This window comes from Durio zibethinus, chromosome 9 (genome assembly GCF_047325235.1).
Source record: "Durio zibethinus cultivar Kanyao isolate XHJ-2024 chromosome 9, ASM4732523v1, whole genome shotgun sequence".
NCBI classification, from domain to species: domain Eukaryota; kingdom Viridiplantae; phylum Streptophyta; class Magnoliopsida; order Malvales; family Malvaceae; genus Durio; species Durio zibethinus.
Genome location: NC_143170.1, coordinates 11,388,124 through 11,460,212, shown reverse-complemented (window position 1 = coordinate 11,460,212; position 72,089 = coordinate 11,388,124). Strand labels below are relative to the sequence as shown.

Sequence of the window (72,089 nt, the reverse complement as noted above, 5' to 3'; positions counted from 1 at the left end):
ATTCATTCGTTTACTTGTTTTTCTCTTTTGATTGCATTTAATTTCATGATTTTACTTGTTGTGTGGATGAATTTCTCTAAAACTACTCAGTTTTTCCAAATTTATATGCAGTTTGCGTTTATAGTTCAATGAGCAAGAAATCTTAGTGTTTGATGCATTTTCTTTGCTGAATCATGTAGCAAACTTGTTGATTTAGCTTGCTTTAGCTTAGTTCTAGTTCGTTCTTCCTAGAAAAATTCTAGATCTAAGTTTTCTTCCATTAATTTGATAGTTTCGATTATAAACTCAATTTCAGTTTTCAATTTCTTGGTCAAATCTTGTAATTTTTGTTCAGTTTTTGTTCTTTAGTTTGTGTTCTCTTGTAGTTCTCTTGATGTTCTTTTAATTTTTAGTTATGTTCAGTTGATTTTTTGAATTTAAATCCAAATTTCTATCTTAAAGTCTTGATTTCCAGATTTAGTTTTATTTTCAATTTTTGAATTTTTAGCTTAATTCCTGCAATTTTCTTCATTTAATTGTACTACAAAGTTGTTCCTAGTTTAGTTCACTTACTGTTTTCACACTTTACAATTCAGTTTCATATAATGTGCAGCACTTTAGATATAGAAATTCTTGTTAAGTTGTTTTCCAACATTGTATCTTTTTTTTGGTTTAGCATGGCCATTTGTATTTTATAGTTTTGTTCTTAAATTTTCATTTTGATTCTGTTTGTAACTTAGTAAAGCTACTATTTTGTCAATTTACAACTTGGTCAATTCATTTTTTGAGATGTTTTTAGTAGCTTTTTGACTTGTTAGTTAAAGTTAGTTAGGAATTAGTTAAATTTAGTTAAAGTTAGTTAAAATTGTTTACAATACTTAACCATTGTTTTACTTGCCTCTTGTAATTGTTAATTTTAATTCTTAGATTAGAATTACATTTTAATTCATGTTTAGCTCATTTCATTCTATTTTAGCTACTATTTTTGCATAATTTTTTACTTTAGTTAGTTTACATAGTGCAAGCTTACATTTTACTACATTCTTGTTTGATGTTTTGTTTGATTTGATTTGATTTTAGTTAGTTTAATGTCATGTTTTCTTTTGTTTGATTAACCCAGCCTTAGATAGATTTTGATGATAATAGGTATTTAGGCTAAGAGTCTCTTTAATTGATCATCGTGGGATCAATATCTAGACTTTTTAGCCTTTATTATTACTGTACAATCGATGCGCTTACAGAATATTTGAATAAATAACACATAATTAATTGATATCATTTTTTAATAGGCATTGTGGGGGTGTCAATCTTTTCTCACGCATAATCATATTTTCGAACCTAGCCCTGTTTTCAAAAACCAAAATATCTTTTTGATAAACCTCAAATCTAATTTTTCTTGATTTTTTAATTAATAAGATAAACTTTTTTAGATGACTAATCACACTAACAAAATAGATTGGTGGCGACTCCATGTTTTCTTAGATTTCTTAAATTTTACATCTTGCAGTCAAGTTCACGGAGCATATGTCATCACAGTGATGAATTTTCTAAGTGATGCATAACATTTTGTCACGCAAAAGCATGTCAAACATGACGAATACTACAATTCATTACATTTTTCTATTGTTTTAATATTTTATTTAATGGTATATAAAATCATTACATAATAATGTCAATAAAAATTTGGTGCCCAAGTTTACCACCAAATAGGAATGGTAGGAAATTTTTTTGTTACATTTTAGATTTTAGGTGACAGTTGTGTTTTTGTCATAAATTAAATAATTTATTTGTAACAAATTGCATAATGTCTTATTTTGTAAAAAAAAATTAATATGATTTCACTATTATGAATATGCATTATCAGTGATAATTATACTTTGTTATTGTTCTCAAGCAAATAGGGTAACACACACATGTGTCACAAAAAGATAATTATTAATGGCAATATAGTTTCATCATATAAATGTATAGTGTTATATGACAATATGAGTAATGTCATAACCTTTTAACTAAATTGATGATGTTATTTATCCATCACTAATAAAATTAAATAGGTGTATAATTTATAAGTGACGATAATTTATTTGTCATTTATATATAAAATATTTTAAATTTTAATTATTTTTTAAAATAGAATAGGTGTTAGTGACAAAAAAGGTGATAGATTGTTGCATCATTAATTTATAACAAAATAGCTGTGATGAAATTTTCATCACTAATGGGTTTAATGAAACCCTAAAACTTTTTTTCCCTTTCATCCTTATTAATTATATTTAAAATTATTCACATTTTTTTGAAATTATGATAAAGTATCTATATTTGGTTTAGCAAAAAATCTTTACTTGAGCCAAATTCCTATGAAATATTAATTAATTTAACATTTTATCAAAAATTACTTTTAATTTATTGTGTAATGAATGACCTTTTCAATTGGTTTAATTATTAAAAAATTAATAACAATACAAATGCAAAAAAGAAAAACTATTACTAAATTTCAAACACAAAATCATGAATTAATAAATAATACAGTCAATGCATAATCATTTAATTTTAATTATTTTTCATCTAAATTATACAAAAAAATTTACCAAAATTTTCATTTAAAATCTCTTTATTATGCCATAATAATTTTTTTTAATTTTAATATTCTTTCAAACCTTCTTGTAATTTTCCCTTTAATAAATTTTTTTAAATTTCTCTTATAATAAAATTAAACCCTAAATTTTTTTTAAAGAAATTGATTAACATGAACCAGATCGACTCTAACACCATAAGCCACAAGGTTAAAGGCTTGGTGTAGTAAATAGCCACACACCTTTCCACGCTTCTCATTTTTCTCCTTTGTGAACTTATCTTTGCAGTCCACTTTTTACTTATTCAATCTTTCGCTTTTTTAGTCTCACTTTTGCTTCTCTCGGATTCTCACTTTTTAATTCTTTGTTCATAACTATCACTCAACTTTCAAACCAATCTCCCATAATATAATTTTCCAAAAACTCAAATATAAACTAACCCTAAATTCCTTAGTTGACCCAAGCCCTTCTACCTTCCGCACTGATTTTTGCTTTCAAGGTTTCAACCTACCCGCTAATTTTTACTTTCAAGGCTTCAATCTCCCCACATATTCCTTCATTCAACCTTCCCATAACTTCCCTCAATCCTCACCATTTGTGCCTTGCCTTAAACCACCCATGACCCACGTCTCTATTTTTTCTCTATCTTGATTCCATGCCAAGAAAACCCAAGCAAAAATTTTTCAATCCTAATTCCAAGCTAAGACTCAACTTTCAACTCTTAACAGTCAACAATCAACATGACAGATTCAAAGAATGGTTTTTTCCTAGTTTTATTAAACATAAATTTTCAGCTTTTCAACAAAAAAAGGTAATTTTAACTTGCTTTTACCTTTAAACTATTAGTTCTTAGAATATTGATCTTGATTAAGTTTGATTAAGGTTAAATTTGGGTGAATTGATGTTTAAGATCTAGGGTTATCGATTTGATTTGATTTTGTTTTTGTTTTTCAAGTTATACTTACTCAGTGGAATGATGTTTTGGATTTAGGAGTGATGTTTTCAAGGATATACTTATTCAATGGAACAATCAGGTTATAAGTTAAAGTCCACCTTTCTATTTATACTTTTAGATATTAGTTTATACATTAACAATATTGATGGTACAATGCTACAATGTCTTTGAAGTTTAGAATTTATTATTGAATGCACTTGATTTTAACATGATTCAAAGCACTTAACAGATCATGAGTTTGCTCTTATGATGTTCTTGGCATAACTTTCATATATCATGACTGGAGAAAAACTCTTTTTAACATAATATGCCAATTTCTTGGAGCCCATCTTTTTCTAATATGAGCTTCTAAATTTGATGATTAATGTGCTTGTTTGATAATTGCAAGAGTTACCTCCCCTACTTGTTTAGTTCAGTTATTTCTTATAGCTCTTCCTTTTTTTATATAAGCTTTTAGATTTGATGATTAATGTACTTATTTAGTAACTTTTAAAATTGCTTCACCTGCTTGTTTAATACTAACTTTCTTGCAACCCTTTTTTTTATATGAATTTCTTATTGTTAATCTCAATTTACTATTTAGCTATTATATTTGGGGTTGTCACTATCTCTTACTTGTATTGTGTTTTTTCTAGCTATTTTACTTGGGGTTATCATTATTTGTTAGTAGTCAGTATTTTTTATTAACATGCTCATAATTGAAAATTAAAAGCCTTGATTGCGACTGTTTATTTTGTAATTTGCTAGTAATTTTAGGTTTTCCTTTTTTTTTTTTGCAATTTATACAACAATTATTATTAGTTTTGTGATGTACAAAAAAAAGTTGAAAATTGAATTATGTGTATGCTTAATATCAGAATATTGGAACCTAAATCCCTATTATTTTTTGAAATATATATATTTGAACCTGTTTAGTTATTTAACTTTAGTGACTTTAATTAGATGTAAGGAATTCATTGGAGTCACTACTGACTATGTGCAAATAACTAAAGAAAGATGGAAGCATTAAGGATGAAGCTATCGCATTAGACTTGTTTATAATTGGTATTTGATAACTTTTTTGTTTGTTTCGTAATTAGATTAATTCTTTAAGGTTGTTTTCTTACAAAAATTAAGATGTTCATTGTTATTACTTTAAAATTAGGTTCCAATGATATGTTCATTTCTTATCATGTTACTTTTATAGCAATTGAAAAGTTAAAGCATACTGGATTATTTTACTATATCTCGATATGAGTTGTCCAAATTAAGCTATAAGATTGTGTAGAGAGCTTTTTAAACTTGAGCTACATATTATATTAGTTATCAAAACTAATATTATATATATATCTATTCAAGATGGATAAAATGACCAACCAATTTACAGACATAAAAAATGAGTTCATCACATGAATTTGTTGATATAGATGTATGTTTATGTATGGTTGTCCTCTTCATTACAAACCTTGTCAATGTTTGTTATGTAGGCCAATGTCATTTTCCTTATTCTAGCAGTAATGAACTTATTTTCATACCATGTGATTAGATTTTATTCCTTTAAAATAGAAAGCACACATGTTGGCTCAACAAATTTTAATTTACTCAGTAGTAGAAGCTTACAATTTACACTAGTATACTCTACTATACTCTTAATCTATTAAAAGTTCCTCTTTCTTTTTTATAGTTTTACCATTTAAGTAAATAGAGATATTTACTTATACTATTTTAAATTGTATTAGTTGCAATTTGTTTAATTAAGAATTTTAGAGAAATAATATTGATTCCATGCTTTGAAATATGGATTTGCTGTTACACATCAAATATGTTAATCATGTTTGCTATAGTTCTTATTTCAGATGGTGTATTTGATTAATTGATGGATATTTACATGTTTAAATATTCATTGCAACAATTGATTATTTCTTGTGACCATCTTATTTATAAACAATAAATAACAGCTGGTGTGATGAAAAGAGTGAAAGTAAAGTAATAAATATATCACAGTTGGTAAATTCTATAGCCTTTATCTTGGGATAAATATCTATTACTTTTTGGTTACTTCTTTATGTTTTCAACTTTGTCTTATTTTTATTTATTGTTTTATTTATATACATTTATACTCTTTTCTTTTTTGAAAGGAGCTAATGATTATAGTGTCTATTTATTTCACTTTTGGTGAAAATGTTTTAACTTTTTCATGTTTTACTTAAACATGCAGAATCTCATCGATCTCATTTGTTTTGAGAGTTTGAAAGTTGAAACAATTATTGTTAGCTAAAAAGAAAGATCTTATACCTACAAAAGCTTATTAACTCTAGGAATTGTAAGCTTAAATTTACTGTTTTTATTCAAGTCATGATAAACATTAAACTATTTTTGGTTTACCTTATGTTCCATATTATTTTTCCTTTAAAAAATAACAATTTTACATTTTAGTTATTATATAATTTGCTGGATTATCATTTATTAATGCAAATGTTTAAATAATTGCCGTAAAATTCATAATATTTCACAATTTTGTGGTATTCAAGATTTCATCACCATTTTAAAAGAAAAATTTTTTTGTGACATTAAAATGGTTAATTTATGATGCAATTATAAGATTTTTTAAATATATATACATCTCTCAAAATTTTTTTCATGATGATTATAGTTTTGTTATATGTAATTAAAGATATTTATCATAGTAATGAAAATAAGATTATATTTGGTGATGAAATAAATTAATATTATTTAAACATTTCGTCACATAAAATTATGTTTTTTTACGTATTTTTATTGATATAAGAGAATTTTTTATGATATTATTTTGTTGTCATATGTGGATAATTATGTCACTTATAGAGTGACAATTTAGCTTTTGTTACTAATGAATGAAATTTTATCATATATTTTGTGATGATTATAGTATTTAGTGATGATTTTTCTATTTATGATAAAACCTATTGTCACAAAAGATAAAAAAATAGGGTAATGCTTTATGTTATTGTCACTCTATATTCATAAATAGGTAATAATGTTTTAGTATCGTTATATTTGACTTTTAGCGATGGTGCAAAGGTGACCACTGTTAGATATGTGCTACATTTAGATATATGTTCATTAATTGAAATCATTGAGACACCATTTACCAAATTATGCCTAAGTGTGTATCTTTTTTAGTATATTGCTTATGTGATTTGAAATGTATTTGCATATATTTGTATAATTGATATATATATTTGAAATGTGTTTAAATATTTACATATGTTTGAATTGAGTACATTGCTATTCATTGAATTGACTTAAAATCTATTTAAATGTGTGTCCATCATGTTTTTATAATTTCTTTGATATAGCATATACGTTCATTATGTTTGAAAAATCATGCTTATATAATCTTTGTTATAACATGATGAAGGAACTTATTGCTTATTAATACTTATGCTTTATTAAATATATATATATATATGAGCTATGGTTCTTGTTGAATATGTATTTGGATATGATATGCTTATGAAGGATTGTTGTAATCATTTTACATTTATTGATTGAATTTGTCATTTGCTTGAAATATGTTTACTCTTTGAAAATTACTGAAAAAATTGATAATAAATTTTTGAACTTTCATTAATGCTTATGCTTGTCATGTTTATACTTTATATAAAAGATACCTATCCTTGATATAGCTTATACATGTCATGCAAAAATTGTGTGCTTTAAATTAATCACTTTTTTTGTTCAAAGGAAAAAATATCATAGCATACAACTTGAAATAAAATGGTTATTTATGTGATAAACATTTCTTTAGTATTTGGTATTAGCTTCAACATATATTTAAATGATATTGATAATTTAAATTCGAAACACATTTTATGAAAACATAATGTATTAGTAGTATGCATAATATTATTCTATCTCTTTAATCATAACAATCATGTTATTATATTATGACTAGTGTGCTAAAATAATAAAATTGAATACATTGAAATATTTATGTTTTTATGCTTGAATATATATATTTGATCTTCATTATGCTTAAATACATGAATTTAATATGCTCTTGATTGGAAATATTGCTTGGAGTTATTTGCTCTTAAAAATTATCTTATGCCTTGAATTATTTTTTTTTTTTGCTATGAGAAAAAAAAAGAAAAATATTTTATGGACAAATTACTTGATATATATATACACACACACACACACATGTGTGTCTTGAATAGATATATATATATGTTTTAACATATATGTATGTTGAATCATGAGTGTTAAATGATATAGATTATAAGTGTTGGATTAGGATGAATAATGCATTAGTTAATGGAGAGTTTTGTTAGGAAATATGCATTGTTTAAGGGAGTTTTTTAAAATAGTTTTCAAAAATCTTAAATATTTTAAAGAAAGTTTTTCATTATGCAAATTTATCCTTAAATTTTATCATATCAAATGGAAAAGATTGTTAGCCTTAAATTAATCTTTATTTTGAAATGACAAAATATTAAGTTAAATAAGGTTGATTAAGATTTTGAAAAAAAAAATATTTAGTACATATTCTTAAATTTTATAATTTATAGTACTAGATAAATACTAATGATATTTGAAATGAAAAATATTTATGAAAAAAGATTTTGGATTTTGAAAAGATTTATTTTGTACATGATTCTCATGATATATTACTAAATAAATGTTATGTCTTTAAAAATATTATTTGATTTGGAAAATATTTTTATAAAGTTTAACCTTTTTGTTTATCCATTTTTAATTTTTCAAACCAAAATTGTCTTTAAAAATTATTTATTTAAGCTTAAAATAAAGTCCAATTATTATTTTTTAAAATGAACTTATTCATCTTGAACTCAATACAATTTTGATAATATTGGTTTTGAAAAATGGATTAACTAAGAAAATTGTTTTATAATAACAAGGTTTTTTAACATTGAATTTATTTTATTTTTTTGTATTAATTTACCAAGTTTTAATATTTGTATTTAATATGAATAGAAAACTTTTTGAGTCTACTTTCTAATGGTTCAAACAAAATCAAAATTTAAATTTTCTAAGAAAAAATTTGAATTTTTACTATATACTATGCAAATTGTTTAACAACTACACAAAGGGTAGATTTAGAAATTCACTATAATTTATATACATTGAATTATATATTGAATTTTATATGGATAGAAAATCTCTTATGTCTAATTTCTAAATATTCAAACGAATCTCAATTTGAAGTTGTATAACTCAAGATATTATTAAATTAGTGAGTAGAGTAAAAAATAGGATTTAATCTAAGGTAGTCGATTACATTGTTCATCCAAAATCATCACCCTGAAAGCAAAATCAGGTTGACCTGATTGATCACCTATCAAAATTGATCATTTCATTCTCTTGCAACAATCAAAATTTGAAAGAGATTCAAGAGCCAATTGATCCCCTAATGATTCTGATCAATCCCTTACTCTTGATAAACTCAAATGGCTAGTTTTTTAAGAGAACAAACGAATATTTCTTCAATAAATCAATTCCCAACAGCTACAAACATTTTTTATTTATAAAAAGAACTTTTTCAACACCATTGAAGGTAAAAGAAAACACTAAAAGATCATTCCATCAAAATCCTTCAAAAATCCAAAAGTTTTTTAAAGCTTTAATTTTATATCTTTTGTATTTATTATATCTGATAATTCTACAACATAAAGTTATTTTCAGTACTTAATTGTATGAATTTTCTTCAATTTTTAACAAAATTATTTAATTTTCACCCATAGTCTGCTATATTTGATAATGTGTAAGAATAGTTCAATGATAGATGCAATTTGATTAATTTTGGTGATTTGGATTAAATTTGGAGTGAATATAAAAATTTGTGCAAAATGCTTGTTTCCGCACCTAATGGTCGAAGAAAATAAGGAGTCTTAAAGTTAAATTCATAAAACCTAGTATAAGTCCATGAAATTCTTTTGTGGGTATGCATGCATGAAATTATTAGGGATAACATGGCATAAATATTAATCTCATTGACTAAGGAGATACAAATGGGTGTCTGATGTGGCATAATGATATTTTTAGAACTCTTCAAATTAAATCAAAGATAAAATGGTTGAAAATTCAAATTGAGGTGTCACTTGATCTATTTATCGCTTGAAATTCAAAATCACTTCAAAGAAAAAGTCAAAAGAACATTATGCTCTTTTGATATTTTCAAAACTCTCCAACTTAAATAAAAAATAAAATGGTTGAAAATTCAAATTAAGGTGCCACTTGATCTATCCATTGCTTGAAATTTAAAATCACTTCAAAGAAAAAGTTAAAAGAGCATTATGCTGATGAATATAGATAGGATTTAGTCCAGATATATTTTTCTACATAAGTTTCACTCCAAATACAACAAGTAAAATTCAAGATAAAAAGATTTCAAAGCTGTCGAATTAGATTAGGACTATTTGTAACTTTTTTCTGTAAATATCTAGCTTTAGGTTTGAAAAAAAGCACCGTTGTTGTGACAAATCAACCTTTAATTTAGTTACTTTTTTTATGTTTTCATGTTCTATTTTTAAACCATCTTTAAGGTTATGCAAATTTTAATTTCAATGTTCTTTTAAAGTTCAAGTTCTGATTCTTTTGTTTTTCAAAATTCTATTATTTTAAATTTAACTTTAAAGCTTTATTAAGTTCTATTTTTGTTCAACGCTTATTTTTAATTCATTATTCTACCTTAAAGTTCATATTGTTTTCATGCAATCTAAAATTTTTATATTCTTATTTACTTTAAGATTTTATGTAACCTAAGTATTGGGGCTATTAATGGTTTACTTTCCTAAAGTTAATTCAATCAATTGAGTTAAATGTTTTTAGGCTTAGTTAATTACATTTACACTTTGTTTTCTACAAGTTTATTTAAAATTTATTACATGTTGAGTTTACGTTTAATTACATGTCATTAAAGTTAACAAGTCCACTTACATGCTATTTTGGAGTTAATGAAGTTGGTTTTCAATTAAAAGTCTAGTTTTACATTAGTAATTAGGTTATGTTTAAATTAAGTTAAATGAGATAATTAAATTAGTTATTTTAGTTTACTCTATTCTCAATTTTAGATTTCTAGATATAACTAAGCAAGTACGATTTCAATAATCATATTTTTCATATATCTCAATCTTCATGATAACGATCTCTATTTACCTCTTTATCACTTGATTATGTTTTTGCACACTTGCAGATTTAAACTCATCAAGTTTTTTGTGCTATTACCAAAGATTGAAGAAGAAGAGCTGATATTAATACCGAAACACTTTTCTTACAATTTAAAATTTATTTTTCTTGTTTTAATTTATTTTTATTTTTTGTTAATGCATGCATAGATCTGAGAATTTTGATTTATTGTCTTTAGATAAATAGATTAAGAAAACCTTAAAAAAATAAAAAAGGCTAAGAAACAAGGAATTTCACTCTAATTTATGGCTAACCAAGAATATGAAAAAACTTTCAAAGACTATGCTATCCTGCAAGTAAACGGTTTCCAACCTACTTTTAGAAAGCCTATTATTTAGGCTAATAACTTTGAAATCAAACTATCTATCATTCAAATGGTCTAAACTTCTGCTTAGTTTAGAGGGTTACCTAATGATGACCGAAACATGAATCTATCTAATTTCATTGAAATATGTGATACATTTAGGCATAATGGTGCTTTTAAAGATGAAATTAGATTAAGACTTTCCATTTTCTCTTAGAGGTAAAGCAAAGAATTGGCTAACTTTTTTATTACTAGGATCCATTACCACTTAGGACAATCTTGTGCAAAAGTTCTTGGCTAAATTTTTTTTTAGTTAAAACTGCTAAGATGAGGAACGATATAACAATATTCCAGTAGTTTGATGTTTAGTCCTTCTATAATACTTGAGAAAAATACAAAGAGATTTTGAGAAAAACCAATATCAATGCTATCACTAGAGGAGCTTTGATGAGCAAATGAATTGAAGATACCTATGACCTCATCGAAGAGATGGTAACCTTCAACTATATGTAGTCTTTTGAAAGCAGGGTGCCAAAAATGGCTATAGGAGTATATAAGCTTGATTCTTTAACCACCATAACTTCTTAAATAGTAGCTTTAGCTAAAACGATAGATGTCGTAGGTGCCAATTTCACACTTTCTTCAAAGTTTAGTCAAAGCTATCCAAAGTCCTTTTATGAGTTATGATAATTGTGAAAGATTATTTTTTAGATATGTGTCCTATTAGAGTAAAATCTGTCCAATATATTGCTCAACCCAAGCTACCATTTAATCCCTATTCTAATACATATAACCTAGGCTGGAAGCACCATCTTAACCTTTTTTAGGGTAATGACCAGAACCATTTCTTATTCTCTAGAGCTACACACCCGTTAGGTTTTCATTAACTAATTTCGCTATCTCAAGAAAAAAAACCCATATTAAAGGAAATGTTCACTCAAGTAATCAAACCCATAGTGCTGCCATAAAAAAATCTTGAAGTATAATTCAATTAGATCGTAAATGCCCTTAATAATTACCTGTTAGAAACTTTACCAGTAACATAGAACCTAATCTTAAAAAGAGAAAAAATATTGTAAATCAATAACCCTTAAGAATAGGAAAACCTTAATAGAAGAACCTATTAAATCCATCTCTAAATTGCTTTTTAAAGAACCTTTGGTGGAGGTTTTGAATGAAAAAAGGCTAAGGGACTTGAGAAATTGAAACAAAAAGAGATACATGTTGAAAATATTTTTAAATTGAAACCTGATGTATTTTATCCACTTATTCCATTCCTAGAAAGGTTCTAACAGTATATGGATGACAAACAGTTTGCAAAGTTTGTGAAAGTATTAAAAAGCCTTCAAATCTTAATTTTTTTCTTGGATGCTATTGAGCAAATGGTGGCTTATGCCAAAATTTTGAAAGATATCTTTTCGAAGAAAAAAAGGTTAAAGGATTTTGCTACTATAGTACACATTGAAGAGTGTAAAGCCTTTCCCCAAAGAAGCCTACCACTTAAGTTAAAAACCCAAGGAGTTTTACTATCCCTTGTAACATTAGTAACTTGTTCTTTAATAAGACTTTATGTGACCTTGATGCTTGCATTAACTTAATGGCATTATTTATTTGCAGGAAACTTGATTTTAAAGAAGTAAAGCCTATATCAATGACTATTCAACTTGTAATTAAGTCACTCAAACATTCTAAAGGTGTTGTTAAAGATATGTTAGTAAAAGTGGATAGATTTATCTTTTTAGCAAATTTTATGATATTAGACATGATGAAAGATATTGACATCTTAATCTTATTAGAGAGATCAGTTTTAGCTATTGATAAAACATTAATTGATGTCCAAATGAGAAAATTACCATGAGGGTTAAAGATCAAAAGGTAACTTTAATATGTTTAAATCATTGAAATATTCTATTGATGCTGATGATTGTTTGAAAATTGACCAAGTAAATGTAGTGAAAGAAAAGTTTGAAGAAGAAAATTCACTTTGTCTAGAGGAATTAAGAATGGTAGAGTTATATTTTTTATTTAAAAAAAAGAAATGAAAAGAATATCCAAAAAGAAATAAATCAAATTAAGGTATCAAAGGCCTTAAAATCATCTCCAAGTAGCTTAAAACCATCTATTGAAATGCCACCAATCCTAAAGCTCAACCATTATCATCTCATCTAAAGTATACGTATTTTGATGAGTTATATACCTTATTATCATTTCAGTTGCCCTAAATAATGAGTAAGATGATAGATTATTGGATATGCTAAAAAAGCACAAAAAGATAATAAGGTGTTTTATAGTTGATATTAAGGGAATAAGTTGTTTCATATACATGCATAAAATTCACTTGAGGAAAATCAGAGGCAGCTATTGAACATCAAAGGTACTTTAATCCTACCATGAAAAAAATAATAAAAAAAGGTCATAAAATGGTTAGATATGGGTATAATCTATCCAATCTTTAATAGTTCTTAGGCGAGTCCCATCCAATGTGTACCAAAAAAAGATGGGATGACAGTGGTAACCAATGAAAATAATGAGATCATTCCAACAAGAGTAGTCACTATGTAAAAAGTTTGTATGAATTATAAAAAGCTCAACAAAGCCACTAGAAAAGGTTTTGTGGATCAAATGCTAAATTGAATGGCTAGTCATGAATATTATTATTTGCTAGATGGTTATTCAGGCTATAATCAAATAGCCGTAACCCTCAAGATCAAGAGAAGACTACTTTCACATGCCTTTATAAAATTTTCACATTTAGAAGAATGCCTTTTGAGTTATGTAATACCTTTGCTACATTCTAGAGATGCATGACAACAATATTTTTAGACATGATTAAAAACTTCTTACAAGTATTTATGGATGATTTTTTTATTTTTGGTGATAATTTTTATTTATGTTTGGCTAGCCTATCTAAGGTACTAAGAAAATGTGAAGAAACTAATTAGATGCTTAACTAAGAAAAGTGCCACTTTATGATCCAAAAAAGGATACACTTAGCCATAAGGTCTCTAAAAGAGGCATTGACATTGATAGAACTAAGACCAAGTTGATTGAAAAGCTACCACATCCTATTTTAGTGAGGGAGTTAGAAGCTTTTTGGGACATGTTGGTTTCTATAGATGGTTTATCAAGGATTTGTCCAAAATTTTCAAACCATTATCTAAGTTGTTGGGAAAAGATGTTAAATTTCAGTTTGATGATGCTTATAAGTATGCCTTTTGAACTTAAAAAAAAAATGGTAATTATGCCATTCATTGTATGTCCAAATTGAAACTTGCCTTTTAAACTAATGTGTGATGCAAGTGATTTTAAAGTAAAAGCTGTTTTAAGGTAAAAAAATGATAGAATTTTTCATCTTATCTATTTCACAAGTAATACCCTAAATGAAGCCCAATTGAATTATGCCACCATTAAAAGAAAAACTCCTAGCAAAAGTTTTTGCTTTGAAAAGTTTATAGATATTTAATTGGCACAAAAGAAATTATATATTCTAACCATGAAGCTATCAATATTTAGTAGCTAACAAAGATGCAAAGCCAAGACTAATTGGATGGATACTACTTCTTTAAGAGTTTGATTTAGAGATTAAGGATAAAAAAAGTGGAGTGAGAACCTAGTGACTAACCATTTCTCAAAGTTGGAGAAAGAAACATTGAAAAGAGAGTTAATCCATGAGTCCTTCCCTGATGAACAATTTTTCTCTCACAAAACACTAGCATGATATGCTAATTTTATCAATTACATGATTTGTAATGTTTTTCCTATTAATTTTACATTTTAGCAATGAAAGAAATTTCTTATTAATGTTAAATATTATATATGAGATGACCCTTTTCTATTTAAGCAATGTAAAAATTATGTTGAAAAAGTGCATTCCTTTAGAGGAAGCCCAATCCATTCTCCAACAATGGCATGCTGTAAAATATGGTGATCATTATGGAGGTAAAATGACAATTGATAAAATACTTCAATATGGTTTATATTGGCTTAAGATTTTTAATGATGCATATCATTTTGTTGCTAAGTGTGATAGGTGTCAAAAGACCTGTAATTTATCAAAGAGACATGAGATGCCCTTAAATAATATCCTTGAAGTTGAAATCTTTGATTTTTGGTGGATAAATTTTACAAGTCCTTTCATTTTTTTATATGACAATCTCTATATTTTCTTGGTAGTAGATTATGTGATAGAGTGGTTGGAGGTAACGGCTTTTTCATCTTATGATATTAAGGTGTTGTTGAGGTTCATAAAAAATATATATATTCACAATATTCGTTACACTTAGAGTAATAATTAGTGATGAAGGAACCCATTTTCATAATAAGGTGTTTAAAGTTCTACTAGCAAATATGGAGTTAAGCACAGAATTGTCACAGCTTATCACCTTCAAATAGACGACTAAGCTGAGTTATCAAATAATGAAATTAAAAAAATTCTTGAAAAAATTATGAATTCTTTTAAGAAGGATTGGACCATACGATTAGATGACTCCTTATAGGCTTATAGGATTGCTTACAAGACACCTTTAGATAAGCCTCCACATCAACTTGTTTATTGGAAGATATGTCACTTTTTTGTTGAGTTGGAACATAAAGCTTATTAAGCACTAAAAAATCTGAATTTTGATTTGAAAACTATTGAGAAAAAAAGGCTATTCCAATTAAGTGCAATGGATGAATTCAGATTTTAAGCATATAAAAAAGCCAAGTTGTATAAAGAAAAAATCAAAAGAAGGTATGGTAAGAAGATTTTGGGGAAACACTTTAAGCTTCAGCAACAAGTGTTGCTTTTTAATTCTAGGCTAATGTTGTTCCCTAATAAAGTTAAGTCTAGATGGAGTGGCTCGTACATAGTGACACAAGTTTTTCTTCAGCTGTTGGAATCATGGATGAGAAGGTTTAACAACCTTTTAAAGTAAATAGGCAAAGATTAAAGGTTTATTATAAAGGGCATGTAAATTAGCTAGAGAAAGTAATGTCCTTAGTCAAACTTGTTTATGAATGAAGTTTATGGAAGTTAGTCAAACTTGACTTTAACTAGCGTTACTTAGGAGACAACCCAAGTTCTAGTTTTAAGTTTATGGTATGTGTTAATTTTAGTTTTGTCCTAAATAATGCATGATTAGGGTTTTGAGCCTAAATTCCTTTATCATGCATCAACCTTAAACCTTACATTACAAGCTCTAAAAGGCCTATTGATTTTTGATTAAGTGTGCATAACTATATTAGTAGAGAGAGTATAAGAAAAGTAAATTTATGAAATATGATTATGTCTTAAGATGTTATGTGATGGTATGTTTGTATACTCTTAACAATATTTCATGTATTGATTTGAAGTTGCCTATCACACACATACGAAAATTACAATAAGAAAAAAGTTTATTCTAGAATGAATTTTACGTTTAATCTATGATTGTAATTTTTCTTAATTTCTTTAATTATGTAATTTTTTAAGAATAAATACGAATCTAATTGAGGAAAGTCTATATTTTGACTTCTAATATCTCTTATCTTGTTTAGTAAAGTTTTATTTTATTTGAGGATAAGCAAAAATTCAAATTTAGGGATTCAATAATCTTATAAAATAAAGTTATTTTCAATACTTAATTGTATGAATTTTGCTTAATTCTCAGTAAAATTATTTAATTTTCACCCGTAATATGTTGAATTTGATAATGTGTAGGAAAAGTCAAGAAAAGATGCAATTTGATGAATTATTAGTGATTCAGATGAAATTTAAGATGAAAAAGAAAAATTTTGTGCAACATGCTTGCTTTCACACCTAATGATTAAAAAAAGTGGAGAGACTTAAAGTTAAATTGATGAAACATATTGTAAGTCCATGGATTTCATTTATAGGCGTACATGCATGGAACTATTGGGGATTACATGGCAAAAAGATTAATCTCATTAGCTAAGGAGATATGAGTAGGAGATATGAGTAGGAGTTTGATGTAGCATTATGATATTTTCAGAACTCTCCAAGTTAAATTAAAGATAAAAAGGTTGAAATTTTAAATTAACATGCCACTTAATCTCGCTTGCTTGAAATTCACAATCACTTTAAAAAAAAAAGTCAAAAAAGTATTCTACTGATGAATATAGATAAGATTCAATCCAGATATATTTTTCTATAGAAGTTTCACTTGAATAAAACTAGTAAACTTCAAGTTCAGAAGATTTCAATCTAGCTTTAAGCTTGAAGAAATGCATGATTGGTGTGACAGACTAGCTTTTAGTTTAGTTACCTTTTTTATGTTTTCATGTTATGTTTTTAAACTATCTTTAGGCTTATACAAATATTAATTTCAATTTTTTAAAAGTTCAAGTCTAATTATTTTAATTACAAATTCAACTTTAAAGCTTCATTAAGTTCTATTTTGGTTCAATACTCACTTTTAATTCTTTATTTTATATTAAAGTTCATGTGGTTTTATGCAATCTGAAATTATTATATTTTTATTTACTTTAAGATTTTATGCAAACTAAGGATAGATTTTATAAATCTATTATGACACCAATCATCACAAAAGATAAAAAATATAAGGTGATATTTTATGTTATTATGAACCTAAATTTATAAATAGGTGACACTTTTTTGGTATTGTCATGTTTGACTTTTAATGATGGTGCAAATGTGACGATCGTTATGATAATGAGATTTTTATCATAAAAGCTTATTGGTGACAAAAAAATAACCTTTTGTGATATTATTTTATACATCATTAATTACCAAATTTGTTGTAATATATTTATTCAGCAAAAGTATAAGCTAAAGAACAAAGTTGATAATTAAACAATCTACAGATACAATAAAGATAGAAGCATTTCACTTACAACTCTCTCTATTACGATCATAGAATTAGTCAATCACAACAAAAAGTTTATGTAAAGGGTTTACCACATAAAAGTATGGGTTTTATATAATTTTTTATGGATCTTATAGATTGCTGAATTATAATTAATTAATTATGCTATAATAATTGTAAATGATATGCTAAAAAAGGCACATTATTGGAAAAACTCATCATTATCTATTAGGTATATGTTATTGTATGAAAATCAAAGATTGCAAAGTACTGTTTTATAATATCTTACCCAACTCATGCAAGATGTATATATAAAAGTAATATATTTTATTATTTATTTAATTTTTTATTATATATTATATTAATAAATTCATTATTTAGTATGTTAATCAAGATATTAATTTAGTAATATAATGCATTTATATGTAATTAAAATATCATTTAGATTAAAAAATATTTTTAATAAAAAAAATACTAAGATGAAATTATTAAAATAGATTTCAGATTAGATTAGATTGAATCAAATATGAGTTAAAAATATATTTTTTGAATTAAATAAAGTATTGAACATGATTACTCAATATCAGTGTGGGGAAAGAAAAAGTTGAATTGGATTTAGAGCAAGCAAAAAACATCTCATCCTCTCTTTTATCATCTTTGGTTAGACTCCACATTTTTATAAATTTATTGGAGGAATTTTATTATCTAAAAGAGTTTTCTAACTATTTTTTATAATTTTCCCACGAAAACCTTCTTACTTGGTTTTTATGTTTTTTTTTTCTTTTCCTTTTTTTTATCACTATAATTTGTCAATTATGAAGCTACCATGAAATTTCCCATTTTGTTTTCTTTCAATGTTGGGTAGATCACTTTCAATTGAGCTAGTGTGATACCTTAGCTTTGTATGGGTTGATATTTAATAAGTTAGTATGTTTTAATTAATAATTAAGTTAGTAATTATTTTTATAGTATTTACAAATAAGCATTAAAGAAATAGTTCAAATAATTAAAACAATAATCACAAATGAAAACTTTATTTGAATGTGCATTAACTACCACTAAAAGCATGGTATGCAAAAATTAAAATACAATTATAAAATGAACATTTTACAAAGAGTAAAAATGCCCAATATCATTGTCGTTTTTGAAAAGAGCAATCAATATTCATACAATTTCTTTACTTTCAAGTTGATATTTCTTAAGATATTTACAACAACTACCAAAAACAATCCAAGTTAAAAAAATGCAACAAAAAGCTTATTCTATATTTTTCTACTACTTCAACTTTTTACTATAGAACAAATTTCCAAAGTGATTAACAATTTTCAATTTTAAAGCAAATAATGGTGCATCAAAGTTTTTTATCATAACTTGCTTGACATTTTTTTGTAAACATGAACCATTAATAATGATGAGTATAAAGTGAAATATATGTGAAAATTTAGTGTCAAATAAAAAAATGAAATATGATTTCATTTACAATATACTATTAATTACATCAAATACATCATCATGCTCTTTACATTCATTATTGATTGAATTTATTAATTAAACCATTATCACAAAAATTTCATGCATGATTTTCACTTAAGAGCCTTCATCTATTCAAAGTAGTTCTATTTAATCTTAAAAATCTACTATTTCTTGCTCCATTAATACTAACACCACTATTGCTTGCATGGTTAGCAATTTAGCATTGTTCAGAATAAATTGATAATCTATATCTCTAAAAGTATCGATCATGCCCTTGACCTATTTATCTTTAAGTCTTCCAAGTCTTCAAATCTTATTTTTTCTTAATTGACATAACAGATTCATTATACACAAAAGCTAGATCTGAAAACTCAATAAAAAAGAGCTAATATATTGAACTATATAAAATCTTTGACAAAACTTCAATTATTAAAAAATTTTCACTGTATTTTTAAGTAACAACAATATAATAACATTTTTCATGGACAAATGAAATGTATAAGAAATAATATGTTGAAAAAAATTTAACACAAAAACAAATCCAATCATTTATTGATAATTCTATTAAATGAATTCAACATTAGATTTCATATTTTAATGCAACAATTGTTCAAGGTGATAATATGAATGCAATCTTGTTGACAGTATATAATTTTTAACTAAATATATCACCAATATTTGAAGAACATTAAGTAAGCTTAAGTAAGCTTTTAATATTAATTTTATAAACAAACATCATTTGTTGTACAATAAACTTATAATCATAAATATATATGTCAAAGCAATTTGATTTTATAAAGTCTAAAATGAATTCTAAGAAGTCTTAGCTAATAGAATCTCCAATTACAATTTATTTATCTAGTTTGCTTGCATTTATCTAAAAAAAGTTAAAAGGCTAAAAGTTAAAATCTATTAGTTATAGACTATCAAAAAAAGTCTTCAATGATCCTACAACAATATATAAAGAATAACTTAATTTGCTTACAGGTTTGGCTTTAACTATTGCAAATAAGAAAATAAAAAAATGGAAGAAATAAAAGGAATCTACAAATAGAACTGAATTAGAATACTACAAAAAATAATGAAAGATCTTACCAAAATTACAACTATGAAAATATGTCCTAAAATAATAATTATGCAAATCTTAAGAAAATTGAATAATCAAATGACAAAATTCCATAACAATAAAAAATAAAAGAAAGAATCCACTAGACTAATACCATAATTTTTTTTCAAAATTTCTTCATTCCTAACTTTTTTTTTCTATAAAAAATCTCTAGCCACCATAACCAATTCCACTTTTTACTTTCTTATTCTTTACTCTTTTTCTCTTTCTATCTTTTTAATCTTTATTCTCCAGATCCTTTTATTTTTCTTTCTTTAGGTCTTTCTCTTTTTCCTTTCTTTAATCTTTTTATTTAATTTATTTCCCTTATTACCTTTTTTCTATCTCTAGTCTTCCAATCCCCAAAACTCTTGATTTTTCCTTTTTTTTTAATTCTTTTATTTTTTTACCTTTTCAACCCCTCTTTTTTTTTGTTTTTTTCGTTTACTTTTTTCAAGTTTTCTTTAACTAAGTGAAAAAAATTTCTAACAAATTGAAATTTACCCAGTGTCAAATGAACAATCCATCATGGAATTATTTTCGATATATGGTATAGATATGTATTTTTTCAAAGGCTAAGTAAAGATGTGGTCCAAAGATAAATGATAAAGAAAATAGTATTTAATTTAACTAGCTGCTAATAAAAGTGATTAATATATAAAAGAAAAAAATGATTGAAGTGTTTGGCAATATGTTAAAAAGGGACATAAATCAGGTGTCGTTATGGAATGTTATAAGATGAAAAATCAAAGAAATTGTATTTGGAACTCGAAATTTAACTTAATTCGTTGATGAATTCAATTTTTTTAAATCACAATTCTTGCAACCATTTTTTTTTTAATTTTTAGATTGTGATCTTTTTTATAAAGAAAGAAAGATAACCGTTGTATTTTAAATGTTCTATTAATTTGGTATATAAAAAAAATAAAATTCACTCTTAGGTAATCCAACTTTCAATTTGTCAATACTTTGATATTTTGCATTGTCATCAATACTTTAGTAGTTAAAATGACATAAATATTTAATAAAAACTATGCCACATGTCATGAATGTCAAATTATCGCTATATCATCTATGCTATGAATTTAATCTCATGAATTTAGATTTTTTATATTATGAGTTTGAATTTAAATTTAAATGTAAAGAAAAAAAATAAAAAAAGATATTTGATGCATTATCATTTTATATATCATCAATAAATTAGATTATATTATTTCATCGATTATCAAATATAAATTATTATAAATCATTAAAATAAATATATAAAAATTTAATATAAAATTTTTTAATGATTTTATTTAATATTTATTAATAATATATAAATTTTATATCATAATAATATGTCAAATATTAATTTTAAAAAAGAGTTGTGGACAGAGGTGCATCGCAGAAAGAGTTGTGATAAACGGATAAAATTCTAATTGCCTAGCCATCGCCCTTTAAATAAGTCAAAATCAGAATGATTCTTACGTTCGAGTAAACATAAAATTTCAAAATAACCATTTACTTCTAATTCCTTTTATTTTCCAAATCCTCCCCAAAAGTAGTCCTTTAGTTGTAATTTTTCACTATAGAAAATAATTTAAAAGTTGCTGGGCCCATCAGTCTATGTTCCGTTTGCTTTTTTCCAGTATCCAAAGCGATATAATATAGCGACAAACAAGGAAATTGCAGAGCAAAATTAGTGAATAAACAGAAAGCAAAGCAAGGCGAAGAAAAAAGGTGTCAAGTGTTCTCTCAATTCTGCAATGGCTGGCGTTGTAGGGTTCGTTGGGTTGGATCGTGTAAGCTTAGATATGGCTGCTTCGCTTCTCCGCGCTGGCTACAAAGTCCAAGCTTTTGAGGTTCCAGATCACAACTTTTTATTTTTATATTTTAATTTTGCCAGTTGACTATTGCTAAACCAACTTGATTTTGAAATCTCAGTTTGGTTGTTGATGAAAATGTATTTGTAATCCGAATCAATAAATGGGCAATCAGAATATTTGGTTCCATAGGACTTCAAATATGAAATTGGAATGATATATATATTTTTTATTTAATCTATTTTGGAGCTTTTATACAGATTGGTACCTGAACAAGTTATTGAAAGTTCAAGGATATAGATTCATGGAATACCAATAGTTTAATTCTGCTGAGCTGAAATTTGGCTAACATGAATGAAAGCTGCAATGTTAGAATTTTAGTTTCTTTGAGACTTTGACTTAAGTTCCATCTTGATATTTACTGCTAAATCCAGATCTTCTTTTCTTTTATTTTTTTTTACTGATTTATCAAGTCATCCTCGAAGATTCTAATTCTCATTGTTCATCTTGATATTCTAGTTTTTTTGACACTAGTGTTTAGTCATGTGTGGCATTACTTCGATGGTCAAGATTCCATTTTTACTGACTCTTCTTTTGATGCTATCCTATTTTAATTGTAGGACGGGGATCCTGAATTTTATGGAAAACTAAATTTATAAGTTCACATTAATGACCCAATCAGATACTGAATAGGCTGGACTTCATGAAGCCAATGTTTCTATTTTCTAGAGACAAGTAGTCTTAAGTGTAAAATTCCTCATACATGCTGCAATGTGGTTTAACATGCATGAGGAAACAAGTCCAGCATAAAATTCTTATGAAACATTGCTCCAAGGTCAATTTTGCATGGATTTACCTAACTTTTATGTGTAACATTTCTGCAAATTAGTCATCACTTAAGGATATGCCATTTTTATCATGAATTTTGCAAGTCCAGCATCTTTCTTTGCATTGTTCCCTGCAGTTCATATGATATTGGATTTTCATTGCTCAGAATTGGAATGCCTTGCAATTTCAAATTGATTTTGAGTGTTTTTATTTCTGTTCTGCTGCAACTTTCTACATCTGTAGGTCCAAAAGCTTTTGATGGATGAGTTTTTGAACCTAGGAGGAACTGAATGCATCAGCCTTATGGAGACAGGGAAAGGTAATGTGATATAAGCACTTATTTTATTTTATTTTTTTTTTGGGTGGGGGGGTTGAGAGGGCAGGGGATTCAAACCCAGATCTTTGAGCAAAGGGATACTTGCACTTACCATTGGGCTAAACTTTCAAGTGCCACTTATCTGGGTTTTTCTTTTGTTGCTAAGTTTTTAAGTTTTTAAGCTAGGTTAGATGTGAATAATATGATGTTTGCAGTCATCAGCTTCAACTGCATGTTGCAACTTTACAATATGTTATTTCTCATTTTTTAATGAGGGAATTTCTTGAGCCCAGAATGAATGATATTTATATTTATGAGGTGTAAATGTCACAAAATGATGCTTCCATTTAGAAGAATGATAGACAAACATATGTGCTCAGCTAATGGGAAAAAAAATAATAGAAAAATTGCTATTGTTTCCACTGTTATGATTAACAAGTTGGGTATTGGGTGGTATGCTTCTGTAGAAGATAATCTGTTTTATCCCAGAAGATTCTTATAAATGTTAACAATATAACTAGAGAGGTCCATTATATAGGGAATCTTCTAGTGCTAAGATGAGATGGCAGCCATTGCCATTTAATTTGTGTAGAAAGTGGCCGCTGCATTGGTTATAAATGCAGTCTTCATCATGCTGTTATTAAGCACCAAAATGAAGGCTATAACTGAAAGGGTAACACCGAAATTCAGTAATTATTTGCAGCAAATCTCCTAGGTGGGAAGTTAGGTAGTTGCAATCTGTCTTAGATGCAATCCAGGAACTTTGATTACAGAGTGGGTTGCAATCAAGAATTTGCTAACTGACTTTGCCTATTAAGGTGTCAGACCTGCTTTTGAAAACTGTTAAATTTTAGATGGGCATCCCACCCAAAACCAATTGGCTATTGGTGGAGTGACCCTTGGTATATTTATTACCTAGGTTACCCTGAATTTAATAGATGTGGGATGTCATTTATCTCCACTTCAATACCCCCTTACGTGTAGGGATAATGGACCTATCACGTGGGATGAATTTCACATTTAGGGATAACGACCTATCACAAAGAGTCTAACAAACGGGGGCAGAGCCTTCTCTGATACCATGTTAAAGGTAGAGAATTAGCAAAAGGTAGAGTCTACCAATATGGTAGTCTCCTATGTATTTATATTAGAACAATAAGGACAAAGGACTAATATACCCCTTAACCTACATACTTAAAAACTTAAAGGGCTGGAGATCCTTGAACAATTTTCAGGGAAAATTGCTCGGAACTATTATTCATAATGAGCCCCTCCTTGGAGCTTGCTCTGTGGGATTGGTACATGGTAATGGCTATTTAGGAGGCATGTGTGATTATACAAAATTATTGTCCAAAAGAAGTATTAGTTTGTGTTTTTTTGAATTATTTTATCATTTTTCTTATTTGTTAAGAAAAAGTATATGATCCATTCAAATTAATTTGAAACACAATAAAATTAGTTGGTTGTCAACCTCTGATTATTTATTTATTTATTTATCATGCAGGTGTTGCAGCTTTGATTGTCTTAATATCTCACGTGGATCAAATAAATGACTTAATTTTTGGTCATGATGGTGCTTTGAAAGGTCTTCATGAGGTTTTTTTTTTCATGTCAAAATAATTGTTAGTCTCATTGTTGTTAGGCAGCTTATACAAATTTATGAATTTTGCAGGATTACAGAAGGATACAGTCATAGTTCTTCATTCGACCATATTGCCATCACACATCCAGAATCTGGAGAAGACTCTTAGAGGTAGTTGTGGTTTTAATATTTTTGGCTTGATGTGATAACATGTTCTTTGAGAATGGTATTTCCAGTGAGTAGTTTTTGTTCTCCATTCAGTTGTTGAAAGCACATGGTTGCTGATACCAGTACCCTGCTACTCTGTGTTTGTTCAGAAACCAATTGACGATTCCAACATACATGTTCTAGTAACAATGAATTAACGATAACCAATTGCTTTCTTTTTGCAATTCAATTATAAAAATTTTCCACTTCAAATGTTTATCTAGTTATTTCAAGATGCATTTCTCATCATCTGCTTATTTCATTTTAGACTAAAACAGCTTGTATGGTCTCTAATTCCTTGAAGAGGAATCCCATTTATGATTTAATTTTGATGAAGCTCTTTTTGTTTCACTGACATCATCTACCCTTAGAGTTTACAGGTACTATGGTGTGAGGACATATTATGATGTTTAATAATCAATTTGCTTTTTTGTTTCTTGTTTATTCAAATTGCAGTAGTTGATCATCAATTAGTATTTCTCTGTTTTCTCCCTTAATCTTTCTTATTGGCCTCTTTGCCTTCTAATCTGGTTTCACTACCGTACTATATTTGCATGGCATCTATTTTGAACCTTGTCTTCACGTTGGTCTTTTATTTCTCATACAGATGATGGTTTGGCAACTTCAGTAGTTGATGCATATGTCTATAAGGCAACATCTGAGGGCTTAAATGGAAAAGTTGTGGTAATGTTTTATCTAAACCTCTATCTTCTTTTCCCTTTCTGGCTTAGCTGCAAATATATTGGTCCAATTTCCGGGTTTTTTTTCTTATTTACTTAGTTATCCTTTTCTTTTCCCTTGTCTCTTTTGGGAATTTTGGAAGAAAGATTGGGCAGAATAAACTTCAATCCATGCTTGGTATCTTACCATGTGGGGAATGTTATTCTTGTTCTCTACTAAAGTTCTAACTAGTTTCTTATAAAATGCTTTTAGGTTATCTCCTCAGGAAGGTTTGATGCCATTTCAAAGGCTCGCCCTTTTCTATCTGGTACTGTTCATTTTTTGCAGACTAATCAGTTATATATGAGTTTCACTTCTTTAGATTTATGCAGTTAAAACTGCATTTTGTCTCTGAGCCACATTTTCATTTTATTTGCAGCAATGTGTGAAAAGCTTTACATTTTTGAAGGTGAAACTGGAGCTGGAAGGTATTTTTTCTTCTTGACTTGCTGCCAAAAGTTCTGCAATTTTTCTTTAAGATGAATGACATCAATTAGATGCTAACTAAGTTCCATAATGTATGATTGTTTCATCAATCTGTCACTTAAAGAATGAAATTACTTTAAAAATGGTAAACACCTTCTCATGGTCTTCAAATTCCTAAATATGTTTTCAGCTCTAAATTTCTGATTTCCTAACCATTGCAGCAAAATTAAATTAGTCACTGAGCTGCTAGAGGGCATTCATCTTATTGCTGCTGTAGAAGCTATTTCTCTTGGTGTTCAAGCTGGGATCCATCCATGGATAATCTATGATATCATTTCAAATGCTGCTGGAAATTCTTGGTGATTTATGCTGCTATTTACCTTTTAGATATATATATTTTTTAAAACGTTGATGGCCTTAGTATTTTTGCTCTGGGTCCTTGATGACTGCTTTCACATTTAAAAAAGTTAAACCCCATAATTGCATACCCTATGCTATCATATATCATATATAATATGAGAAATGAAAGATTCCAAATTCTTGATTTTAATCAATCTAATATGGCTCCCTCATTAATAATGCTCAGACGATAAATAGTAGGCAGGGAAGCTTTAAGGCACGCTGATAATAATTTGTAATTGGTGATTGGAGCTCTGTGTTTATGTTCGCCTAGTCATTCCGACGGCATGTAGATGACTTTTTGTACACTCTATATTAGTTGAACTGGAGCTAGAAAGTGCTCAAGGGAATTATGACTTATCATATGATCTGCATGGTTAAGATAATCACAGATTTAGTTTTCTGGTGTGTCTTTAATATAATTGGATATGAAGTGATTGCTTTAAGTTTTATACATAATTTCTAGGTTTCATACCTTGGTAATAATATCTAATTAAAGTTTGGAAATTATATTTACTACATTTTGGTAACTTGACTTGTTAAGTGGTGTTGTCTCACATCTGTTAAGTCTTGGGTTTTTTGTGGTCTTATATTCAAGTTGGGCCTCCCCACCTATTTCCAATTGGTTTTAGGTTGGATGCTTAACATGGTATCAAAGCTCAGATTTGTTATGTTCTTGCCTGTTGCCCCTATTGAGTTTGTCCACGTGGTAGGCCCTTTTTGATCTACACGTGAGGGGGAGTGTGAAGTGGTGTTTTCTTACACCTATTAAGTCTTGGGTTTCCTTTGATCTTATATTCAAGTTGGGCCTCTCCACCTATTGCTAATTGGTTTTCGGTTAGATGCTTAATAGACCTCATTCATTTACAAGAGGAAATGGGGATCCTTTGTTCTTTAATTACTGAATGCAGGAATGTTCAGCAGAAAATTATATCTGTGCTTCTTATGTATTAGTACTAAAACTGCCAGATTCTCCCAATTGTTCCAGTCATTCTCTTGGAACAGTGAAAGAAAAACTATTCCATTTGTACTGGGGTTTGATTATAATTGCAGTACCACAAGTATGTATAAAACAGAGTAGATATTTTGGTTACTCTGATTAGAATTGGCTACCATGCTCGGTTATCCTACTGTAGTTGGAGTAGATGCTTTTGGGATTTGACCAATTTGGGCTCTCTGTAAGCAGATCACAGGATTGTTCCTTTTTTCAAGTTATTAGTTTCATTTCAGTTCACTTTTTCCAACTTATTTGGTTTTCAAAAAACTAGAGCTAGTTCAGCAATGATATTTATATGGTTCTTCAAATAATGAAGTTGGAGGGTTTAATGGAAATCCTTTCTGGGACAATTCTGCTTCAGCTTTAGTCTAATTTCATGCTTAGGCTGAACAAGTTATCACATGAGTTGAAAAATTACACTCCAAAAGCTGGACTTGATTTGAGTTAATGTGGACATGTGAGTGCGCTAATGTGTCTTAACATGTCTGACAATTCCAAATATTTTTCTGATGAAAATTACATTAGATAATAACTGCTGCTGGCTGGTAGAGTAGAAGTTGTTTAATTTGAATATGCAACCTATAAAAACACCTTAGATGCTCAATAAATACTGTGGGATACATGATATTTTCTTTTGTCAAGTGTTACAGAAGAATTTCACTTGCAAGGATGTTTCATTTATGATTATTAAATTGAAACGAAATAAGAATTGATGGTTGTGATGATAGTTTTTAGATTTACAAACCTATATGTGTTTTGAGTCTGTCTTGTTTTTTGGCAGCAAAAAGGCACTTTGTGCTATATTATTTCATTGCCTTTATGTTCTTGTGCATTGTATTTGAAACTCCTTCCAATGTTCTACTTCTTCATCTAGCTTCCTCAGTTTGTATCTTATTTGTGATTACCTATTTCCTCCAGAATAAGTAAACCTATCAATTATCAAGCCCCTATTACCTATTTCCTCCAGAATAAGTAAACCTATCAATGATCAAGCCCCTATTAAACCTATCAATTATCAAGCCCCTTCTAATTGGGACGAAAACTTCAAATCAAGTCAGTGTATGATGCCTATAATATGCTTATAAACTTAGCATTTTTTTGGCCATAATGAACTTAGAACTTAGTTATTTCCTATTGGTACTTTATGTAACTTGACAAGGATAGGTCTAATGTACAAGTTTCTGGAGCAATGCATAAAATGGCTAGTAATTCCTGGAAGCCCTGCTTAAGTGGTTCATGAGCACTTGTCTTTTTAATGCTTTCCCTAATGAATGAATTCAAACAAACCACATGCTATGGAAGGTTTTAATTGAGTTTTAATCTATCTTTGTTTCCTTTCCCCCATTTTCTCCTTTATATATATATGTATTTTTTTTTGGGGGGGGGGGGGTGTTGTTACCATTTATGCACTATGCAGGGTTTTCAAGAATTATATTCCACAGTTGCTGAGGGGCAATGTCAAATATCATTTCCTGAATCCTTTCATTCAGAATTTGGTAAGTTTAACTACTATGATAAATGTTTTCTTTTGGTTTAGTTGGCATATGAATGGCTGCTGCCTTGATTTTTGTAAAAAAATAGTATTTTCTGAAGAGATATGCTTTTCTGCTATTTTTTTTAAACATAAAGTATAAGCATCATTTCAACACTTTCAACTTAGAAGCATGATAAATTTGTAATTATTAGCTATCTAGAACTTGTAATTTATGCGTATGATAAATTTGTAACTATTAGCTATCTAGAACATGTAATTAATGCGTTTATAATTTTCACAATTACTATGCTTGTGGTTATTGATGTGTCTGTCGGTCTGTGTGTTAAATTAATTTGATTTACTGATGACAATATCTCTAACAATTACCATACAAAATATGTTTAGTTGGATGTAGTGGAAAGCACATTAATGAGGAAACAAAAGCAAAAGGCATCCACATACGTTTGCGATGCCAAGTTAAATGAGTATTGAACTTCATTATTGACCCTCCTAGCTTTTCAGCTTTATCAGAGTGTGCATGTGTGCATGCAAGTCCTTGAGTCAAGTTTTTGAGGGCTGACAAAAGAGAGAAACTGAGGGTACAAGAAGGGAGCATCTGTAGTAACAAGTAATCATTCTAACTTTAAGGTATTAAGTTAGAAATAAAAATGTACATTAAGCATGAAAATGTGAAAACAAAGAAAAGTTATTCTCTTGCATATAATGAAGTACAGGGGGAGACAAATTTGAGGCAGCACTTTGTTGCCTGTAGTGAGGATGGTTATAACTGCTTATTCTGCATAAATTGTTGTGATTTGTCCTCATTTATTCATATTATTTACAACATAATCCTGCAATCAGGGGATCATGTCACTATTTGCCTTGAATTGAATAGCTTTTGTGGGTAAGAAGCTTGAGTTACTGCAGAGACTTTCCTGGTCATATTTTTTAGTGGACAGAAAAGTGTTTGTTACTCAGAGACTTAGCCCTATAGTTTTGATGCAACTGCTAGAGGTCACTCAAGACCCTTGTCAGAGAGGAGGAAAAGCGTAGAAAATTGAAAATACTGTTTGAACTTTACAGTAATGGTACACTTAAGACAGTGTTCTATGCTTCGCTTTGGCATGCTTAGACCCTTAGGAATATGTAAATGTATTGGTACATAACGGTGCATATCAGGTTCCATAATAATCTTTTCTCTGTCTATTTTTGACAGTTGCCCTTAAATTTGGAGAACTAACATGTTTTCTAGAAAGACATTTTCCACTATAATGCAGCAGCTTGTTTATGTGGTATTCAAGTGTAATTAATCTCTTTCTCCCCTCCTAAATTCAAGGGTATTGTTTTGGATGTGGCCAAATCGCTTACATTTCCTCTTCCACTTTTGGCAATTGCTCATCAACAACTGGTTCTTGGTACTAATCGACTAGATTCTTGTTTAATTTAAGATAACTTTGTCAGTTGTGGTGATTTGTTTTTTGTTCAGAGCTACTTGTATTTCTTACCTACCTGATATGCTTCTTTTTTCAGGGTCTACACATGGTCATGGAGATGATAATACCCCATTGGTTCAGGTTGTTGATTGTAATTCTGTTAATGAAACTTTCAGCCATATAAGAAGGAGCTTCAAACAAAACATTAACATTTATCTGCCTGAAGGGGGAAACATGGACAAGTTTTTCTTTATCTAAAACTTACATTGCTCTTTACATTTGTGCTGTATGATTGTTGAACAGGTTTGGGACCAAGTACTTGGAGTGACTACCACAGATGCAGCTAATGCTGAACTCTACCACCCAGAGCAACTTGCAAGTCAAATCACTGCAAAATCTAAACCTGTGAACCGAGTTGGTTTCATTGGTCTTGGAGCAATGGGATTTGGCATGGCAACTTACCTTGTGAAATCAAATTTCTGTGTTCTTGGTTACGATGTAAGTCGTAACTGCCATTTGTTTCACATTCTTTGTTCTATGTATTGAGCATCTTACATGTAATATAAGTTAATGCCATACTTGATTATTGAACACCAAATATTCTGATGTATCTAGTTGACAATGAGGGAGTCGCAAAATTACAGTTCACCTTTTCTATGAAGAATCAAGCTATTTTACCCTTTTTATAGCTTTTTATAGCTATCTTGGGTAGGGAGGCAGGGTCATTGCCCTCAAGAGTCAATATACAACATTTTTGTTTACCTTAGAAGAATAAAGTTCAAATTAATATATTTTATGAGGTTTTGTCTATGTTCTAAGCTGCACATGTTTTTGGACAAATTTATTGGATCTGCTTGTAAGTTCATGATTTGACTAGCTGGAAAAAGTGGTGTTCTCCTCATTTTGTCTTCTAGATGGCCTGAAATCTACATGTCTGCATGTGACATTCTCACTTTCTGTTTTGCTGTTATTCATATGTTTTTAATAAATGCATGTTCACTTTCTTGGAATTTTAGTTAGATATTGTTGGTGAACAAGAGATTAGTTTAACTATGTTCCCAAAATTTGCATTGGATGGCAGGTGTACAAACCTACGCTAACTCGATTTGAAAGTGCTGGTGGCTTGATTGGGAACTCTCCGGCAGATGTATCTAAAGGTAATTTGAGGCATTTTCAAAGACCTACCAATCCAAGTCAATGAAGAAATATCAACTTATAAAAGCTTTTTATAAGGTTGAAATTTATTTTATAGTTTTAAGAGGAATTAAAGGTTTACGTTGTGAGTTCCTCCTAAGGTTAGACGCTAGGAAACATTGGGAAGTCTAGCACATGGGCTTAGGCAGGCTTGTTGGTTAACACTGAAGTTCTCATATGTCCTATGTCTTACATATGATGTTCATATTAGTTTTGAAATCAAATCTTGCTTTCAAACAATAAAATAGGCTTCTATCTTTTAAATTGATCTTAGATTGTTGTTATCTCTTAGTATTTTAACCAACTTGTTTTGATCAGCGAGGAATATAAGTCTACTAAAGACTGTTGAATGATGAACTCTTTTTTCAGATAAGCTACAAAATAATTGAACAATTATGTCTCTGTCATGAAAAGGATATAAGGACATTGTCAAAACCCCACCTTAGGAGGTGCTCCAATAGTGTAGATAGCTTGTTTGCAAGATAAAATTACAAGTTCCGTTAGAACCTTGATTTGAGCAGTTCAAATTTGACAATTACTGATCTGTATCAGAATAAAAGGCTGAAATCTTGCTTCAATTACTTTCTGGGTTTGTTATTGATGTTCATTTAACTAAAAGTAACACATTGCATAGGCAATGGCAACAGGGAAGGGAACTTTAGCATGACACTCATACAAGGAGTTTGTTTTGACCTGGAAATTCTATTAGTAAAATAAGAATCAAGCTTACTGTAAATCCTTATGAGTACCATAGCTTTCTGGATGATAACAATTGGACTCATTTGAGTTGGAAGAGTATGTCAACATTTTGGATTTAAAGGAATAAAGTAGGCAATATAAATCTTTTGGAGGCATAAGCAACTAACTGGCAATAACATATATGTGCTTATTAATTAGGAACTGAAATATAATGCAGTTCAGGTTTATCATGAAGGAAAAGGGAGATCTTAGTATTTAAAGAAATGTTGTAGATGTTTTAGGTCTATTACACCATTAGTGTATGAAGTGATACAAAAGCTTATGGTGTCAGGAAATGAAGCAAGATTATATTTAAGGACATAAAGATTAGTGAGTAACAAGAGAATGAGAGCATCAACTTCTAAAGTTATTTGCATTATGCATTAATTGCACAGTGGGCAAATAGCGGATACAGGCATTCATACATAAGTGGAGGACTGCAAAGTGGGAAGGGTCGGATGCCTAATGGTTTAAGCTGGGATGCTACGCCCAGATTGCTTTAATAATATGCCCCTTCAAGCTGTCAAGAATGTGATTGTGTCTTAATTATTCTCACAGAATGATAGGTTCTACCTTATGTTTTCTCTGAATGTTCAAATTTCTATCATCAGTTGCAAGCCAATGTCTGGACAATGAGGTACTTTCATTGTTTTAATCTGGTAATGAGAGCAGATATTTGATCAAGCAATAAAAATTTGTTCAGAGAAGTCAGTTTTTTGATAAATTACTAATGTAAAGCCTTATGCTGTAATTTATATTTCAGTTATCTACTGTGCTTCCAGACTTCAATGTGAACAACTGTAAAAATATTAGTGTGTCTGAACAATTCATATTGCTGATTTCTTGTACTTGTGGAGGAATATTGGAAGCATGATTGTATGCAGTAGTGAATCTCAGCATGCTAGTGTAAATTGTGAACTTCAAATCTGTACTGAAATTTCAATGTTCCAAAATTGGACATCATCAAATGTTATTTTCAAATTCTCATGGATCATTCACAGGTAAGAATATGTTTGTCTCTGACATGTTTTTTTCCTGCAGATGTTGATGTACTTGTAATCATGGTCACAAATGAAGCTCAAGCTGAGAGTGTGTTATATGGGGATCTAGGCGCAGTTTCAGGTATATTTTTATTTTGCTATCCACAATTTACGAGCTGGGCTGATTTCACTTTGTATGTTTGCAGCCCTTCCATCTGGAGCATCCATAATACTTTCTTCCACTGTTTCCCCTGCATTTGTGTGCCAATTGGAGCGACGTTTGCAGAGTATGTATTCATTTCCTTTAGTTATCTATTTTGCACTTACACAAAGCAGAATTTCTGATTTGAAGTAAAGTGTACTTGTTTTATTGTTCAAATTGCAGTTTTCCTCCTTTCTTTTTCTCTCTCTCCCTCCACTTCCCCTCAACCCCTTATTTCTTGTGATTTATCTTCCTTGAGTACAATGCAAGATTTAACACTAGAAAAATTTTTGTGAGGTTATGTTATTATCTCGCATCTAAAAGATGCTATGATTTTGATAATGGATCCATGCGTCTTTTTGTGCTGCTAACCATGCTCTCACTTGCATCATTTTTGCGTCTTCAACTACGCCTGAGGTTGATAGACATCAATATCCTGAATAAAAATCAGGGTATGGGTTATTTAATTTTTATCTTCAACTTTAATACATTCATGAAGTCGAAGTGATTAGTTCTGCTTGTCAAGAGAGGGAGAGAAAAAAAAAATTGAGCATCTTGCACCCATCACCAGATTTGCTTGCTTGGCAACCTAATGGATGGCTTCAGTTGGCTTTCTTCACTCTTTGAGAAGAAGTAATTGTCACTGAAGGAGGATGGGAAAGAGAAAATTGGACAAAAACCCCATGGTTGAGAGTTTTAGTTAGCTAAGAAACGACTGCAATGGCAAAAATACTTAACGGCATCATTATACTTTTTCATCTATGCTAAGTAGCTGAACGATATAATCAATCTTTTCAAAACCTGACTAGATTATATATTGATTATGAAATTGAAACATGCATATATTATATTTAGTAACTTTACTAAATCCCCAGTTTATTTTAACTCCTCTTACCAGCTAAAGAATGCCAGCTACTTAGGTAAACCTATAATAGTTTCTTTTTCTTCAAAAATGTTAAAGTCCACAGTGTGTTCCATTATTCCTTCTGTCATGGTTATTCATGTAGTAATTTATCTGTACTTGTTGCAGATGAAGGCAAAGATTTGAAATTGGTGGATGCTCCTGTTTCTGGTGGTGTTAAAAAGGCCTCTATGGGAGAACTTACAGTATGCAATGAGAATTTAATTTAGCTTAAATTAGACAGCTCTTGATTTGTCTTTCTGACATTTGTTCCTTTTCTTTTTCTGTTTCCAGATAATGGCTGCAGGTTCAGATGATGCTCTTAAAAGCGCAGGTCTTGTTCTCTCAGGTAATTTGCCTGTATTAAAGTTTTAGTTTTCACGTGAAGGGATACCTGAGTCATGTTGCGACTGATTCTTGGCTATTGACAATGAACAGCATTAAGTGAGAAGCTCTATGTTATCAATGGGGGTTGTGGGGCAGGAAGGTACTTCTGAGCAATTAATAGTCTCTGCATAAAGCATCTAGTGCCTTTTATTTGTCAAGGAAGCCACTTTTTTATTCTTTTTGTTACCTTTTCTCATTCTCCAGTGGCATAAAGATGATTAATCAGTTGCTTGCTGGAGTTCATATAGCAGCATCAGCTGAGTCAATGGCTTTTGGGGCCCGATTAGGTCTTAACACAAGAATGTTGTTTAACATCATCATCAATAGTGGGGCAACATCCTGGTAGGTTCTTGTACATTGAAGCAGAAGTATTTTGTTTTCTTAATTGCTTTCTATATGTTTACATTTTTGTTATCTTGCTTGAAACCAGACTTCTATCTACATAGACCTGAGTTTTGTTTCTTCTTAATATTCTTTTAGGCGAGTTTGTAATAACAGTGAAACTTAGCTGTTGCCTAGACCATTTTTGCTTCTTTTGGAAAAGACTAGTAGTCTTATAAAGAAAGAGGAACATCTAACCATTACAAGTGTCGTTGGCCTAGAAGGATTAGCAGAAACAGTCATTGAATTATATTTCAAGGTTTTTGATATATTTATTTCCAACTCTAAACTTCATAAGAAGGTCATAACTATAAATTGAAATGCAGTGTTTTGAGAGTGCATATTTATGAAGAACAATAAACTAATTTCCCAATTCTACTATTACTACAATAGCAGCAATTGACAAGTCTCTCCCTGTATGTTGGGTCAGCTACATGAGTTAGATTTCATCCTCGTGCTCTTGTTAGAACCATTTCTCGAGTAAGACCATCAAGAGAAAGTTGCTTTTTAGAGTTTGTTTCAATGTCTTCTTTGCTCTTCCCCTGCCCGCTTTTGACATGAGCACTGTCCATTATAATATATCTTCTAATAGGAGCATTGGAGCTCTTCATCTCAGATGTCCATTGTGGAAATCTAATCTTCATTATTACTTGATTGATTGACTTTATCTATTTTAGTTAAGTCTTTTATTTTTAGAATAAGGAGTGATTTGGGTAATGACACCAAATTCATTAGATATTTTCCTATTGTGTGTAGAGAGTAAATTACTCATTTGATTAGCTGTTTTAATGCGTAAAAATCTTGGGTTTTAAGGTTGAATATATTCAGTCTTTAGCCTATATATTTTCATGCAATTCTAGTATTGTAATAAGAAAATATAGAAAAATAAAATAGTTTTATTCTAGAGATTTTTTCATGGTATCAGAGAACGATTTGAAACTTTGAAAATTTTCACTTGGAGTCTAGCACGGCCAGTGGAAGGTAGAGCCCAGCGTCGGTGGTTACCGTTAACCCCAGAGCTAGCGTTATTGGAGTAGGTTCTTTATCACAAAAAGGTAATTTTCTAAGTGCCTTGTGTGTAAAACTAGAGAAATCAAATTCATGGATTGTGGATTCAAGAGTTTCAAACCATATGACTGGGGATGCATCTATATTCAGTAAATACAACCTATATTATGAAAACTTCACAGTTCGAATTGGTGATGGATTACTTTCAAAAGTGGTCGGTATTGGTTCTGTTATTATTTCCAAAGAAATTACACTTGATTCTATTCTGTTTGTCCCAAATCTAAGTTGCAATCTACTGTTTATAAGCAAACTTACAACAGACCTTAAGTGTGTTACTAAATTTCTTCCAAATTTATGTGAATTTCAAGATTTGGACTTGGGGAAGATGATTGGCAATGCTAAGATGTGTGCAGGACTCTATATCCTAAGAGATAATGATTCTAAAAGACAATATCAGAAGACCTCTTGTGTGGCTTCATCCTTTAGTAATAATAAAGAGAGTACTATCATGTTGTGGCACTATCAGTTAGGTTATCCAAACTTTTTGGACCTCAAAAGGTTGTTTCCCTCATTATTCAATAAAAATCTTAACAACTTTTAGTATGAACTCTGCCAACTATCCAAACATACCCATACGACATATCCTAATCAATCTTACAAATCGTCCTATCATTTTTCAATGATACACAGTGACATTTGGGGTCCCTTTAGAGTGAATAACATTACCGATTCTAGATGGTTTGTCACATTTATTAATGATCACACCAGGGTTACTTGGGTATTCCTTATGAAGGAAAAATCAGAAGTGGGCCAACTATTGCAAAACTTCAACAATATGATCCAAATTCAATTCAAAACCAAAATCCAAGTGTTGAGAATTGATAATGGGAGAGAATAGTACAATTCAATCCTTGAATCATATCTGATGAAGCATGGTATAATTCATCAAAGCTCGTGTTGATACTCCTCAGTAGAATGGTGTTGCTGAAAGAAAGAATCGACATTTGTAGGAAGTTGCAAGATCCTTTATGATGGCTGCCCATGTACCTAAGTATTTTTGGGGTAAGGCTATTCTTACCACTACATGTCTTATAAATAGAATGCCTTCTCGAGTCCTGAAATTTCAAACCCCTTGCCAATCTCATCTCAATTCATATCCTCACCTTCGAATCATCTTGTCTATTCCCATTAAAGTGTTTGGATACACTGCATTTGTTCTTACCAACCCAAAAAATCAAAGTAAATTAGATTCCAAATCCATCAAATGCATATTTCTCGGATACTTCCTGAATAAAAAAGGATACAAGTCTTACTCACCAATAACAAAGAAATTCTAGCATTCCATGAATGTTTCCTTTTTTGAAAACCAACCTTACTTTCCCAAAATTGCCATTCAAGGGAAGAATCCAATCACATGAGAATATCAGTTTTGGGAAGATCCTATTACCGAACCACTAAAACACCAAATACTTCTCCAACTCCCTTTCAAGTCCAAAACATCTAACTAGATCCTCCGAGCCTGAAGTCCACACAAGGGAAAACAAACAAGGAATTGATTGTCTATTCAAGAAGATATAAAACACAGAAGGATCTAAGAGAATGTACACTTCAAAGCAAAACCATGAATCTGAACTGATTCCAGAGATATTGGAAACCAACACAGATAACGCTCTTACTGAATCTGATTCAGTTGAATCTTTTGATGATCTTGATCAATAGATTGCTTTAAGGAAAGGTGTGAGATCATGTACTCAACACCAATTTGTAATGTGGTTTCTTATGAGGGTTTATCACCCAGTTATCGAGCTTTTGTTACCATACTAAACAATATGCAGATTCTCAATCATATTCATGAAGCACTTATGCAACCAAAATGGAAGATGGTTGTTTTGGAAGAAATCAGTGCCCTAGAAAATAACAAAACATGAGAGATTTCAGAATTACCCAAAGGGAAAAATCCAGTTGGGTACAAATGGACTTTTACTGTCAAGCACAATGCAGATGGAAGTATTAACAAATTCAAAGCTCGTCTTATTGCAAAAGGATTTACTCAATCTTATGGTGTTGACTATGAGGAGACATTTGCTCTGGTTGCTAAACTTAATTCAATCCGAGTGTTATTTTCATTGGCGACAAATCTAGATTGGCCATTCCACCAACTAGATGTCAAAAATGCATTTTTTTAATGGTGACCCAGTAGAAGTTTATATGGAAATCCCTCAAGGATTCAAAAACCAGGACAATTCTGGCAAGGTATGTCAACTTCAAAAGTCTATGGTCTCAAACAATCCTCACGTGCATGGTTTAATAGACTAACAAAAGTGGTAAAGAAGTATGGTTTTTCACAATGCCTGACTGATCACACCATGTTTGTTAAACATTCACCTAAAGGAAAAATAACCATTCTTATTGTCTATGTGAATGACATTATTCTTACTAGAGACTATGTGGAAGAAATTAGCAACCTAAAGAACCTCCTAGATTTGAAATCAAAGATTTGGGACACCTTAAATTTTTTCTTGGCATGGAGGTAGCTCGCTCAAGGAATGGCATCTCTGTTTCATAGCGTAAGTATGTCCTAGGCTTACTAAAGGAAATTGGAATGCTTGGATGCAAACCTGTTGATACCCCTACGGATACATTGAATAAGGTAGGAATGGAAGAAGGAAGTCCACCAATAGATAAGGGCAAATATCAAAGACTTGTAGGGAAACTCATCTACCTCTCTCATACAAGACTAGATATCGATTTTTCAGTTAGCATGGTAAATAGATTCATGAACAACCCAACTGAGGAACACTTGAAGTTATGTATTGAATATTATAGTACCTAAATAAGAGTCCTTACAAAGTGTTATTTTTTAAGAAGACGTCACGCGAAAATGTTGAAATTTACACTGATGTTGATTAGGCTGGATCTGTTATTGACCGAAGATCAACTATTGCTTATTGTACCTATCTGTGGGGAAATTTGGTTACTTGGTGAAGCAAGAAGCAATCTATAGTGGCTAGAAGTAGCGCGGAAGCTGAGTTTAGAGCTATGTCCATGGCATATGTGAGGGAATTTGGTTGAAAAGGTTGCTAGGGGAGTTAAAGGTTTTTGCAGAAGAATCCATGAAGATATTCTACGACAACAAAGCTACCATAAGTATAGCAAAGAATCTTGTTCATCATGATAGGACTAAGCATGTGGAGATTGATCGCTACTTCATCAAAGAGAAGATAGAGGAAGGAATTGTTAGATTAGTTTATACTCCCGCATGCCTCCAAACTGCAAACATACTCACTAAACCTCTCTCTCGAAACAACTTCGAGAATCTGAAGTCCAAGCTGGGCATGATTGACATCTACCACCCAGCGTGAGGGAGAGTGTGGAAATCTAATCTTTATTATTACTTGATTGATTGACTTTATCTAGTTTAGTTAAGTCTCTTATTTTTAGAATAAGGAATGATTTGGGTAATTACACCAAATTCATTAGATATTTTCCTATTATGTATAGAGAGTAAATTACTCATTTGATTAGCTGTTTTAATGCATGAAAATCTTGGGTTTTAAGGTTGAGAATATTCAGTCTTTAGCCTATATATTTTCATGCAATTCTAGTATTGTAATATGAAAATTATAGAAAAATAAAATAGTTTTATTCTAGAGATTTCTTCATCCATATTGCCCTGCATGTGCTTCCCTCATTTTGTCCTTAATTTGGACTATCGCTGCCTTTTCTTGAATGCACTCTGATGGTTCTGTTATCATCAGTTAAGTATTATAGCCACTTATTTTGACTGTGGGGTATGGGACTGAAAATAACATAAAGCATCACTGATAGGTTTTTGGGAACTAACCCCTTAGAGGGTTGCATGGTGTACTAAAATTTTCTTTTAAAGCAGCATCCTATTGTTGGCATTTGATGAGGCCTAACCAACATAGTTTTGGGAAGTATCCTTAATTTTTCAGGTTCATGCAACTATTAGGCTACAATCTAATTCTGCTTGATGTCTCTTGCTTTGCTTTCAGAAATTTGTGATTTGCATTGGTTCTTTTCAAAGAATATGTTTAATTTCAAAAAATTTCACGCTGAATAGTAATTGCCACTTACCTGAGGTCAGAAAGAAATGCATCTGTCTATCGCTGGCACTCTTATGTTCTGCTATAATAGGATTTGGCTTTTTTCTTTTGCCCCCCTGGAAGTATATGGGTGCAGGTGCTTATCTATTCTTGTCAAGTTGCTCACATTCCTTTACATTATTGCAACTGTTTAGTATATCTTTAGCTCTTCTACAATGAATAAATGTCAATTGTAATTAGATAGATATTTAGTATATAAAAAAAGTCACAAAATCACACTTTTATAGCTGTGTCCTTGTGTCTTGATCTTTCAAGTTTCAAGATTCAGGCCATGATCATGTTCAAACAAGACAAGCCTAGATCTGCAAATTACGTGTTTCAGTGTAACATAATCCATGGAAAATTTGATATTTTGTTGCCAGAATTGGAAACTGTAACACCATGAAAACCCTTGTCTTCAGAGGAATCCTTGGATTATGTTATTTGAAAAACACTGGTCTCAGGGATTAGGATACTTTTAATGAGTTCTGATTGTATTGCAGGATGTTTGAAAATCGTGTTCCGCACATGTTGGACAATGACTATACCCCATACTCTGCTCTTGATATATTTGTGAAGGATCTGGTCAGATAATCAGTTGCTTGTGCAATCTTTTCAGTGGAAACAAATTATAGCTGTAGCTCTAGTTTGTTACTTTGCTGTAAGACTAAGTTCAATTGCTTACAGGGAATTGTTGCTCGTGAATGCTCAACCCGCAAAGTTCCACTCCAAATTTCAACTATTGCACACCAACTCTTTTTAGCAGGTAAACCATAATCTCCCTTATCCTGTGTAGCAGTTGTGGCTTTTTACCTTTCTCTTTTTACATTTTCTGGCCTGTGGGTACTTGTTTCATAACTTATACTAGCTTCTTGATTGCCTGTACATTTAAAATTCTCTTCAGTTTACCTGAAATAGCATAAAAGGCCAGAAGGCCAGACCATATGAGCCTCAATACATTTCATAAATGTTTCTAGACCTCTTCAATGGTGTAGCATTCCAAATATGGGAAAAAGAAAGGAAAGATGTATTCAGGGAGAGGCAGGGACTTACTCTTCGTGTTCTTTTTCTTTTTCCCATGTAATTTGACCAGGATTTGTCTTGTCACTTGAACTGGGTGAGTTTCATAGTGAGCTTAATTTAAAATGATAGCAGCTAAAATTTTTACCATCCAAAAATCTTACTTTCGAATAATGAGTTCTTTAAAAGGTATTATGCATTGGGAGCAAATTTAGAAAAAGTTAAAATGATTAAATAAAAAATTTTAAAAGGTTAACAGATTAAGAAAAAAAAAAGTTAAGGGTATCAAGTAAAGATAAGTATGAAATCTGAAAAATCCCAAATAGACAATGTTAAAATTTTCGGAAAGCCATGGGCTTCAGAGTCCACCTATCTCTGTCCATGGTGAACAGCATTTGACTGTTAAAATTTTCCATATATATATTCATTATGCAATTTCATATAAGCAGCAAATGGTTTTCCATATTTATCCGTGCATGCTGTCTTTTCATTTTTGGTTCTCTTTCTGAGTTGTCTTCTGTACTATTAACACATACTGTTACTATTGTGAAGGATCTGCTGCTGGTTGGGGTCGGCAAGATGATGCTGGTGTGGTAAAGGTATGCATGACTGGTATCACTCCATTATTCTGAATTGATAGAAATCACTGTTCAAGATTTTATTATATTTCAAGATAGCTAAGATCTAAAGTATATTTTAATGGTTAAATTCTCTACGTACTCACTCAAAATGTCCGGTTTACTTCCCCTAAGTTGATTCAGTTAATCAGTCCTCATACTTCCAACTTGGAAGATTTGATCCATCAAATATAATTACTTTTTTGCTTATTGCCATCAAGTTTGGTGATGTGTCACTAATTTGATCTTATTATTTTAATGATTAGTAAATTCCTTCTACACTCCCTGTAGTTTTAAGTTTTTCTAAATGGCATCCTGTGATTTTTTTTTTTTCCAATTAGAAACTTGTGATTAAGTTCTACTCCAAAGGTAGTTACCATATTAATTTCACCAGTAAAATTGCCAAAATACCATTAATTCAAAAGTTACCTTATTTGTTTTTGACCATATTGACATTGTATCTGGCTTCGACAGGCTAGTTTTGTTCGATAATTGCTAGATGGCCTCACACGATAAAGATCAGGAGAGAAGAGGAAGAGAGGAGAGTGTAGGGAAGAAAGAAAAAAAAGAAAAGAAAGGGAAAAAGATTTAAAAAAAAAAAAGAAAGGGAAAAAGATTTAAAAAATTTTTCATTTTTTAAAAATAAAAATGTGTTGATTTGGATTTTCATTTTTTATATTTCAGAAAATAAAAAATTATTTTTAAATTTTTAGTTTTTTTATTTTTCAAAAATAGTTTAAAATTTAGTAAAGAAAGATGATTTTTTTTTTTTTAAATTGGTTCTTTTATTTTTAAAAATAATTTCAAAGTTTCTATTTTTCAAAAAATGAAAAATTATTTTCCAATATTTAGCATGGTAGAAATGTATCTTCGACATGTACAATTGAAATGTCATGTTTTGGTTGGTTGATAGGCATGTCATCAGTTTTTGTTAATGGTGTTACGTGTTGGGTACATTGATACATAAAATGAAAGTTTAGGTATTATGTTGAACATTTTTTAATATTGGTATCAAATTAGACTTTTTCTAAACTATAGAGGCCAAATGGAACATTATCCTATAAGTAAAATTAAGTTTTTTGCATTTGTCTTAAATTAACTAAATATGAATTATGGTTTTTAAAGTTATCACAAGACAAATATCAGCTGGTTATTGTGATTAGCAAGTTTTAGACATAACCAGCTTTCCTGATTCTGTAGGTCTATGAAACCCTCACTGGTGTTACAGTTGAAGGAAAACTTCCAGCTCTTAAGAAAGAAGTTGTCATGCAAAGTCTTCCACCTGAGTGGTCAGTGGATCCTATCAATGATATACACAGACTAAATCAGCAAAGCTCAAAAATACTAGTTGTTCTTGACGATGATCCAACTGGAACGCAAACGGTTCATGATGTTGAGGTATTAACTGAATGGTAAGTGTCATTCATTTTAATTATCTTACTCCTTAACTATGAAGCATGGATATGCCTCAACCCACTGCTTATTTGTGTTGTGTCCATGTTGGAAATAGAAACCCATCCGATATGCTGGGATAAATGTTTGATACAGAAAACAAAGTGTCATTATTTTATTTAGATACTGCTGGACACACGGATTATCTTCAGAAATTTTGAATAAAGCTGGAAGAAAGGCGATAACACAGCTACCAATGAAGTGATGGTATTGGCAGCATCACCTTGGTCATAGGGTGTGGGAAAACACTTATTTACAGCTGATTGTAATCTTGTAATTTGTATATTTATATTTGTATCTCTAGAATTATGTATTTGTATCCCTAGAATTAAGGGAGATTTAGTTTCCTGGTAATCCACTCCATAGGTTTGAGTGTAGCCCTTAGCCACTAACCTGGCTTTATACCTTTCAACAGTACCATTTGCCTTGTATTTTACAGTGAAAACCCATTTACACCCCGCTGGATTTTTTCCTTTAGGCAACTCTACCAGTTCCCATGTTTGATTTTTCTCTAAGGGTTCCATTTCTATTTTCATGGCTTGCCTCCATTTCTCACTAGATAATGCCTCGGATAATGTAGTTGGAACAAAAATAGTGTTTAGGCTCACAAGGGAATTTTTGTGGGATGGTGAGAATTTTTTAAATGACACAAAATTAGATATTGGGTATAGTGGATGCTTGGTACATTCTCTGGTTCCTTTCCTAATGGCAATAGGCAAATCGTAATCACTAGTTATAGTTTTAGGAGATTCATGCTCATTTTGAGAAACAGAGTCAAAAACTGTAGTTACCTCATTTCCAGAGTTAGGATCAGGTTCTTGGACTGGCACTGGTTTAGGATCTGAAATTTTTCTTCTCGAGTACACCTGTAATTCCTTCATAGAATCAAGAACAATATTATCCTTTGTTACATCTTCTGTATTTGGAATGGATTTAGACTCAAATTTAGTGTTTGACTTGGGCTCAGCAGAAACAGGTTTCGACTCAAAAGAATTAATGGGTGTAAATGTTGAAGAAGGGGGCAAATCAAGCAAAAATAAGTCTTTATCCTTATCTTCCATAAATGAAGTCTCCCCCTGAAAATAAGGTTGAGTAAAAAATGGTTTATTTTCTTCAAAAGTGACATCTGCAGACACATAGAACTTTTTTGTAGGAGGATGATAGCACTTATATCCTTTTTGAGTTGAAGAATACCCCACAAAAATACATTTAATCGCTCTTGGATCTAACTTTCCCCTGTTATGACTGTGAACATGACCAAATGATGTACAACCAAATATCCTAGGTGTGAGATTGTTTGTGGTATTGAGGTTGAGATAAAATTGTGAGAGTAATTCCATAGGAGTTTTAAATCCCAAAACTCTTGAAGGTAACCTATTTATAATGTGTGTGGCAGTGAGAACAGCTTCCCCCCAATAAGATTTAGGTACATTTGCTTGAAAAAGAAAAGCTCGGGTTGTGGTTAGTAAATGACTATTTTTTCTCTCTGCCACTCCATTCTGCTATGGAGTATTAACACAAGATGACTCATGGATAATCCCCTCTTTTTGGAAATAAGTGGATAGACTCTGGTTGAAGTAGTCTCTTGAATTATCAGACCTAAATCTCTTGATTCTCACTCCAAATTGATTTTGGATCATGTTTTGGAAGCTTAAAAACACACTATTCACATCTGATTTGGATTTAAGTAAAAAAACCCAAGAGACCCTAGTACAATCATCTATGAATGAAACAAACCATTTCACACCAGAAATATTAGGAATTGTAGAGGGACCCCAAATGTCACTATGAATCAAGTAAAAGGGAGTAGAACTTCTTTTGTTACTGATTGGAAAAGACACACGTCTATGTTTTGCAAATTCGCAAATATCACAATGAAAATCTTCAACATTTAATCCTTTGAACAAAGAAGGAAACATGTTTCTCAAGGTTCCAAAAGAAGGATGTCCAAGACGAAAATGATAAAGCCAGATTTTGTCTTTATTGGAAGATTTTTCAGAAAGAAATGATGAAGGTAAACTATTTTTGATACTACTTGTGTTATTTGATGTCTCAAGATAGTATAGTCCATCCTTCTCCTTAGCAAGTCCAATCATCTTCCCCGAACTCTAGTCCTGAAATTCACAATAAGAGGGATAAAAAGTTACTTTGCAATTCATATCTCTGGTAAGTTTTTGTATAGATATCAGACTAGTAGACAATCCAGGAACATGAAGAACATTTTTGAGAACAAACAAGGGATTAACTTGAACATCTCCTAATCCTGCCATTGTGGTAAGTGAACCATTAGTAACAACAATTTTCTTATTACTAGGACACAGGTTATATGTACTAAACTTTTGTGGGGAATGTGTCATGTGGTCTGTGGCTCCTGAGTCAATGAGCCAAGAACTAGTAATAGGCTTAGCCGAGACATTTAATCCATGAGAACCGGAAGCTTTACCTGAACTAGAAACTTTACCCAAAGAACATACCATAGTAGGCTTTTCAAGGATTTTCAATAAGTTTCTCAGTTTTTCAATCTCTTCCCTGTTGAACTTTCCTTGTTTCTGAGACATCTGTAGTACTCCAGTGATTTTTTCAATTAACATTTCCTCAAATTGGGTGATAGTGATATCTTTCTTTGAAAGGGTTCGGCAATGAAGGCCTAAAAAAAAAAAAGTCAGCAATGAAGGTTGAAAATTTTTCTTCCCAAAAAGAGCCTAAAGCTCTGATACCATGTGGAAACTGAATGTATATTGAAAAACTGCTTATCTTGAATTATACAAGAATCTTAGGTTTATATACAACTAACTAGGGGTTAAACTAGGAAACTAAATCTTCCTTAATTCTAGGGATACAAATACATAATTCTAGAGATACAAATATAAATATACAGATTACAAGATTACAACCAGCTGTAAATAAGTGTTTTCCCACATAGGGGTATGAGAAAAGTTGAGATTACAAGGAGGAATAGAAGAAAAGAAAGAGAGAAGGTTGGCCTGGGCTTTGCAATGGCCTTGCTTTTATAACACAAAATTGATCTGAGCCCTCAGAGCAGAAAAGAGGAAGTAATGGGGGGGCTGATGGTTTTGAAATATAGTCTATGCTTTGGAAGAGGAGAAGGGTACTTGGGTAGTGACAAAAATAACTTATGGATTATGGGGCATATAATCTGCATCTAATTGATTTTCAATTTTATTGGCCCATAGCATTGATCTTAAGATATTTAAATACCCAAATTGAAGGTTAAGCTGCCCAATTATAAAAATATTTGCAAGGTAATTGAATCATCTCAAAGTATAATGTAAGATCTTTTATATTGATTTTATTTATTTTAAAAGAGTTTTTAGTGTCTGCTTGGTTAATATTAATAAAAATATACACGCATAAATATTCAGTATGGATACTTTTATTGCCATTTCTACTGTTCCCATATCATAATTTTTCCAAAAATTTCTATTCCATTGTGTTTGTATTCTTTAGCACCCATATCTTGTGTCCATATCCTTGCTTCCTAGTTTCTTAGTTAAACTAAAGGTCTAAAAACATTTACACATGCTACTTTCTAGCATATATAATTTACGTCCTAAAATCAAGCTTATCACTTGTTTCATGCTATGTAATTGTAATATTTCTAGGTTTTAACTACATTGTGTAGTTATATATCCTGTAGGCTGGTTTTAACTACATTGTGTAGTTATATATCCTGTAGGCTGTATCATAGAACAATCTTGGCTTCTAGAAGGCTCTCCTTACCTTTTTTTGGTTATGTATTGTCATTTGCAGGAGTGTTGAATCGCTTGTTGAACTGTTTAGAAAAAGGCCTGTATGCTTCTTCATTCTGACTAATTCCCGATCACTAAGCTCTGAGAAGGTAAAGAGTTTTCTTCAAATGTCAAGTTATTTGATTGCTAATCTCATTTTTCATTGTCATAGAAAGATGGATTTTTATTGGAAATTTATTATCAACCGAATTAAATTTCTCTAAACTTGTTTCTTGTCTGAGTACAGATTTTACATTTTGCAGGCAACTGCATTAATCAAAGATATATGCAGCAATCTTTGTACAGCAGCTAAAACAGTTGAGCATATTGATTACACAGTGGTTTTGAGAGGTGATTCGACATTACGAGGTCATTTTCCAGAGGCAAGTACATAAAGTTTGAGAATTTATCACAAGTGTAGAAAACTTAGAGAACAATTGTCTTTTTCTCTTCTTATATTTCTAGAATGAAGGAGTACATTGAAATAAATAGGAACAGTGATGTTCCTTATTGGGAAACAACTTACATAAACAGAAAACAAAGATAATAAAAAGAAAGAGAATTATTCTAATCTAAAATAGAAACAATTATTCTAATCTATAATAGAAACAAATCTCTAAAAACTTGACAATCAGAATAGTTGACTAAATCAGAGGAATAAATACGAAATATTCCCAAGATAAATTAGGAAACCAAGCTGCACTAATGTGGGAGAATCGGATTTCTACACTTCCCCTCAAGTTGGGTTATGAATGTTAATCATACCTAGCTTGGACTTCAATTGGTCAAAGATGCTTCTAGGAAGAGCTTTAGTTAGAACATCTGCAATTTGAGAACTTGTAGGGATATAGGCCAGTTTGACCGACTCATTTTCTATCTTTTCCTTTATGAAATGTCAATCTAGCTCTGTGTGCTTGGTCCTATTAGGATAAACAGGATTTTCGACAATACTTATAGTAGCCTTATTGTCACAAAATAGTGTCATAGATGTCAATCTGAACTTTTAATTCTCCAAGTAACCCCGTCAGCCAAATTCTTTCATGAATACCATGAGACATTACTTTAAACTCAGCTTCAGTACTGCTCCTAGCTACAACAGCTTGCTTTTTACTTTGCCAAGTGACCAAATTGCCCCAAATATTAGTGCAATATCCTGTAGTAGACCTTTTATTTGTTACCGATCTAGAGCATCTGTGTACACCTCGATTGCCCTATCTATTGACTTCTTAAAGTATAGACCTTCACCGGGACTTTTTTTTAAGTACTATGGGATGCGATGAACAGCCTTGAGGTGCTCTTTGGTTGGATTATTCATGTATCTACTCACCATCCCTACTGCAAACCTGATGCCAGGTCTTGTGTGGGAGAGGTAAATATGCTCCCCAACTAGTCTTTGGTATCGCCCTTTGTCTGTGAGAGAGAGCCTCCATTTTCACTTCCAATTTTATTAGTCGAGTCCATGGGTGTATTGATGGGTTTGCATCCAATCATACCGGTTTCTTTGAGTAGATCAAATACATACTTACGTTGAGACAGTGATATTCCATTCTTAAACCAAGCCATTTCCATCCCAAGGAAATATTTAAGGAACCCCACGTCTTTTATTTGAAACTCCTTTGCAAGGAGTTTTTTCAAATCATCTATTCCTTCATTGTGGCCTCTAGTGATTATGATATCATCCACCTAAACAATAAGAATGACTCTTTTTCCTTCAGTAGTAAACTTAACAAACATAGTATGGCCAGATTGACATTGAAGGAATCCATACCATTTCATTGACTTCGTCAGTCGTTCAAACCAAGCTTGAGGAGACTGTTTAAGTCCATATAAAGATTTTTGAAGTTTGCACACTTTGCCCATTCTATCTTGCCCTTCAAAACCAGGGGGAATTCCATGTAGACATCCTCCTCCAAGTCACCATTTAAGAATGCATTCTTGATGTCAAGTTGGTGGAGAGGCCAATCCAAGTTCATTGCTAGTGACGATAGAACTCTGATTGAATTGAGTTTGGCTATTGGAGCAAATGTCTCATAATAGTCTATCCTATAGGATTGAGAGAACTCCTTTGCAACAAGTCTAGCTTTGAACCTATTTATACTTCCATCTGCGTTGTGCTTTATTGTGAAGATCCACTTACATCTAACTGGATTTTTCCCTTTGGGCAAATCTGAAATTTCCCATGTCCCATTCTTTTCTAGTGCTTTGATTTCCTCAAGAACTATTGTCTTCCAACTTGGTTCATTGAGGGCTTCTTGAATATTTTTTGGAATTTGCATATTGTCAAGGTTAGCAGTATGGGCTCGAAAGTTTGAATTTAACCTTTCATATGACATGTACTTGCAGATAGGGTATTGGGTGCATGATATCACACCCTTTCTTAATGCAATAGGAATGTTAAGGTCACCAACTAGCTCACAAGTTTCAGTTTCAGATTCAATAGGGACATTACCTATGTTAGTTTTAGGTTCTTGGTGACTCGAATTGAGTTGATTTTTATTGCTTGGCTGTGTAAATTGTCCGTTTCTTCCTGCATTTTTTGCTTCTGTAAGTAGACTATTAGTTCTTCTGTTTCCTCTTGCATAACCTTAGGGTTTAAATAGTCAAGACTTGTGTGAATAGGTTGGGTTTCGGAATCTGCATGGCTGATAGGTTGGGTAGGTTGAGAATTTGATTTTGAAGGGGTTGGTTGGGAAGTTGGCAAGTCAATAGCTAATAATTGATATTCTTGAGTAGTATCTACCCCTGAATATCATTCTTGCTGTAGTATGGAGGATTCTCAAAGAAGGTGATATCCATCAAACTATAGAACCTTTTTGTGACGGGTGAATAACACCTATAGTCCTTTTGGTTTGGGGAATAACCAAGGAATATGCATTTTAAGGCTTTGGGATTAAGCTTGTTGCAGTTTTATTGGCTGATATGAACAAAGGTGATGTAGCGAAAGAGTTTGATGGGAATGGAAGAAATTAACCGAGTTTGAGGGCAGGAGGCAAGGAGAGTTTGACAAGGTGTTTTAAAGCCAAGAACTTGAGAAGGCATTCGATTAACCAAATAAGTTTCAGTGAGGATTGCTTCTCCCAAAATATGTTTAGGCATATTGGAAGTCAACAAAAAGGATCTGATCACTTCTATCAAATGTTTGTTTTTGTGTTCAACAACCCCATTTTGCTGTGGAGTGTCAACACAAGAGCTTTGATGAATAATGCCATGATTGATGAGGTAAGGGCCGAGAATAGAGTTAAAGCATTTACCTCGCATTGTCAGTTTTTAGGACTTGGATTTTGGCTTGGAATTTGGTTTGCACCATGCCATTGAAATTTAGAAAGATCTGGCCATCCTCATATTTTCCTTTCATAAGGAATACCTAAAAGAGTTGAGTATGATTATCGATGAATGTAGTGAACCACCTAGAACCTATGATATTGTTAATTCTTGGAGAGTGCCCAAATGTCACTATGAATCATTGAGAAGGGCTGAGATGATTAATAAGAAAGGCTAAGGTAGGTATTTCGAGTGTGCTTGGAAAGTTCACAAATTTCACACTGAAAATCTTTAGAGACCTTATTGAATAATGAGGGAAACAATCTTTTTAGGTACAAAATATTTGGATGTCCTAATCTATAATGCCATAACGTGACAGGTCATCCTTATTGGTACTAGATGTTAAGGCTATACAAGAGTATTGTGGTCTCTTAAGTGCATCTTGAAGAAGGTAGAGCCTTGCACACATCTTAGCACTGCCAATTATCCTCCCCGAGCCCAATTCTTGAAATTCACACAAGTTGGGAAAAAATTTAGTGACACAACATCTATTCTTTGTAAGCTTATTGATAGAAAGTATGTTACAGCTTAAATTAGGGACTTGGAGGATAGAGTCAAGTGTTATATCTTTCGAAACTACAATAGAACCTGTTCCTGCCAACTTTGAGAGAGAGCCATCAGCAATTTTTGCAGTAGAACTATCATAGCGAGGTCTGTATGTGTTGAATAAGGATGCATCTCCAATCATGTGATCTGATGCTCTTGAATCAACAATCCAAGATTTTGTATTTCCTCGTTGAACACTTAAGGTGTTTAGGAAATTACCTTTTTGTGCTAGGGAACTGGTTCCAAAGGTTGTAGAGTTGTTTTGAAGGGTTTGTTGGGGCATTTTCTGCAAGATTTTCAGTTGTTCCTTGCTGAAGGGACTCAGTTCTATTTGTGGTTGAGGTTTGATGGCTGCCAATGTTTCCTCGTCCATTTATTTCTCATGCAGGTTTCTAGTTGGGAGGCTTCCCATGGATCCTCCAACAGGTGTCTTTGGTGTGTCCCACCTTCCGGCAATGTTCACAGACGGGTTTCTTTTTGGAGTTGTTATCACCCCCTTTGTTGGCTTGAGATCTGTGAGTTTGGAGTTTTGTGAAGTGTTTGGGGAGTTTTGTATTCCCGGCATCACCTTTTTGCAACTTTCCTCACGACGTACCTCCAGAAAAACATCCCAAATCCTAGGGAGAGGTTTTATGCTGAGAATCCTTCCTTAACATCATTGAGTTCCTTGTTAAGCCCAAGTAAAAACTTGTTAACTCTGTCCTTCTCAACGATTTTATTGTATTGCTTGCTGTCATCTGGACATTTCCATTCCTGTTCATTGAGGATGTCCAACTGCTGCCAATGGCACATTAGGGTGTTGTAGCATTCTGTTACAGAGAGCTCATCTTGCTGAGGGTCATGGAGTGTGCTCTTAACTCCATATATCTCTGAAGTATTATCCACATTCGAGTAGGTCTTCCTTACTGTGTACCAGATCTCCTTTGCTGTCTTGTACTACATAAAATTTTTGCTGATATCATTTGTCATGGAATTTATTAGCCATGACATCACCATGCCGTTCTCTAGCTTCCAAACTTTGAAATTAGGGTCATTTTCCCAAGGAGACATTGCAGCTCCAGTGAGATAATCTTCCTTGCGTTTTCCGCATACAAACATCATCACGGACTGTGACCATTGAATGAAGTTTTGACTGTTGAGTTTGTGTCCAGTGATCTGAAGGATTGGTCCTTCAGGAACACTGGGAATAGCAGCAGAAGTTATTCCTCCAAGTGTTGATGTGACCTCTGAGGAGTTTTCACTCCTGCTAGCCAGGACGGAAACTTGTGTGGCTACAGTCTAATGGTTTTGGCCAACTTGCTCTGATACCATGTAGAAAACTTAGAGAAGAATTATCTTTTTCTCTTTTTATATTTCTAGAATGAAGGAGTAAATTGGAACAAATAGGAACAGTCATGTTGCTTATTAGGAAAGAACTTACATGAAATAGAAAACAAAGATAATAAAAGGAAAGAGAATTATTCTAATCTAAAATAGAAACAAATCCCTAAAAACTTGACAATCAAAATAGTTGACTAAATCAGAGGAACAAATGAGAAATATTCCCAAGATAAATTAGGAAGCCAAGCTGTACTAATGTAGGAGAATCGTATTTCTACAACAAGTACAAACAGAAAAGTTGCACTAACATGTCCAGCCACATGATAACACAAGCTGTCTAACATCTCTAGCCATGTAATGCAGGAGCCAGATGCAGCTGTTTCAGTACTAGGTCAGGTGGATGCATGGATCCTTTGCCCCTTCTTTCTCCAAGGAGGCCGCTATACCATTGAAGATATGCACTATGTTGCAGATTCTGATTGGTATCAGCTTTCTCTTGATTATACCTAAATACAAATGGGTTTCTTTTATCTGCTTCCCTCCCACACACACACACATACAGAGACCAGAATAAGAAGAAAGGAATGACAAAAAGGAAAAAATTGTTTTCTGATATCTAGCACTCATTGGATCATATTGGCTGCAGGCTTGTTCCTGCAGGAGACACAGAGTTTGCTAAAGATGCCGCCTTTGGCTATAAATCTTCAAACCTTCGAGAGGTCTGGCTTTTCCTTTTATCTACCTGAATTACATGCCTGTTTATATGTTTTTTCAAAAGATATCTGAATTTACGACTTCCTTCACTTAAATGTATTAGTGGGTGGAGGAGAAAACAGCAGGACGCATTCCAGCTAGCAGTGTTGCATCCATTTCTCTCCAACTTTTAAGAAAAGGTGGACCAGATGCAGTTTGTGAGCATCTTTGCAGTTTAGAGAAGGTACTGTATGTGGGTGTGTGTTTGTGTGCATTTGTGCCACTCTTAATGAGCATGTGCATGCAAATCCTCATGGATGGACATCTGTTTGTTTGCTTGACCCCATGTGTGTATGGACTTGTAAGTTGGTGCAAAACTATGGTTCAATTGTTTACCTCTTTTGTCATTTTTCAAGTTAGATGTGCCTACTTAATGATTTAACTTTATTGATGGCCATACATATTATGACCTTTGACTTTCACCTACTTGAATCTTGTGCAAACACTAAAATATGTCATGCTAATACAGTACAATTGCTGAAAAGTCAACATTGTTGATAACTGCCTCCAACTCTGTACGTGGACAAACTTCAGCTGGTTCTCATCATTTTATGCCAGATGCTATTGAGGGGTGGGGTAGTGTTGAACTAATTAGTGGAGGAGGAAAGAGGCCTAGGTAATCCTTAACATTCCTAAGTACTGTGGTAGATGGGAGAGAATGCTGCATGAGGTACAGGGGTACCTAGGTAGCTCCTTGATTGTATTACATGCTCCTCAGGTAATGACTTGGTAGCACTAGTACTCCAGTTAGAAGTTAGAGGTGTAAGGGGTTCATTGATTTGTTGCTTTGTGAGGAGGCTAGCTTATAGGGTGTCCTGACTGGTAGTAAGGAGGGGTTGATCAGGAGGTTAGAGAAAGAAAAGCTTTGGGTTGCAATGGAGAGAGAGAGAGAGGCATAAATTAGGTTAGAGGAACAACCAATGCATCAAATTGGTGATGATTGGCTATCATGAGGTAATGAAGGGAATGCTGAAGTGATATGGGAGGTGGTTTAATGTTTCATTGAAGAATTTGGTGCCAAGCATCAACTATAACACTTATATGGGTACTCAAATATTCTAAGAATTGTTAAAAGGGAATTCCCTTAACTGGCAAGCCTAGGTATTTGGGATTAATTCAGGGATGTTACCACAAATCTTGATGTCACTTGCATTAAGTTGCTCAATATTTGGCCATGTGTGAGGTCCATAATAATAATAATAATAATAACAACTAAATCAATGTAATTACATAAGTACACACTCAGTTTAAAAGCTTGGTTTGTAGTTCTTGTAAGCGAAGAACTACCTGTTTGTTTTTCATTTCTTTTATTGATAAAACTTTTACCATGCCAAATTATGTTTTTGAAGTTGTTTGAAATAGATGTTGATTTCACAATTTACATGTTTATGCTTCACAGATTTGTTTCATTATTCTTTAAAAATAAACCAGTGTTAATTTATTTGAGTTAACACATTATAAGGAAATAATTATCCATGAAGGTATAATGAATTCCTTATACGAAATAAGAAGATATTTACTATTATCAATGTGATATTAGAGAGGGTGAGTGCTAGTCCACAAGTGACCATTATCCATTCTATTTGTATTCAATGGTCTGAATGCTTGATTTTCCTCAATTTTTCACATGAGGAAATTTGTGCATAAAAGAAATTATGAATAGAAAAGAATAAAAGAAAGAGGAAAGATTGATCTCTCTCTCATTTTTTGAAGGAAAAGTCAAGAAGTTGAAATGATGCCTGAATAGGGACAGAAAATGTAATATTAATATGGAAAGAGTAAATGATTTAACAAATTGAGATGCCCTTCAAATAATCCAAACTTTTTTCTTCCATTTGTCTAGAAGTTTGATTTTCATGGCTCAATTTGTGAACTCCTGAAGCTATGGATTTATGGGAATACTAGGAAAACCTTGAAGGATGTACTAGTTTCCCTCTATTCCACACCTTATGGAGTATTTTTGGGTCAATTTAAACAAATTGTTACTGTTGCTTTCTAATTAATTGATCTTACTACATTTGATATACACAAGTTTAATATTCAAATACAAGGATTTAGTACTTAGTAAATGCTTGCTCTTTTGAAATGTCAATGATAAGCCTGGTAGTGTTTTCTGGTATCAAATTATACAAGGACGAAACTGTATTTGTAACTAGAATAACCTTCAATACTTTATATTGCATCATTTTCAATGCATCTCATACCTTTTTGTTAAAGCTTCTTTTGTATTGATACTGCTGGCTGGATTTCTATAGAGAATTTCATGATTAGATACAAAGTATTCACCATATTTTCATTTATTGCTGAAGCAGGGGTCAATATGCATAGTAAATGCAGCTAGTGAAAGAGACATGGCTGTATTTGCTGCTGGAATGATCCAGGCAAGATACTGCAAATCACATGGTTTTCATTGTAGTTATTATTTTTGGAACATGTTGATAAAGATTTTGAGAGGTTTGACTTACAAGCTTCAACTCAATTTGACAGGCAGAACTGAAGGGGAAGTCTTTTTTATGCCGTACTGCTGCCAGCTTTGTCTCTGCCCGCATTGGAATTATCCCCAAAAAACGAATCCTCCCAAAGGATCAGGGAATAAATAAAGAAAGAAGTGGTGGACTAATTGTTGTGGGTTCATATGTTCCAAAAACAACAAAACAGGTTGAGAGTTGGTGAATTTTAAAAGTTTATTGTCATTCTATTTTGGTTAAAATACAACATAAGCCATTGTACGTAATTAAGTTTATTATATGAGCCCCTATCTTATTATTGCAATAAATTAAATCTTTAATTGATATTTGGATAAGAACTTTAACACCATTAACTCTTTTTGCCAACTGGGATAGAATTCTATTTGGTATGAATGACGTCAACATGGCATTTTCTATGCAAATGTCAAAATAAAAAAAAATGGTTGTTTTAAAGGCTTGTGCCAAATATAAAAAAAGACCCTTTTTTTTTTATTTTTCATACATGCCTATCTCTTGACAATATTTATGCCACATTAATGATGCCTCATGACAATGCTAGCCAGGTTGGCAAAAAGGGTTAATGGTGTTGAATTTCCCATCACATAATGACTGAATTGACTGTAAATAATTGATTAGGGGCTCAATTTATTGCAGTAAAAGGATGAGGTTCATGTGATAGATTTAATTATGTATTTTTGCCTTCTATTTTCTAAGTTAATGTGCTCTTGATTATATTTCTTTCATAATCCTCAGGTTGAAGAGCTTCAGTCACAATATGGACACATGTTAAAAAGCATTGAGGTGATCAGTATTCATATTATATATTGTTGTTTTGTACTTTAGGCTTAAATAGGGCAATTTTGACACCAAAATATGAGAAATGGCCACAAAATTTTCAATCTGCCCTCTGTATTATTGGTTTGCACTAGGTACTAAGTTTTCATTCTCTGTGGTGAACAGGTTTCTGTTCATAAAGTTGCTATTGAGTCATCAGAAGAGAGGGAGGAGGAAATTAATAGAACTGCTGAGATGGCATCTGTTTTTCTTGCAGCTCGTAAAGATACTCTTATAATGAGCAGCAGAGAACTCATCACTGGAAAAAGTTGGTCTCTTCTTTAATTTTTCTTGGGAAATCCTCACTAACTACTCAAGCCCTCATGCATGCATAAAAAACTAAATGTTGATTGTTTGAATGATACAGAAATTAGTGCAATTATTTTGTTTCTACAAAAGGTAAATTCTCCTTTTTTATTTATTGAAATGGCAATTGTTTTACCGTGCTTTTGATAGCTGCTTCTGAGAGTTTAGAGATCAACTTCAAAGTGAGCTCTGCACTGGTTGAAGTAGTTAGGAGGATAACTACAAGACCTCGTTACATTCTTGCCAAGGTACTTTAGTTTTATAAATGACTTAAGTATTCCTTGGTTATAATTTTCAGTTATTGCATAGCTGATATGTCCGTTGGAAGCCATGTACTACCATCTGAAGGAAAGTTATCCATCAAATTTTATTTTGCTTTTATAACTACTTTGGGCTGTAATTTCCATCATCAGCTGCTGTCTTTCATTCTTTGGGAATCGAAGATGACTGTATTTGCTAACATGCCATGTTTCGCTAATACTTTCATTGGAATAATGTTGACATAATTGATATTTTAGATCAACTAAATTGATAACTATGTGCTCAGTGATTATACTATTTCTCCATGTTTACAGCAAAAAAATTTTGGCTAGAATCTTTTATCATAAAGAAAATGGGATACCTGCCAGCTTTGAGTAGCATGTGAGAGAGATTATTTGAAACTGGTTCCATTTCAAATATAACAAACTTACAGCATACATGTGTCCCAAAGATAAATTGGAAGCCGCAAAAAAGTTGTTTAAAGGGAAGTTGTTACTGTCTTAAGTTCTTCAAAGCAGCTCTTGACATTTACTTTTCATCTTTCTGCATATTTTGGTTCATTTTGTTATTGTAGGTTTCATTTGAAGTGATAGTTAACTTGTATCATCTGTAGAAGATTTTAATGATGGATGCCCTTTCATTCATATCAGTACAATGAAATGCTTTTTGATAATGGATCTTCATGTTTATTTATGTTATTCTACTGTTTATTACCAATTGAGAGAAATTATTCAACTGTATTGACAGAATATAATGGTCTAACCTTTCTGTTTTAGGGTGGAATCACCTCATCAGACCTTGCTACAAAAGCTCTGGAAGCAAAACGTGCCAAAGTGGTAGGGCAAGCCCTAGCTGGAATCCCTTTGTGGGAGCTGGGCTCTGAAAGTAGACATCCAGGAGTTCCATACATTGTTTTCCCAGGTAAATTCTGAGTTTTGTTTCATCTGTTTTAACAGATTCTGTTAAAAGCAAAAAATTGAACCTAATTCTAGTGAAATTACCTTTCTTAGGTAATGTTGGTGACAGCAAAGCACTGGCGGAAGTAGTGAGATCTTGGGCTCACCCTATCAGACTTTCTTCGACAAAAGAGATCCTTCTTGTAAGTATGTTTTATAGATTTTGTGTTTTACTATTTTTTTAAAATTTTTTCCTCAGATACAATGTTTTTCTGGTTAAAGAATGCAGAAAGCGGTGGCTATGCTGTTGGAGCCTTCAATGTCTATAACATGGAGGGAGTTGAGGCAGTAGTAGCAGCTGCAGAGCAAGAAGATAGCCCAGCTATTTTACAGGTATGAAGCTGGTTTTTTAGAAATTACTTGAAAATCTTGACACAAACAAGACTTGATATCAGTTTTCTCTTACAGCATATATTGACTTCTAAACATCTGTGAGTTTCAAACTTGGATTCAGCTATTTGTTGTCCAACAAGTAACCTTTGAGGCCTGATGCTAAATAGCATACATATGTCGAAACAAGTAACCCCTGAATCCTGAGACCTGATATGGCATGCATACGTTCAACAAGTAAAATTGGACCCTGTTGTTTGCAGTATCCTATGGTATTGGTATAATTAATTGAAGAGATGCAAATTGAGTTATTATAGCTGATAATGGGATAGAGAAGACCTTACTAGAAAACGACAAACATGTGCCAAGCCCAAGCCCAGCATGGCCCTGATTTATCTTCATCTAGTGTAGATTTTGCATTTGTAACAAAGATACGGAAAATAAGAAAATGGAATACCCTTGTCAACTCGAGGTAGCAGGATATGAACTTTGTTTAACATTATATTACCTGTGAATTTTGATCATCTTGGGCTTTCTTGGTGGTATGACAGAAAAGAGGAAGAATGGAAAATTTTTAATCCACTGGTCAAGTTCCATAACCACCTTTCCATTGTTAGAATATTTATTTTCTTAAAATGTTTTCCATCTTCCTCGTTTGCATCCTACCAAGCAAAGCCTTAGTGTGCCCCTTCACCACCATATCCCATAGGCTCACCATCTATAATTTGTTGCCACCTATTTCATTTCTCTTTATCTCTTTCTTTTCTTTTTGTTTCTTTTTTTTTTTTCTTGCAATTTTTTTGTCTTATTGAGAATGTATAATTGTTTGGTTTGTTTATGTAAGAAATCAGAACATGCTTTTTTCTTATAAAGGAAAATCTTCTAAACTCCAATCATATAATGTGTTTCTGAAAATTGATTTGGGAATTGCTTTTTTTCTTTCTTTAGACACAATTCCAGAAAATTTTCTAATTTACCCATTTCTTTTCAAGGTTCATCCTGGTGCCTTTAAGCAAGGAGGGATTTCCTTGGTTGCATGTTGTATATCTGCTGCAGAACAGGCCAGTGTAAGTGGCACTTCATTTACTGAGGCAAAAGGGAAAAAAAATGGAATAAACTGCAAATTTAATTGTAAATCATGCATTCAAAAGTTTATCTTCCTTTTCTTGGTGTTTTGTGGTTGTCAACTTTTTCTGCTAAACTCTGTTTTGTTTCTCCTAGTAATAGTAGCAATGGACATCTAGTTTGGATTCACTGGGATGTCTACTTTGTTTCTTTCAGTTTCTTGTTATGCTAAATTTTGAGTTGGTAAACCCCTATTAGAGACTGCCAATATACATACACACACATATAGGCACAACTTGATGCTTTCATTTTTATCTTGTTATTCTTCAATTTCACCTATTGGTGAGATAGAGAATATCTGGATTTTTAGATGTTACTTGTTACTTTTTCTTTTTATTTGGAGATGGGGCGGGGGGGATTCAAACCCAGCCCTTTGAGCAGGGTGATACATTGTACCTACCATTGAGCTAAATGCTCAAGGTGAAGATGTCACTTCTTCTTACTTGTGGAAGTAATATACAATACATCTTCTGGAGGTTGTTTTTAGCACTACATAGGACTTTGTAAGAAATTATCTCCTGGAAGATTAAAGTTATTGGAAACAACATTATACAATTATTCAGGTTCTGACTTCAGGAAACAGAAAAAACAAAAAAAAGGAATTTATGTAAATGCATATATGGCAGGTTCCCATCACTGTTCACTTTGACCATGGTACTTCAAAGAAAGAACTGTTGGAATCTCTTGAGCTGGTAAGTTAGCTTGCTTTTACCTAAGTTGTATATAATCAGTATATACCAAATTGAAAACATGAATTAAAACCATAATTTAATTGATTGTTGAATGGTAGTTCTAGTTCTAGTTTGTTTATGAAATGGCATTTTTTTACCACTGCAAGGGCTTCGATTCAGTAATGGTGGATGGTTCACATCTTCCCTTCAAGGATAATATCTCATACACAAAGTACATATCAAACTTGGCCCACTCGAAGGGTATGCTTGTCGAAGCAGAACTTGGAAGATTGTCAGGAACAGAAGATGATTTGACTGTTGAAGACTATGAAGCAAGGCTTACCGATGTTAATCAGGTCACTGTGCTTAATCAGATTAAAAATGCTTTACTATCATTTTTTAATTGCTCATGGCATAGTTCACCTCGTGAATTTCAGGCTCAAGAATTCATAGATGAGACTGGCATAGATGCCTTGGCAGTATGCATTGGGAATGTACATGGAAAATACCCGGCAACTGGCCCAAATCTCAAATTTGATTTGCTTGAGGTCCAGTATACATAATCATGGTTTTCTACTGTAGCTTATTTTATCAATGTTCAGTGGACTGCTGGCTCACCTTTAGCCATTGTGTTGAATTCTGTCTTACTAGTGGCAGGCTGCATTTACTTGAGGAGTATTTATTCTGTTCTATGCTAAATTCTGGTTGATGATAGATGCCATTTTAAATGTTTCTGCTAAATTACAGTATGTTAGAGAGACCATGGTGCATGCTTGTACCTTCAACTGATAAATTTACCTAGATCTGAATGATGCTTTTCACATGGAACTCTCTGAACATGGCTAGCAAAATTAGACTCAAGATGGTTCTTTTCTATGTGTACTTGTATTTTCTAGAGAGGTTCAATTGAAACATAATCTCATGGCGATGCCTTGTATTGCACTTGATAGATGCTTACACATTGCACTTGTTAGATGCTTATAGATTGTTATCCATTTATATTAATTTCTGTAAATCTGCCTTGAACGTCGTGAATATAAATCCAAGCTACTTCTTGTGTTATCTTTTCTTGGTGAGGGAAAGGGCTGATAGAAGATCCAAAAAATTCATGGTTATTTAGAAGCTAAACTGCATATTCTTTTTGTTCCTTTGATTACTAGATCTTGGTTTTACAGTATTTTAGGCAAAATAACATTTTAATTAATCCATCCCTTGATAAATCCTCGGCAGCTGAGGCATAGATTCTAACTTTTCCTCTTTGTTCAGGATCTATATGCCCTAAGTTCAAAGAAAGGAGTTCTTCTTGTGCTTCATGGAGCATCTGGTTTGTCCAAGGAACTTGTGAAGGTATCTACTTTCTCTATGGGGTTATTCATAATATGACATTTGAAGTATTGCATATATTTAATGCATGATATTATTATACTAGAAAAAGTCTAAAGCAATGATAAGTAGATCAATTTGAGGCTGATCGATTAACCTTGTTAAATTTCTTGATTACTTGGACAGGGTTGCATAGAGCGTGGTGTGAGGAAGTTCAATGTCAACACTGAGGTACGGAAAGCATACATGGACTCACTGAGCAGCCCCAAGGGAGATCTGGTGCATGTAATGGCATCTGCCAAAGAAGCCATGAAAGCCGTGGTTGCAGAGAAGATGCGTCTATTTGGTTCTGCTGGAAAAGCATGATGGTCTCTGGTTTCAACTGTCTCCCTGCAAAATAATTATAGCAAGAGTTAGTTATATTTTACAGGGAAAGGCTATTCACACACATTGCAGGAACTGAAAGTTTTTTCCTTAATTAGGGTAGTTTAAAATCTTTATTTTCAAAATATGATACTTCTAAACTTATTTTTATACGCAAGGTCTTTTAGCCCAAGATGCCATGTCATTCTTTTTTAAGGAAAATAACATTTTAGAAATTTTTAAAAGATAAAAGAGTCATTTGGTATTGTTTTCATTTTGTGTTATATATTTTTGTTGCATTTGTTTTAAAAACAAAAATAAAAATTGAAATAAAAAATTTGAAACTACAAAAATGATGTTTTCAAAATTTTGAAAACATTTTTCGCATTATTATTGCATGGTACTGTTTATTTGGTCAGTTACGGCGTAGTTTAAAATTTAATGCTTGAAAATTAAAAAAAAAAAATTGATTTGTTACTGAAAGGATTGGAACTCATAAGATCTTATAATTTAAAACTTTAATAATTTTCTCTTGTTTGTTTGTATTTTTAAATTTTCACAACAAAACATTCTATCCAAATATTTTCAAATTCAATAAAATTAAAAACAATAAAATCAAAATAAAATCAAATAAAAAAATAAAAAACATAAAACACAATAGCCAGAGCCACCTATGATTTAAAAATATGATTTGATTGGATAATTATTAATCGATAAAACAAAGAAGAAAAGGATATGAAATTACGTGGCATGCAGTAAGGAATAAGGATAGGGAAAGTGACGTAAAACCTTCCAACACTTGGGAAAGTGTTTTTACTTGCAAACGGCAAACAAAACAAAGTTGCCGAATGCTCCCGGACTCAAATCTCTCTTTCAAACACTTTTACTCTGAAGACCAAAAAAACAAAAAAAACAAAAAATCATCAATGGCAGACCAGCAGCAGGTCTTTGAACTCAACAATGGAACCATGCAAAGGTCACCAACCATGGCTGCACTATCACCTCATTGTTTGTTCCTGACAAAAACGGTATCTCCATTCATATCTTCTCTCTCTCTCTCTTTTTTTTTTTTTTGGGGGGGGGGGGAGGGGGATAAATCCAATCATTATTCAAAAAATTTTTTTTTTTCTGAATGCTAAATTATTAATGATCAATGGGTTTTTCTTGGCTTTAAAGGTCAATTAGCTGATGTCGTCCGCGGATTCGACACTGTCGAACCGTACGTGGTAAATTCTGTCTCTCTTTATTTTTTAAATTCCGAAGCATTTGATTTTGATCGTAATCTTGTATAATGAATTGGATTTTGTTTTCTTTTTCTTGGGATAAATAAAAGAACCCATTTAGTTCATGCTATATTCTATAAACATTATTGGCAAAGTCATTTGACTTTTTTTTTCTTTTTTCAAAATCATGTTTGGAATTTTAAATAGACAATGATTCACTTCTGGATTTATTGATCTCTTCTAATGAAAGAAAATTTTGAGCTATGGGAAGTAGGACGTAATTTGTGTGAAAAATTGAGGTATCTCTTTTTAATCTCTTTCATTTAGTGAATTGGTTTTTGGTTGGTCTGTTTAATATGTTTTGGGTTGATAAAAATGTGATCAGCAAGGTGCTGCACCTTTTTTTGCCTGCATTGTGGGAAGGGTGGCAAACAGGATCAAAGATGGCAAGTTTACTCTTAATGGAGTTCAATAGTCTTTGCCTATCAACAAGCCCCCAAATAGTCTCCACGGTATACAACTGTCTCTTTTCTTTTCCCTCAATCCTGTTCTATTTCTGCTGCTTAGTTTCCTTGTAACTTACATTGTTCATTATGGTCAGGTAAATGGCAGTTTCTCTGTGATTCAAATTGTTATATCTAGGGATGATAAGGAACTTTCATTATCCTATTCAGATTCTTTATGTTGTTCCTTAATAGTTACCATCAACTCTGAATAATAAAAGACTTTTGTCATAATTTTGGATGATCAGAATGAGACCGCAGTAACTAGGTGAAAACTAATTTTCAGCATGCGTCAATTGGTTGTTGACGGGTGATGCGACATATATATCTATGTTTTTCATTTTATATGTTTTAAACTGTATGAGAGAAAAACATCTATTAATTTGGCTTGGTGAATTAATTTTGCATTTCTTCTTTTCTTCCCCTGTACGATTTCTTTCTTATAACAAAAACCTAACCTCATAATACTTTATTTTGTAAATATAAGATTCAACAAGATATTTTATTTTAGATATAACCTTTTTATTTTGACCTCTTCTGTTTTCATACAGATGATAAAGCTTCTGTGAATAATAGAGCAAATTACTACTACTATTGCACAGAATGATATAAAACCTGATGAATTTCTAGAAAAGGCAAAATAAAAAAGAAAATGGAAAGAAAAAAATGTTGAACAGAAATGCTTTTCCTTTGCTTCTGATATGTTAAAGTATTTCTGTTTTGAACTTTTGAGGGCTTGCATTAATTGGAAGAGTTCATCCTAACCCTTGTTTGTCCAATCATTTGCTAAGCAGATATACATCTTCTTTAGGTAGAGCAAATTACAGAAGTAAAATAGAGAGAGCAAATTTAGAACAGCCAACTCAACTCTCCAACATTTGTTTGTTGGCTGTCAGAGGGAGCATTATATCCACATACAATAATTTTAGCTTTCACTGGTAATGAATAGTTTTGCTGTGGATTGTCTGACTCTGACACCAATTTCAGATGTACTAGTTTCCCGATGTTTAGTGTTTTTAATTCAATTAAGATAGAAAGTATGATTTCTTCTATTCTCTTGTAAGAATTGAAGGTTTTTTGATTGGGTGAGTTCAAGGAAGTATTGTTTAGTTTGCTTTATTTTCCTTTCTTCATTTTTTCCTTATATAAAAAAGCATATGAATAACTCAATCAAAATTATCTCCAAGAACAAAGTTTTGTTATGCTTAATATCCTTAATTTGATCTGTATTGATTTTAATTTTGCCCTTTTTTTGGAGTAGTTTTTATTTGCCAAATTGTCCAATGCCTCTGTTTTTTTTTTTTTTTTTTGTCAATCCAATGGTAGATTTTTGCCACTAATATATGTTCTCTTTTTTCTCTTAGCCTTTGTTTGGCAAATTGCTGTTAAGTTTTCAATGAGATCCTTAATATTGTCCAAGAAAAACTCATGATTTATTCAAGAAAAAAATTCTAACAATTAAAAAGATTATTTAAGTCTTACACAATGCATAAACCCTCAATTCAAAGATTGAAATTCTTGGATAGTCATGATAAATCTGGATCAGTGCACAAAGGCATTTATTCTAGGAATATATAAAGCAATTAAATTTTATTCCTTTGTATCTTTTCTTTGTTTCTTTCCTTTAGGGGGATTCAAGGGTTTTGACAAGCAAATACGGGGGTCGCAGAATATAAGAAAGGCAAAAATCCATCCATTACTTTTAAATATCACAGCAGTGATGGTGAGGAGGGTAATTTCTCTCTCTCTCTCTCTCTCTCTCTCTCTTATGGGCATACATATTTCTATTTCTCTTTAATATTTCTGTTTTCCATATTTAAGGTTACCCGGCGATGTTTCTGTGACTGCAACCTACACTCTTACCTAAAGTACAACAATGAAGCTTGACATGGAAGCAGTGCCTGAGAACAAGGCCACTCCAATTAACTTAGCTCAACACAGTTATTGGAACTTAGCAGGCCACAACTCAGGGAACACACTTGACCATTCAATTCAGATATGGGCAACGCATGTCACTCCTGTGGATGAGAACACTGTTCCAACTGGTGAAATCATTCCGGTTAAAGGCACCCTGTTTGACTTCACCACGGAGAAAAAGGTTGGTACTTCAATTCATGAGGTAGGTTTGGGTTGTGACCATAACTATGTTCTTGGTGGAGGGGAAGAAAAATTGGGTTTGAAACATGCTGCCGAAGTAAAGGACCCATCAAGCTCAAGGGTCCTTAACTTGTGGACCAATTCCCCTGGATGCAATTTTACACTGGTAACTACGTGAGTGGAGTCGTTGGGAAAGGAGGTGCTATTTATAATAAGCATGATGGCTTATGCTTCCATCATGCTTGGAGACAGGGATTTCCAAATGCCATAAACCAACCAAATTTCCCATCAGTTGTTGTTCAACCAGGTAACAAGTACCAACTCACCATGTTTTTGGAGTTTTCAGTTGAGTAAATATTTAAGGTGGACGTTTGGTTTGCGTAGTTCCAATTTCAGTGCTAGAACATGGATTCCTTTTAGTACCTCTTAATAGTATCATGGAATTGGACTTCTTAAAGAGGTGTAAAATGACTAGCATATAAAGATATACTAGAATTTTATTTATTTATTTATTTTTTTGCTTCTTTTAAAGGGCCGAAATAAATCGAGATCCGTTCCTACCTGAGGAAATTTTCGACCATTGAGGTTCCCGTTATTTCTTGTATGGACTTGATGTCAAGCCCGACACTCTCTATTGAAAAAAATTGTTTTAATGACATTTGTCTGAATTCTTTAATTATAATTCTTCCTTAAATAGGAAAAATGTGATGCAGTTACAAATAGGAAAAATAAGAATCTGTTTTAGGTTTTGAGAAATAAAGAATAAAACGTAGGCTTGATTAGAGGTATAATCGATTAAGTTTGTATCGATATAATATTAAGCTTAAGTTCGAGCTTGACTTTAAATTTGAAGTTTGAAATTCGATTCGAATTCGATTAAATGTTATTTTTTTTTATCTTGAATTCGACTCGAAATAAAAATTGAATAACTCGAATTCGTTCGATTAATTTGATTAACATGTAAAAAAAAATTTGATTTTTATATTCGATAATAACTCGATTATCTTTACTTAAGTTTAAATTTGAATTTAAAATATTTTATTAATTAAAATAATTAAAATATATTAAAATATGAAATTCAATTGAACTCACGAATAATTCGAATTGGATATAAAAATATTTGAGTTTGACTTGATCGATAAATCAAGTTGCTTGAATTTAAATTTAACTTAATAATAATCAAATCGAATTTAAATATCATTTGAATCGAATTTAAATAGTTTACAAATAATAATGTACCATTTATATTTTTAAGTTTGACTTTCATCACTTTTATTGACATGAAAAGCTGCCGTTTATGCTTTTCATGCTTGACAATGTAGGCTATAAATTAGTAATTCTATTTTCCTATTTGCCCTTTTAAAAGGAATTCATCAATTTCTCATAACTAAACGCAAAATTTCTTCCAAACTCATAATTTTCTGCAACGGGAAGGAAGAAAAATGAAAGATTGACGGACTGCTCCACCAAAGTATGTTGAGTAACTTAATAAAAGCTACATCAGATTTCAGGTTACCTTAATATTTTGTTATTTTGATAACTTACTATAAAACTAACTAAATATTCATATAAAAAATATTTGACTCCTGAATTATAATAAACTTTCGAATGTACATACGATTGGATGATTATTATAATTTTATATCTTCGTTATGATCAAATTTAAATTATTTTTGAATCATCCATCATAATAAACTTTTTAATTTGATAATTTTTTGTTTATGCTCAACAAGTTTGATCAATTTAATGATATTTATATAGTTTAATTTGTATAAAAAATTTTAATTTTATACCATCCAACGCGGAGTGAGGAAACAAACTAGCCTATAACAATATATTAAAAGTAAACTCCAAATTGGTTCCTATTTATAACTTCTACAATTTTGCGCGTTAAATAATGATTGACCTTTTTTTTTTTAATTAGGACAGAAGTAAAACCTATTGTTTTGCTTGAAGTGAAATGCAAAGGAGAGTGGACAGAGTTCCAGAAATAGAAACGGTTTTAGAGGTTGTCACTTGCCATTAGGGCATTGCTGGATCTAACTTTGCGAAAGCAGCAATGACGGTGAAAGCAACGGACGTTGAAGAAATGGCATTTTGTCGAAGAAGGAGATCATACTCCCACTTATAGTCCTCTTATTTGACTAATTAACTCTCAGGTTTTTTTTTTTTTTCTTTTTTGGGTTTATTTTGATAATTGATAATATTTTAAATTGCTATTTTTTTTTTTTTAAATTTCAATGTTGAATTTTGGAATTTTTTAAGAATAATAATAGATCCTCCACCAACTAGAAATCACATTTCAAGGAAGTTAAACTTGCCAATTCCAAGTGCCTACCAATATATGTTATATACTGTGTGTCAATTAGCAACATAAGAATGTTAGATTCCTTTGTTTGTCAGACTATTTGAAAGCAATGTTGTAGGCGGCAAAGGCTTATATTCTTCTAGACTTTCATCTTTCACCTTGATGCTTGATGAACCGTTAAATAACCTTAAAACATATTAAAAAAAGTTAATTTTCTGGCACAATTATTTTTTGTCTAAAGGTAGTTAAAAGAAACAGCTAAAGGATTCTGGAAAAAATCAATTCGTAAACTGAAGTAGCTTACTTTATATTGATGTTTATGCTTATGCAAGCTACTTGCTAGCTTTGAATTGATCAATTTATTTTGAAATGATAAAACAAAAATTTGCTTAATATGAACTAAGTTGTTTTAATATGAATTTGAACATTTTCCCTACTTTTACTCTTGCCAAAAAAATGCCTTTGAACTAAAAGAAAACTAAACAAATAAAACAAAAACGATATGGGCAACTTGGGATAGAAGGGATCAATCACCCAAGGAAAGGGATCGATTCCCTACTAGATCCAATCGATCCCTCAGGCAAAGGAATCGATCTATTTTTTGGCCAAAAAGCTCACTCATGCAAAAACTTGAAAAATCGATCGATCCCTTCCCTATAAGGATTAATTGATTAGATTTTTGACATGACCCAATCGATCCCTCCACTAAAGGGATCAATCCATTTTTTATCTAAAAACAAAAATGATTTCAAAACTTACAGAAAAAGATCTATTACCCTAGATAGGGGATTGATCACCTAGGATAGGAGATCAAATAGGTCTTTTACTTGATCAATCGTGTTTGGCTTTCCTAAACAAAATTGCTTTGATTTTTGGTTGACCTAATCCATCCCTTATACAAAGGGATCGATCCCTTCATGCACAAAAGCCCTCAAAGGCTATTTTTTGTTTGAAATTTTGCAAGTTTCAAACATTTAATGCAAGCAATGACTATCTTTCACCTTTTACACATAAAAGCAGGTCTCCCACTGCATATCAAGCTATCAAGAGCCAATAAAAACTTTTTTTTTTCTAATTACCATGTTCTTCAAGCATTAAAAAGCATTTGTTGTGTCCAAAGTGCAGAGATTCATCTTATATTTTATTTCTCTCTTAATAGTCCTTTTAATTTTGACTTGTACTTTAAATTAGCAAATACCCAATCTTAGAGAGGTTATTTGAAGTTGCAAAACACTTTAAAATTTGTATTGTGATGTTGTGAGCTTAAAGGATAGGATAACCTTTAAGAGATTGTGTTGTTGATTGTATAAAGCTTTGAAGAGCTAGGTTGTAACATTCAACAAATAGTGGATTGGACTTTTTGCAAGTAAGGCTAAGGGAGAAGATGTAGGTGCCTAAAGGAAAAGCTAAACCTTTATAAATTTTGATATTTGATTCTTTATTTCTATATCTTTGCTTTTAAGATTATTAGTAAACTTATATTTATTGTGTTTATTTGCTTAGAAAAAAAAATTGATTTGTGAATTTTGTGCTTAGTAGATATTAAATTTGAAAATTTTATTATCAACCAATTTATCCCTCTCTTAATTTAATTCAAATCTATGAGCTAACAATTGATATAAGAGCTAACACTCTATTTTGTAGGTCTAAACAATTTTAGAGTGATCTTGAAAATGTCTCAAAAAAGTATAGTGGTGAATGTAGAGCAACCATCCCCAAGCTATAAAAAATATGTTGAGCAACAAGAAGTGTTTCTTATTACTAATAAAATAATTGCTACTTCTTTTGGAGGTAAAGGTTATTTCATTCTAAGATTTCCTTTCTTTGTTGGTGACAACTATTCATATTGAAAAATTAAGATGAGATTGTTCGTTCAAACCAATAACTACAAAGTTTGGAGAGTTATTGTCAATGATTTTCAAATTCCAATAAAGAAGGTGGAGATAGAGATGTGGTTAAGTAAAAAAGTGAATGGGTTACCAATGATATAAAGATGACTCAATTCAATACCAAGGCAATGGATACACTCTTTTATGCATTAGGGCCTAATTAGTACAATAAAGTTTTTTTGTGTGAAAATGCAAAGAAAATTCAAAACAAGTTGGCCATTACTCATGAAGGTACTAATCAAATGAAAAAAACTAAAATTGGCATGCTTACTCATGATTATGAGCTATTTAAGATGAAATTGAAAAAAATCATTAGTGAAATGTCAAGCCATTTTATTGACATCTTTAATGGTTTGAAGGCTTTTGGGAAGATTTACTCAAATGCGGAGATGGTGAAAAAAATCCTAAATAATCTATCAAAGAGTTAGGGAGCTAAAGTGATAGCCATTGAGGAGTCCAAAGATCCTCGCATACTCTCCTTAGATAAACTTATAGGTTCTTTCCTTACTTATGAGATGAAGCTTAAAAGAGGATAAGAACCAATCAAGAAAGGTGGTATTACTCTTAAATTAACCTTTCAAGAAGATGACGAAAAGTTTGAACAAGATAAGGTTGATAAAGATGAAAAAATGACCATGTTTGCAAAATAGTTTAAGAAGTTCACGAAGATGAATAGATTCTTAGATAGAAGAAGACCATATGATAATGAATCTGACCACAATCCCATCCATATTCATACTCTTTTTTTTCAACTAGTGTAAATACAATCTTCAAATTTCAGCCCACCTTATTTACGTATTTATTTAATGGATTTAGACCAAGGATAGATCCATCTTATTTTTGAACAAGTCTTTTTTATTCTCAGCCTAAATTGTATGATGTGTAAACACTCTGATGTCAATCTCCTTTGGTTGAAAAAGTTTTATCCTCAAGTTTAAACTAGTATTCTTGCCATGGTAGGATGACAAATTAGCAACATTAAAGGTGGAAGATACTCCATAAGTGTCAAAAAGCTCTATCTTGTAGGCATTATCCCCAATACGTTGGAGAACTCTAAATGGACCATCTATCTTAGGCTATAATTTGTCAATCTTCCATTGTAGAAACCTTTCTTTGTGCAAGTATTCCCATACCAAATCATATTTTTTGAACTTCACGTCTTCGATGTATGATTATTGCCCTTTTAGATTTCTTATTTTTCTGTAAAATTCTATTTTGAACCTTTTCATGAAATATTTTGATACTTTTGGCTTCTCCATCAAAATGCTGATGAATATGGGTTATGTAAGAGGAATTGAACCAATTTAAAAAAAGCAAAGTGTGGAACCTTGTATTTAGACCTAGCAATCATCTTACTATAGGCAACAAATGGGTTTTTAAGAAAAAAATGGATGAATATGGTAATATTGTTAGAAATAAAGCTTAGTTAATAGTTCAAGTGTATAGTGAATAAGAAGGAATTGATTTTGATAAAACTTATACCCAGGTTACAAGGTTAGAAGCCATTAGGATGTTACTTGCATTTGTATGTTTCAGAGATTTCAAGCTTTTTCAAATAGATGCCAATAGTGCATCTTTAAATGGTTTAATAAATAAAATGGTGTATGTAAACCAACTTCTAGGTTTCAAAAATCTTCAATTTTTAAATCATGTTCATAGATTGACCAAAAGTTTATATGATTTAAAACAAGCTCCTATATCTTGGTATGAAAGATTGTCAAAGTTTTTAATGGAAAATGATTTCAATAGAGGAAATGTTGATACTATACTTTTTATTAAAACAAAAGGAAATGACACTCTCATTATGCAAGTTTATGTTGATGATATTATATTTGATACTATTAATGAATCTCTTTTTCAAGAATTTGTTAAGACTACATAGTGAATTTGAAATGAGCATGATAGGCGAGTTTACATTTTTCTTGAGATTACAAGTAAAGCAAACAAAAGATGATACTTTCATCAATCAAGCCAAATACATTAAGGACTTACTTAAAAGGTTTGGATTGTAGGAATCAAAGCCTTACTTAATACCTATGAACACTTCAACAAAACTTGACAATGATGAATGAGGTGATTGTATTGATTCTAAATTATATAGGCCTATGATTGGTTTATTGTTATATCTTACTGTAAGTAGACCTGATATAATATTTAGTATATGCTTATGTGCTAGATTTCAATCATCACCTAGAGAATCATATT

The 72,089-nt window shown here is 31.5% G+C and overlaps 1 protein-coding gene and 1 pseudogene across 3 annotated transcripts; both read left to right on the top strand.

Moving 5' to 3' along the window:
* Positions 1-22,037: 22,037 nt before the first annotated feature.
* Positions 22,038-62,057, top strand: LOC111303229 (ketose-bisphosphate aldolase class-II family protein). 2 transcript variants are annotated; one of them, XM_089765832.1, is made up of 42 exons: positions 22,038-22,209; positions 23,242-23,317; positions 24,819-24,899; positions 24,987-25,067; positions 25,711-25,787; positions 26,037-26,091; positions 26,203-26,251; positions 26,471-26,608; positions 29,063-29,141; positions 30,456-30,534; positions 30,650-30,693; positions 30,856-31,050; positions 31,634-31,709; positions 33,526-33,606; positions 33,671-33,751; positions 34,697-34,773; positions 34,862-34,916; positions 35,006-35,054; positions 35,159-35,296; positions 40,953-41,034; positions 41,137-41,215; positions 42,022-42,068; positions 43,287-43,498; positions 47,310-47,397; positions 47,551-47,670; positions 52,838-52,956; positions 53,121-53,193; positions 53,292-53,411; positions 55,540-55,608; positions 55,715-55,885; positions 56,449-56,496; positions 56,656-56,797; positions 56,986-57,083; positions 57,873-58,017; positions 58,107-58,195; positions 58,275-58,385; positions 59,375-59,449; positions 60,134-60,199; positions 60,346-60,534; positions 60,616-60,726; positions 61,445-61,525; positions 61,688-62,057. In XM_089765832.1, the coding sequence occupies exons 1-42, from the start codon at positions 22,114-22,116 to the stop codon at positions 61,865-61,867; spliced, it is 4,122 nt and encodes a 1,373-aa protein (XP_089621958.1). In that variant the 5' UTR covers positions 22,038-22,113; the 3' UTR covers positions 61,868-62,057. The 2 variants fall into 2 exon arrangements, 1 of the variants encoding a protein (XP_089621958.1); XR_016345181.1 differs by lacking the exons at positions 60,346-60,534; positions 60,616-60,726; positions 61,445-61,525; positions 61,688-62,057 and adding an exon at positions 58,461-58,571.
* A 526-nt stretch (positions 62,058-62,583) lies between these two features.
* Positions 62,584-66,189, top strand: LOC111317049 (uncharacterized; annotated as a pseudogene). The gene is made up of 5 exons (XR_016345182.1): positions 62,584-62,892; positions 63,041-63,090; positions 63,473-63,599; positions 65,219-65,322; positions 65,411-66,189. The product of XR_016345182.1 is annotated as an uncharacterized LOC111317049 (transcript).
* The last annotated feature ends 5,900 nt before the right edge of the window (positions 66,190-72,089 follow it).

Coding starts and splice junctions, on each gene's coding strand:
- LOC111303229 (XM_089765832.1), top strand. CDS start 22,114: ATGGCTGGCGTTGTAGGGTTCGTTGGGTTGGATCGTGTAAGCTTAGAT. Junction 41,035..41,136: donor ATATATTTGTGAAGGATCTG/GTCAGATAATCA, acceptor AATTGCTTACAG/GGAATTGTTGCTCGTGAATG. Junction 60,200..60,345: donor TGTTGGAATCTCTTGAGCTG/GTAAGTTAGCTT, acceptor TACCACTGCAAG/GGCTTCGATTCAGTAATGGT.